The sequence below is a fragment of the Prunus mume genome, linkage group LG1, assembly GCF_029339155.1.
Source record: "Prunus mume cultivar Tortuosa linkage group LG1, ASM2933915v1, whole genome shotgun sequence".
Classification (NCBI taxonomy): Eukaryota; Viridiplantae; Streptophyta; class Magnoliopsida; order Rosales; family Rosaceae; genus Prunus; species Prunus mume.
The window spans coordinates 3,737,043-3,809,131 of record NC_142698.1 but is presented as its reverse complement, the minus strand read 5'-3'; the positions used below and the strand labels follow the sequence as shown (position 1 = coordinate 3,809,131).

At 36.7% G+C, this 72,089-nt stretch overlaps 5 protein-coding genes, 1 long non-coding RNA gene and 2 pseudogenes across 10 annotated transcripts in view; 3 read left to right on the top strand and 5 right to left on the bottom strand.

The window, feature by feature from the left end:
* The first annotated feature begins 20,103 nt into the window (after positions 1–20,103).
* Positions 20,104–20,583, top strand: LOC148920728 (uncharacterized). Its single transcript, XM_089046962.1, has one exon. It carries the CDS (start codon positions 20,104–20,106, stop codon positions 20,581–20,583), a length of 480 nt encoding a protein of 159 aa, XP_088903088.1.
* A 1,237-nt stretch (positions 20,584–21,820) lies between these two features.
* Positions 21,821–24,902, bottom strand: LOC148920727 (uncharacterized). 5 transcript variants are annotated; one of them, XR_016123213.1, is made up of 5 exons: positions 24,813–24,902; positions 23,212–24,565; positions 22,308–22,377; positions 22,129–22,184; positions 21,821–22,021 (listed from the first exon to the last, which is right to left on the bottom strand). It is a non-coding gene; the product is annotated as an uncharacterized LOC148920727 (long non-coding RNA). The 5 variants fall into 5 exon arrangements; XR_016123210.1 differs by having other exon boundaries at positions 22,129–22,377; XR_016123211.1 differs by having other exon boundaries at positions 21,821–22,184.
* Positions 24,903–25,935: 1,033 nt separating this feature from the next.
* Positions 25,936–26,364, bottom strand: LOC103331072 (egg cell-secreted protein 1.1 pseudogene; annotated as a pseudogene).
* Positions 26,365–29,987: 3,623 nt separating this feature from the next.
* Positions 29,988–31,053, top strand: LOC103330950 (uncharacterized). Its single transcript, XM_008233553.3, has 2 exons — positions 29,988–30,311; positions 30,664–31,053. The coding sequence occupies exons 1-2, from the start codon at positions 30,069–30,071 to the stop codon at positions 30,844–30,846; spliced, it is 426 nt and encodes a 141-aa protein (XP_008231775.2). The 5' UTR covers positions 29,988–30,068; the 3' UTR covers positions 30,847–31,053.
* An 8,895-nt stretch (positions 31,054–39,948) lies between these two features.
* Positions 39,949–48,192, bottom strand: LOC103330942 (protein LIKE COV 2-like). The gene is made up of 7 exons (XM_008233543.3): positions 47,814–48,192; positions 46,458–46,510; positions 46,254–46,363; positions 45,245–45,412; positions 43,770–43,867; positions 41,328–41,454; positions 39,949–40,332 (listed from the first exon to the last, which is right to left on the bottom strand). Exons 1-7 carry the CDS (start codon positions 47,928–47,930, stop codon positions 40,232–40,234), a joined length of 774 nt encoding a protein of 257 aa, XP_008231765.1. The 5' UTR covers positions 47,931–48,192; the 3' UTR covers positions 39,949–40,231.
* An 8,376-nt stretch (positions 48,193–56,568) lies between these two features.
* On the bottom strand, positions 56,569–57,636 carry LOC148920726 (uncharacterized; annotated as a pseudogene).
* Positions 57,637–59,488: 1,852 nt separating this feature from the next.
* Positions 59,489–60,074, top strand: LOC148920725 (uncharacterized). Its single transcript, XM_089046954.1, has 2 exons — positions 59,489–59,812; positions 59,916–60,074. Exons 1-2 carry the CDS (start codon positions 59,489–59,491, stop codon positions 60,072–60,074), a joined length of 483 nt encoding a protein of 160 aa, XP_088903080.1.
* An 11,099-nt stretch (positions 60,075–71,173) lies between these two features.
* Positions 71,174–72,089, bottom strand: part of LOC148920724 (uncharacterized) — a 1,711-nt gene continuing 795 nt past the window's right edge. The window contains exons 4-6 of the mRNA XM_089046947.1: positions 71,767–71,900; positions 71,448–71,622; positions 71,174–71,370 (exon numbers count right to left, since the gene is read on the bottom strand). Of these exons, the coding sequence (XP_088903073.1) occupies positions 71,174–71,370; positions 71,448–71,622; positions 71,767–71,900 (506 nt within the window). The remainder of the gene's footprint in view (positions 71,371–71,447; positions 71,623–71,766; positions 71,901–72,089) is intronic.

Sequence of the window (72,089 nt, the reverse complement as noted above, 5' to 3'; positions counted from 1 at the left end):
TGATGTAAGGACAAACGTGGCTGGAAAAGTGCAAATGCCAACTGGTGCACTTGTGAATGTGGCTGACATGGGTTTATTGGTCATTGACACAACAAAAGGAAGGAAGTACATTAGAGAAGTGATATATCTTCCAGGATTGAAAGAGAATTTGCTGAGTGTTGGGCAAATGGATAAGCATGGTTATTTTTTGGTGTTTGGAGAAGGAATGTGCAAAGTGTTTGACATTTCCTCAATGAACTATCTCATTATCAAGGTTCCAATGAAGAAGAACAGATGTTACCCTTTATGCCTATTAGCTGAAAACCAGTTAGCAATGAAGGCAACACTCACTCATTGCATATGGACTTAGCATAAAAGGCTAGGTCACCTATACTTCAAAGGGTTAGAACAACTAAGGGACAAAGATATGGTGCAAGGATTACCTCAACTAGAAAGCAAAATGGTGTGTGTTGCCAACTTGGAAAACAACACCAACTTAGTTTTTCAAAAGGTCAAGCTCAAAGAGCAAGCATTCCACTTGAGTTGATTCCTGTTGATCTATGTGGCCCTATGAGAAATGAGTCTATTGCAGGGAACAAGTATTTCAGGCTGCTTGTTGATGACTACACAAGAATGATATGGGTGTATTTCTTGAGAAACAAATTCGAGGCTTTCAATTGTTTTAGAAAATTCAAGTCCATGACTGAACTTCAATCTGGACACAAGGTGAAGAACTTGAGGAGTGACAGAGGAGGAGAATTTCTATCTTCAGAGTTTATACAATTTTGTGAAGATCATGGTGTTCAAAGGTAGCGCACACTGGCCTATACCCCTCAACAAAGTGGAGTGGCAGAGAGGAAGAATAGAACTATAGTTGAAATGTCCAAGTCCATGCTACATGAGAACGGAATACCTTATTTCTTGTGGGCAGAAGCTGTTCACACAACTATATACATTCTAAATAGATTTCCCACCAAGGCTTTGAACAATATCACACCGTTTGAGGCTTAGAGTAGAAGAAAGCCTGATATTGCTCACTTAAAGGTTTTTGGCTCCTTGTGTTATGTTCATGTACCCACTAAACTAAGGCACAAGCTCGAGCCTAAGAGTGTGAAATGAGTGTTTGTAGGATATGCAACTTGTGAGAAAGGCTATAGGATCTATGATCCAATCTCCAAGAAGCTCACTCTATCAAGGGATATTATCTTTGATGAATAGAAATCCTGGAACTACAGAGCACTCAAATAAAGCAGTGGCATCATTTAGAAATTAAACTCAAAGTGATCCTAGTTTCGATGTGGAAGATGACGGTGAAAATGCTACTCTGTCTCCTCATACTCAAACTCAACAAGAGAGGAGTCCCTTGTTGCCTCAAACTTCATCACAACACAGGTCTAGTGGTATAAGCAATGAAGAAAGAAACACTCAAGCTTATGATCACTCACCACTGAAATGGAGAAGGTTAGATGATGTGCCTGCACAGCGCAATCTGTGCATCATTGAACCAGAGAAATATGCAGAGGTAGCTCAAGACAAATCATGGCTAAAAGCTATGGAAGATGAACTACAAATGATTGAGAAAAATGGTACATGGGAACTAGTGGACAGACCAACTAAGAAACCAGTTATTGGAGTCAAGTAGGTTTACAAAACCAAGCTAAACTTAGATGGTTCAGTCCAAAAGAATAAAGCAAGGTTAGTTGCCAAAGGGTATGCTCATAAACTTGGATTGAACTACGATGAAACCTATGCTCCTGTGGCTAGATTGGACACCATTAGAACTCTCATTACTCTTGCTGCTCAGAAAGAATGGAAGCTATATCAGCTTGATGTAAAATTAGCTTTCCTAACTGGTGTACTACAAGAAGAAGTCTATGTAGACCAACCAAAGGGATTTGTGGTAAAAGGCAAGGAAGACAAAGTGTATAGGCTACACAAAGCTCTCTATGGGTTAAAATAGGCACCTAGAGCTTGGTATGGAGAGATAGACACCTATTTCATGCAATGTGGTTTTGAGAAAAGCCTAAGTAAAGCTACCTTGTATACCAGGACAAGGGGAGATAGAGATATTCTAATTGTCTCTCTTTATGTTGATGACATTGTGTGTACAGGGAGTAGCAAGGAATTGTTGGATGAATTCAAGGAAGAGATGATGATGAAATATGAGATGACATATTTAGGTCTTCTACATCATTTTCTTGGCATGGGAGTGGTTCAAACAAATTCAAGCATATTCATTCATCAAAAGAAATATGCAGGTTCTCTATTGAGCAAGTTTGGTCTCAATGAGTGCAAGACTGTAACTACACCACTTGTAGCAACTAAAAAACTGGTTAAGGATGATGGAAGTGGAGCAGCAAGTGAAGAACAATACAGAAGCATTGTAGTAGCCTCTTGTATCTAACTGCCACTAGACCAGATATTATGTATACCTCTAGTTTGCCTGCTAGATTCATGCACTGCCCTACAAGTAAGCACTATAGAGTTGCTAAACAAGTGCTCAGGTACATCAAGGGGACTTTAGACTATGGTTTAGAGTATGCAAAAGGCAAGGCTGCAATGTTGATTGGCTTTTGTGACAGTGACTAGGTCGATCAGTTGATGATAGCAAAAGCACATCTGGATATGCATTCTCTTTTGGCAGTGGTGTTTTCTCTTGGGCTTCATTCAAGCAGAACTATGTGGCACTGCCACTACAGAAGCAAAGTACATAAGTGCTTCTAAGCCTATTGCACAAGCTATTTGGCTTAGGTTTGCACTAGAAGACTTTGGAGAACTTCAAATTGAAGCAACTCCATTGCAGTGTGACAATACATATGCAATTGCCATCACTAAAAACCCTGTGTTTCATCAGAAGACAAAGCATATTGATCAAAGATATCACTTCATCAAAGATGCACTTCAAGAAGACATCATTGATTTGGTGTACTGTCCTACTAAGGAACAACTAGCTGATATTTTCACTAAACCATTGGCTAAGGATCGGTTCAATTATCTCAGGAGTATGCTTGGAGTTAAATCAGCTCAAGACTTAAAGGGGAGTGTTGAATTATAAGCCTTAAGCTGACTTAAGGGTTAGTTTAATTAGTTTTCGTTTCATTTCATTTTTGTAAGACAAGTGTAAGCATTCTATTGGTTGCCTAGGTGGATAGCTGAGATCACCTTGTGATGTAAAGGATCCAGCTACTGTGCCTAATGGTTATAGTCCTCACACTAAGAGCGTGAGTTTGTAAAAGAGAGTGCTGCTCAATGAACATTCTACTGCTACACGAATAGCAGAGAGATTTTGTGAATTCTTCTTTCCTCCTTCCCTTCTCTTCTTCCCACTTTGCTTTCCAAAATACTTGAAAACACTAACATATTTAATAAACGGGCCATTTAACAACTTGCTTGTAGAGATATATTAATCTACTAACATTTTGTTTCATTACTTCAAAATCTTTACATTTAATTAGATAAATTTAAAATAGGCTTATTTATGTACATATGCCCCCTGTGCTTTTAAACTTGTCTCATATTACCACATATATTTGTAAACGTCTCAAAGTACCCCCTAATCTTTTAAAAACGGTCTAACGTTACCCGTTCAGTCAGCTTTTTGGAGGTTATTAGCGTCAGGCCCACTTCGTTTTAACATTTAACCTCTTCGAATAAGGGTTTCTCTTTTAATTCTCTGCAAATCCCACCCCACCCCATCGCACGCATCACCATCGCAGTAACCCCATCAACCCACCTCTCTCCCTCTCCCAATCATCTTCTTAATCATAGCACAGTTAGCACCCAAACAAGATTTTAATGAGCTAACCTAACAGAAGAACCCCTAATTTCACCCAACAAGGAAGACACACTAATTTCACTAGAAAAAAGAAAAATTGAAAGACCCATATGTATCTAACTGATGAGAAGATCCAGTAATTTCACCGAAAAAAGAAAAAAAAATTATTAGAAGACCCAGTGTAGGAAATTGACGAGAGCTTGAGATAAATGGGATTCTGGAGGTAAATAGAAGAGCTGCCACCGAACTCCATTTTCATTTTGAGAAAACAATATACAGGAGTAAAACATTACCGAACGGGCCCTAATGTATTGAAGAAACGTTTGAACTGGTTAGAGCAAGCAATCTATGGAAATCCTTAATCATGCTTCTCCTGTACAAGTTTTGTGATCATATGATTATTATTCAATCTGAATATTGTTGAGATTAGTTTGTAGTGCGATGCCTGAATATTGTTCTATCCCTCAAGTGAGCGGAACTATATCTATATGCAACCAAACACAAGCATAAGTGGTTTGACGTAAAATAAGTCATGATATCAAACATGACGTGCAAGGAATAAACAAATAAACAAATATAAAGCTTCTGTTTCACATTGTCTCTGTAACTCCCGGTTGTTGAACCTCAAAATTTCTAAACGACCTTAAAAAAATGCGTACTCTTTTGGTTCGTAATTTCCAGGAAAGCTTTATGAACAAACCTAGATAAACTAGTAAATATATATGTACTCGAGTGTTCCATAGTTCTTTTAAAAAGAAGATCCCTCCCATGTATAGCGGAAGACCTGTTGCATTCTTCAGACTAGGTAAGGAAGACCAAAACAAAAAGGATGATGAACAGGACCAACAAAAATACTATCATCATACACTGGCCTTTTACACCAGCCTTCTTCATAACTGTAGCCACTTTTTTCTGCAAGAATTAATAAAGAACTTTTCATCTCTTATGGGATCACTAATCTATATATTTCAGTCAATTAGCAAGCTGAAGAAAATAAAAGATAAACTCGTTTCCGGTGGACAGAATTTCTTGGTAGGACAATCTATTAAGTAAGCAGAGACTGACCTGTACAAAATCAAGACGATTTGATGTACTGTCCATTTCCATACCCAATTCATCTACAATCTTCTCCTGGAATACCAAAAGATTTACAATTTAGTACAACCAAGTAGCAAGAGTGAGTGACCCAGAACCGCAGGGCAGAAAAAGCTAATTTGCAAGTAATAGATACGAGTTAAAGACTAATGCATCAAATGCTAATTTGTTTGGGTTTTGCTCTTGCTCCCAATTTCAAACTCCACCTCAGAGTTTTATAAACCCCTAATTTTTTATTTTTTATGGTGAAATTAGTTGTCTTCCTTGTTGGGTGAAATTAAGGGTTCTTTTGTTAGATTAGCTCATCAAAATCCTGTTTGGGTGCTAACTGTGCTGTGATGAAGAAGATGATTGGGAGAGGGAGAGAGGTGGGTTGATAGGGTTACTGCGATGGTGATGCGTGCGATGGGGTGGGGTGGGATTTGCAGAGAATTAAAAGAGAATTATTCGAAGAGGTTAAAGGTTAAAACGAAGTGGGCCTAACGCTGAACGGAACCTCTAAAAAACTGACGGAACGGGTAGCATGAGACCGTTTTTAAAAGGTTAGGGTGTACTTTGAGACGTTTGCAAACACATGTGGTAATATGAGACAAGTTTGAAAACACAAGGGGTATGTACATAAACAAGCCTTTAAAATATTATGTATTTTGTAAAACAAAATCTTAAGAAAAGCCTAATAATGATCTTTGATGTCATCATTGAATATGAATGAAAAAAATGAAACAAAAAAAATTGCAACTCAAAAGTGTCACACCTAGAGCATCAAACGGGCCGTGCCGGCCTAGCCCGCCTAGAGTCGGCCTATTTAATAACTTGCCCGTAGATATTGTAGAGTCGGTCTATTTTTAACATTTTTTTTCATTACTTCAAAATCTTTACACTCTAAGTAGATGAATTTAACATATTATGTATTTTGCAAAACAAAATCTTAAGAATAGCCTAATCATAATCTTTGATGTCAACATTGAATACAAATGAAAAAAATGAAGCTCAAAAGTTGCAAATCAGAAGTGTCACAACTAGAGTGTCAAACGAGTTGTGCCTGTCCGGCCCGTCCATTCATGAAAATCATCAATCTCGGCTAGAGTCCATAACCCTAGCCCATTTAGGGCTGGGCGGGGCTCGTGCCTGGCCACTAAACAGGCTGATATGGGCCATCGCCAAATTTGACTTGCGTATTGCAATTTTTTTGCAATTTGTTTTACAACTTCATTTCAATCTTTTTTACAATTATGTATACACTAACAATGTTTATTATTTTGTTAGAAAAAAAAAGCCAATAACTTTATTTTAAATACATTTAAATAAAAAATGGATAGATTATTGTTCGGGTTTTAAAAATTGATACTTGAAAGACAAAGTCATTATTTTATTTATAAAGAAAACATTAAATTTTAATACATATTATTAGAGAATAGAAATAGACATGAATTTAAGATATAAATAGTATAATATCGTGTATTATTTTTCTCTAAAACAAATATAATTCGATAAATGAGCTTTAAACGAGCTTGTCAGTTAGGCTTCTGGCCAAGCCAGCCCATTGGGATGAATTACCTTGTCATGGCATGTCCAAATATACAGAATGTGAGGCCGACCTAGTCCATTTGACACCTTTAGTCACACCTTGGCCAAAATCTTATCCATCATAACTTTGTTGCGAATTGAATCCAATTCCTTCTTTTTATGGGGAAATTTATCCTCAATCTCTTGAAGTCTTATGTCATAGTTTCGACAAATTTCAACAAAAGCCTACTCTATCTTCTTCCGACAATCAGTTTTCAGGTGCAACTTTTGTTTAGGACAAAGTCTTTTATTTGGTGCACAAGTTATTTAGCTATTTATTTATTTTCTAGAATATTAGGGTTTTTACATTGCTAATAGTAGCACGCTCGCAATTTACATAATCTCAAGCCTATCTCTAATGAGGATATTTTTAGGGTAAACACAACCTTAATTGTTTAATAGAGTCAAGACTAAGGCGCACAACATTACTCTCTTTGTTTTCACGGCCATCAACAAGATTGAGAACTAGCATGCCCCACGAATACACACCAAGAAGGACGACCATGTTGCCATTCTCGTTCGGCTGCGTTTAATTATTTTCTCGCTGACATAATTAAATAAGGGGTCAAAAGATATATGTAGCAACAATTTGCTGGTAGAGATATATTAATTTTTTTAACATTTTGTTTCATTACTTCAAACTCTTTACACTATAATTAGATGAAAATAATATATTATGTATTTTGCAAAATAAAATCTTAAGAAAATCTTAGTGATGATCCTTGATGTCATCATTGAATATGAATGAAAAAAATGAAACTCAAAAGTTGCAACTTAGAAGTGTTACACCTAGATGTGTTAAACAGGTCGTGTCGGGTCGACTCAACCCATTTAGAGTTAATGCATTTAATAAACGGGCTGTGTTGGGCCCATCCATTTATAAAAATTATAAATCTCGCGACAGCCCACCCCAACCCATTTAGGACATGGCCGGGCTCGTGCCATGCCACTAAACGAGATGAAATAGGCCCATCCCAAAATTGACATATGTACTGCATTTTTTTTACAGATTCATTTCAATTTTTTTTTTTTTTTTTTTACAATTATGTAGATACTAACCATCTTTATTATTTTTTGGAAAAAAGAGGCCAATAACTTTACATAAACCCAAACTGAACCATCATACCATCTAGACTCTAGTTTTTCCATAGTAAGCTCTCTCTGTCTCTCTCTCTCTCTCTCTCTATTCTAATTCGATCATTGTTTTCTCTCAATTCAGATCAACTCGAGCGCTTTGCTCGCTTGAGTCATTCTATAGTGAGGGCCTTATAAGGCCTTATATCTTAACTGTTTGATCAAACTAACCAATTTAATCCCACGGTTAAGAGATAGAGTCTCATATGAGAGCCTTAAATAAGGCCCTCACTATAGAATTCTACTTGCTTGCTTTTCTGCTATATTTGGGTTGATTCAGGAGGGAGACAAGTCATAAACTGGGTTTAGGGTGGGCATCTTATGTGAATAAGGCCCATTTCTTCGATAATTTGGGGGTAAGGGTGGGCATCTTATGTGAATAATCCGCATACTGATCGTACCGTACCAAAGGTTTGGTTAAATAATTATTTTTTTATGTTTAATTATTCCAATCTGATCCGTATTTAACGTTGGTTAAAAGAATGGGTAACAATATCCCTAACCTGACGGAAACCCGTATTGATATTTATAATTATTTAATTATTTAAATACTAATGTATGTATCTATTTATTGGTGGCTCCACATTCATTGCTTCCACCCATTTTGGGTCTCACAAAGCTTCTTCCAATCTATTAAGAATTTTAATTCTTTCCGTCTGACTGACAAATGCTTTAGCTTGTGGAGACAATCTGTGTGTGGAGACATGCTTTGGATTTATTCAATCACGACTTTAAAAGACTTCATAAAAGTTTGGGTGTATTAAAAAACTCATTGATTTTAAAGGAAATACAAAAAGTGGTGGATTTCGTTTGATAATGGACTAATTTTAGGCCATGACAAATCTTCGCTTCCCCCTAGAGATTTTGATAAATATATTTTTTATTCTCAAGATATGATTTCACCACTTCTACTATCGCCATAATCGCCACCGCCACCGCCACAACTACCACTGCCACATCTACCACCCCCACTATTAGCCCCACCGTCTCCACCACCACAGCCACAGCCAACATCATCCCCATAACTGCCACATCCATTGCCACCACCACCTCCTCCACCACTACATCCCCCGCAAACCACCATCACCACCATCATTGCGATCACCTCCACCGCCATCGCTATAAACTCCACTAAAATAAAAAAATAAAATTCTAACAAACTCCGTTAAAATCTATACACAAATTCAGTCAAAATCATTGTGAAGTTTGTAGAATTCAGTCAAAGTCAATTAAATTCAATTAAACTTCATCAACTTTATAACTCTTTTAAAATCATTTAAATTTAAATTGAATACACCCTCCATAATCAATAATGGCATATTTCACCTTGCCTTTTGGTGAGAATACATTTGGTAGTATTCCTTTGTTTGCTCGTGCAGGTAATTTTTTCACAATTTCAACAATATTTTTAGAAGCGATGGGATATGAAGGACTTACCTCAGGGATGTTCAATGGAGCATGAGTAGGTATGTCCGAGATAGGGGGGTCACTATTGTCCAGTTTGGGATTGTTGATGTCAAGTTAGGCTGGGTTGTTTGGCTCGACTCGACTGTTCATCTCGGTTGGACTAGTCAACAACCTGCTTCTAGCAATTGCTTGGCTCGGCTCTGAGCTGAGCTGCTTGGATTCTAGTACACTATTTTATGCTTCTTTCCTGACGCAGCACAAGCAAATAAGGTTTCAAACGAAAACCTTGAGTAACAAGGAAACTGGAATCCACCAGAAATTAAGAGAAACTCTCTTTGATTAATTTGATTAAAATCTGAACTTCCAAAAAATGTTAGACGAACCCGTCTAAATACACAACTCTCAACCCTTGTAACTGCTAGGGGAGTTATTACAATTAAAACTGAAAAAAGAATTAATTCGGAGACTTAACTACGTAACTCCGAAACTGAAAAAAACAGAATTTATTTTGGAAATTAACTATGTAACTCCGAAACGGAAAAACAGAATTTATTTGGAATTAACTTCGAACTTTGAGTGCAGTTTTGAAAGGCCAAACGACTCCAGAATGCTCAAGTTTCGCTTGACCTTATCTCGAACACCTACCACTTCTCACCAAATTTTTCGCGCCATACTGGTTTGCTGGCCTCTAGGCAGTTTCATCAAATCTACAACATGGTTAGGTATAGTAGTATAAACAATGGAAAATGGAGACTTCCCAGTAGCGCTATGGACTGCACTGTTGTATGCAAACTCCACCTGCGGTAATGCATAATCCCATTATTTCGCTTCTCTCCACAGACGCTCGCACTATATTGCCCAATGTCCGCTTGTAACCTCGATCGGCCATCACGGTTTGGGATGGGCAAGTGCTGCTACGATTCAAAGTAGTCCCAAACAGTCTCCACAAAGTGATCCAAAAATGACTCAAGAACTTGGTGTCACGATCAGATGTAATGGATGTAGGAACCCCATGCAAGCGAACAACCTCCCTGAAAAACAGTTTGGCTATATTTGATGCATCGACAGTCTTTTTACAGGTTATGAAATGCGCCATTTTTGAGAATCGATCAACCACCACAAATACAGAGTCTACTCCCCTTTGTGTTCGGGGTAATCCGAGGACAAAATCCATAGCAAGATCCTGCCAAATATCGTTAGGAACTGGTAATGGCATATATAATCCAGTGTTTTGTACCTGCCCCTTCGAAGTTTGACAAATGTAGCACTTGCGCACAATAGTTCCAACATCACGTTTGAGCTGTGGCCAGTAAAATCTCTCCTCCAACAATGCAATTGTTTTATCACGGCCTAGGTGGCCACTCAACCCTCCACCATGCAAGTCCCGAATGAGCTTCTCCCTTAAAGAAGAAACTGGAATACACAGCTAGTTGCCTTTGAACAAATAACCTTCATTGAGAAAGTAATCTGCCATTGGCTCTTGACTAGTGCACTTAATCCAAATTTCCCGGAAATCATCGTCACTTGCATATAATTCCTTCGGACATTCAAACCCCACAACTTCTTGAGTCAGCGTGACTAATAATGAAGCTCTCCTACTCAGCGCATCTGCCACACGATTGGTCTTGCCGGAAGTATGCTTGATAACGAACAAAAATTTCTGCAAAAAAGTCATCCATCTAGCATGCATTTTATCAATATTTTTCTGGCTGTTAATATACTTCAACGCTTGATGATCTGTAAACAAAACAAATTCCTTCTGGATAAGATAGTGCTCCCATTGCTTCAAAGCTCGAACAACCGCATAGAACTCTTGGTCATAAGTACTCCACTTTTGACGTGCATCGCTCAACTTTTCGAAAAGAACGCAATTGGCCGCTTGTCTTGTGAGAGCACAGCTCCGACTCCCACACTGGCATCACATTCAACTTCAAAACTTTCTCAAAGTTTGGAAGAGCTAGAACGGTGCGGTGCAAAGCTTTTCTTTATTTCGCAAAGCTTATCTCTTGCTCCTCTCCCAAACTGGCCCTTCTTCAAACATTCAGTGAAAGGTGCAAGAACGGTGCTAAAATGCTTCACAAATCTTCGTAAAGGTGGCCAAGCCATAGAAGCTTCAACTTCGTAAACTGTCTTTGGAGCTGGCGGTCAAGGATTGCCCTGATCTTCTCGTCATCTACCTAGATACCATTCTCACCAACAACAAAACCCAAGAACAGTAGCTTATTTGTGCAGAAAGTACATTTTTTAAGGTTCACATACAGCTTATTTTCTCTCAACACATCTAAAACTTGTCTCAAATGCAGAAGATGTTCTTCTTTTGTGGTACTGTAAATTAAAATGTCATCGAAATAAACAACGACAAAAGAACCAATAAATGGTCGAAGAACCTGATTCATGAGTCGCATGAAAGTGCTAGGTGCATTTGACAATCCGAATGGCATCACCAACCATTTAAATAATCCGTCCTTGCTCTTGAACGCTGTTTTCCATTCGCTCTGTGTCGTATGCGAATCTGGTGGTATCCGCTTCGCAAATCTATCTTGGAAAACACCCTTGAGCCGCCAAGAACGTCCAGCATATCTTCTAACCGTGGAATGGGAAACCTGTACTTGACTGTTATCTTGTTGATTGCCCGGCTATCAACACACATTCGCCAAGTTTTGTCTTTCTTTGGAACCAGCAAACAGAACAGTAGCGAGGACTCAAACTCTCCCGGATAAATCCTTTCCGCAGTAATTCTTCAATCTGTTCTCTCATGATGTCATTCTCCTTGGGGCTCATCCGATAATGGGGCAGATTCGAAAGGCTAGCTCCAGGCACCAAGTCAATTCGGTCAGTATGTCCCGCATAGGAGGCAGCTCGTTTGGCAGATTTTCAGAAAGTAGTTCCTGAAATTGATTCAAAATCTGCTGCACATCTTGTGGAATGTCACCTTCTCCTCCGCCAATTTTCAACAACCCCTTCAACACCAAGGGACAAAAACACTCCGCTTCTTTGACAGCCTCGTTCAACTCCTGCTTGCTTGAATTAGGGTTAGGAAACTAGAACTCCTCGTCTTGGGCTCAACAGATTGCTTTGCGGGCTGTGTGGTTGCCATTGCAATTTTCCGGTTGTTCCAAGAGAACATAATTACATTATCTCGTCCCTTGAAAGTTGCATCCACATCAAATTGCCAAGGTCGCCCTAACAAAATATGGCATGCATCCATGTCAATAACATCACATAATATTTCATCTCTGTAATGCTTACCAATTGACAGTGGCACTCGGCAAGTCTCAGCTACACGAATCGAAGGGCCTTTTTTAACCCAACCTAGTGAGTAAGGGCTGACATGAGGCTCCGTAGATAGCTGCAAATACTCCAACAATTTCTTTGACACGAAATTCTCGCAACTTCCATTGTCGACGATCACATCACACATCTTCTTTTTGATTGAGCAGAGGGAACGAAAAATACTGACGCTGCCCTTCCTCCTTTGGTGCCAAAAGAACTCTCTGCAAAACCAAGGTAATCTTCTCCATTCCTTCCTCAACTGCAAATTCAGCCCCTGCATAATCATCTTTCCCGACTTCATCGTTTTCCTCATCTTTATCGGCTTCTTCGATAAAGTTGGCCTCGCTTCCGCTCTGACAAACATTAGAACGATGCCCTGGTTTTGGCAATGGTAACATATGTCCGTCATGGGCTTAGCATACGGATTCGGGATGGTTTTGGGGCTGCCCTCGTCGTAATTCCAGCTGCTACCTTCGTTGAAATTTTTGTTTTGGCCAATCTGCTGGTTTTGTCGATCCTCCAAGATTCTCGCTGTGCTTTCCCTTATCTCTGAGCCACTAGAAGCACCAGCAGTATATTCAGAGGCTTCCGTCGTGTTCCTGCGAAGTTGGGTTGGCGTTTCTCCTTCTCCAACAATTCAGCCTTCAATGCCATGTTAATCGCCTCCTGCAAAGTCCATATATTCTGCATACCAATTTTTTCCTGGATGGAAATCTTCAGCCATTGTTGTACCTCGCGACCTTTTGGTTGTCAGCCTCGGTCAAATGGTTTCGTCACAAACGCATGAATTCTTCAGTATATTCAGAAACCGAACGGTGCCTTGCGCATGCCTAGGTACATACGTAGAGAATCTGCTCATAATCTGTGGGCAAGAATCGTTCCATCATAAGCGACTTCATCTTCCGCCATGTTCGAACCCTGCTTTCCTTGCCTCTGCCAGTAAATTTTGCCATTGATCCCACCAAACAGCCGCTGTAGCTTTAAGACGGAAAGCTACCATCTTCACCATCTTATGCTCAGGAACCTCTATAATATCGAAAAACCTCTCCACTTCTACAAGCCAATCCAAGAAGTCTTCAATCTTCAGATTTCCCCAAAAGTTAGGAATTTCTGCTTTAATCCGATAGTCGCCAAAATTCTCGTAATTACGATTACGATTACGAGGATTATTAGCTGGTGGTGGTGGTTCTTCAAGTTCTTCTTCTGACTCTGACTCACTATCCGGAATAAGTTGCCTCATATTATCTCTTCTCTCGCCATCTCTACCTTCTCTTCGATTATCATCCCTGCCTTCTCTTCTTTCGTCATCCCGCCTCCTCGCCTATGGTTGCCACCAAGAGCTTGCAACAACAATTCTCGCATCTCCCCAAATTGGGTGGTTAGGTTGTCGATCCGTTGGTTTTGAGCGTCCAGATCCGCTCGAGTAATTGGGGTCAGCATCGACTTCACGATCACCCATGATAAGACAAGAATACCAAGACGGAGAGACCCGCTCTAATACCACTTGACGCAGCACAAGCAAATAAGGTTTCAAACGAAAACCTTGAGTAACAAGGAAACTGGAATCCACCAGAAATTAAGAGAAACTCTCTTTGGTTAATTTGATTAAAATCTGAACTTCCAAAAACGTTAGACGAACCCGTCTAAATACACAACTCTCAACCCTTATAATGCTAGGGGAGTTATTACAATTAAAACTGAAAACAGAATTAATTCGGAGACTTAACTACGTAACTCGAAACTGAAAAAAAACAGAATTTATTTTGGGAATTAACTATGTAACTCCGAAACGGAAAAACAGAATTTATTTGGAATTAACTTCGAACTTTGAATGCAGTTTTGAAAGGCCAAAAGACTCTGAATGCCAAAATCCTATCGTACGTCACGGCAAAGCCGTGGGTTTGACTCGTGGCATCGTTCCTTTCCGAAATGGTATTTTGCTCCCTAATCGGAGCTCGGACGACAATTCTGCAAATTCCCACCACGTCCCTTTTCTTGCTCAACCGCGATAAAATCTGCCATCTGTTCTACATCATTTCCCCCGAATTTCTATCTTGTGATTTTGTGAATTATATTGTGTCGCTATATTTTGCTTATGAATCCCTTTTCTTTTTAAAAAGAAAATGTTGCATGGAGTATGGTATGTTTTTATGGTGCTATATGTTGTGTACTTTGTAGAATTTTTAGTTGAGAAACTCCTATGGGAATTTTATTTGGGACATTTAATAAAGTTTTATCAAAACTATATTAATTTATTATTTATATTGTTTCGAAGAGACTCTCGAAAGGAGAGTAGAGTTTTGGTAAAGGTGGCTAGGGTTTAATTTGACTATGCTCCCTTGGCTACTACGTCTGTGCCTTCCCATCCTATACAAGGACAGCACAATCAGACTTGAATTGACAGCAGTGGATAAACCTCATTTAGCAAGGTGAGATCTATACGAGGGTGGTGGTGTGTGTAGCACGAATAATTAAAATCTAAGCTACAGGATGGAGGAATTGGAGAAGCTGCTTCGTGAAAAACTACGGTTGTCGGAGAAAGAACGTGTTGGTATTCAGACTTGACGAGTCAGAATCTATTGACCAGCTAAAGGGATCGCAATTTACACTAGTGGCTAGGGTTATACACACAAAGCTGTAAGTCGAGAGAACTTTGTGGGAGTTTTTGCATGTCTGTGGAGAGGTTCGGAGGGGGTCTCAATGAAGGAAATTGGGGATGGTAGATTCCTGATTCGGTTTGGGAACTTGAAGGATAAACTTCTGGTTTTGGACATGGAGCCATGGACGTTCTGGGATTGCCTAGTGGTTGTAGGCGAGGTTCGACATGGAATGGATGCTTGAAGGGTGGAACTTTGTCGTGTAGTGTTCTGGGTACAACTCCATGGCATCCCTGTTATGAATATGACTACTATGGTGGCTCAGAAAATTGGGTCACTGATGGGGCAAGTGGTAGAGGTGGACCGGGCGGAAGGGGATGAGTGTATGAGGCGTTTTCTGCGTGTGCGTATTCAGATGCCTATTGACCAACCCTTGATGCATGGTACTTTTGTGGAGTTTCCGGATGAAGGCTCCATCTGGGTGCAATTTCGATATGAGTTCATCCCAGAATACTGTTTTGTTTGTGGGTACCTAGGTCACTCTAGCAGAGTTTGTGTGGAGAAGATTGAACAATAGTAAAGGAAAGGCTGGGTGTCCTCATAGTGCTTAATGGCTTTCTCAAGATTGGAAGCTGAGGAAGATATGAGAGGTAGAAGACTATGCACTAATGGCCGGCGGTCACATACTGACTCTTCGGCTGACACCATGACAAGAGGGGTGGGATATGAACGACGAAGGCACTGGGAAATGCCAAGGCATCGGGAGGAGCAGAATTCCTGGAATGGGGAGAAGGGATGAGCAATATTATCCTTGGATGATGAGAGTAGTGAGAATGTGATGCAACAGTTTGTGTATGCTGGACCGTAAGTACAAGGAGTGAATGAGAGTGACCTTGGAGAAACGGCAATAGTTTCTGAGGAATATGGTTTGGCTATAGATTTAAATGTTGGGTTCATGGAAGGAGTTGGGGTGGTGTTGAGGGTCTGGAAAAAGAGGTGTCCATTTACAGTGAAGAGGATAGACAAGATGAACACATGCACCTTGCTAGCTTAACACAAGGGTTTGATCCATTCAATTTGGGGCCACTCATTGACCAATTGGGACACCAAAACAAGACACAATACTATGGTGGCAGGGGGAAAAGCACTAGGATGAGTCAGCAGGACCTGAAGTGTAGAAGCGCACAAGAAAAGAAGGTGATGCGGCCAGTGTGGGAAATTTGGGTTTGAACAATCGGAGTTGCACTGTTTGAAACCATTGTTCTTCATTGCCATGGTGAACCGTCCAAACCATGCACGTGGTGACTGTTTCAACCCATACAATGCTTTTGAACTGCAAACTGCTCCACCTGAGTAGTATTATAACCAGGATGAATGTCCATGTACACCTCCTCTGTGAGTTCGCCATGTAGAAAAGCATTCTTTACATCAAACTGGTGTAGTGGCCAATCCAAATTAGCTGCAAGGGACAATAAGACTCTGACGGTGTTTAACTTAGCAACTGGAGCAAAGATTTCTTCATAGTCTATACCATAGGTCTATGTGTACCCTTTTGCCACAAGTCTTGCCTTGTATCGCTCGATAGATCCATCTGCATTGTGTTTTATAGTAAACACCCATCTACATCCGATAGTTTTTTTTCCTTGTGGTATAGTCTCCAATGTCCAAGTATGATTTTTCTCAAGAGCTTTCATCTCCTCTTTTATAGCTTGGACCCACTTAGGATCTTTCAATGCTTCAGAGACCTTGGTTGGAATATGGATAGCAGACAACTGATGCACAAAAGCCTTGAGTGGTTCAGACAGCTTCTCAGTGGATACATGATTTGCAATTGGATACTTAGATGTCTTGCCAATATTAGGTGAATAGCGGTTTGGTGGCTTCCCACGATTTTGCCTGAAAGGTAATTGATATCCAATAGTTTTATCCTCTAAATGCACAAGTCTAGTAGGAGTAGTTACCTCAAGGATATTCTTAGGAGATTGGTCTGTTGGTACTGTTGAGTTAGAGAGAGGGTCTTCATCTTGTTGTTCTGTATTGTCTGTAGGTGTGAGACTCGGATCAGAAATATCTTCGTATGGATCAGGTGGGTCAGGTAATTGATCGCTATGAATAGGAGATTGGTCGCTTTTTGGCATAGAGTAATCTTGTGCTCCAGACTCAGGATGATCAATCATTTATGTACATATGAGAATTTCTTCGTTTTCCAAGTTGCTCCAATTCTGCTCTTCACTTCAGTATCTCCCCCTGAAGCGTAGAATTGGATGATGGGTCATGGAAGAACAACTCAGATTCCAGAAAGGTCACATCCAAAGTGACATAGGTATGTCGGGTAGGAGGGTGATAACAACAGTGGCCTTTCGATGAGTGGCATAACCCACAAAAACACAACGAAGCGCACAGGGATCAAGTTTGCTATGTTGATTTTTGTGGAGATGAACGAAAGCGACACATCCAAAGATTCGAGGTGTGAGTACCAAAACAGAGGTCAGAAGTTTGTGTTGCGCAAGCACCTGTAAGGGAGTTTTAAAGATCAATACACCAGAAGGCATGCGGTTGATTAGGTGAACTGCAGTGACAATAGCATCGTCCCAGTGATGGCGAGGAACATGAGCGCCAATCAGAAGTGCTCGAGCGGTTTCAAGAAGATGTCGATTCTTTCGTTCAGCAACACCATTTTGTTGCGGTGTCTGAGGACAAGTCGTCTCATGGATAATTCCATGTTGTTGGAAGTAAGTCTGAAAGTCATGATTGACAAATTCTCCACCATTGTCGAGCGAAGAATTTGGATTTGAGCATTAAACTGAGTTTTCATCTGTTTGTGGAAGGACTGAAAACGGGAAAACACTTCGTTTTTATTCTTCAGCAAATAAAGCCATATCATCCGTGTACAATCATCTATGAACGTGACAAACCATCAAACACCAGAAGGAGCAGTGATAGGTGAAGGTCCCCAAACATTAGAGTGAATAAACGTAAATGGAGTAGTACACTTGTTTGTCCTCAACGGGTAGGGCACACGATGACTCTTGGCCAAAATACAAGTATCACATGTGAAGTCGGAGTCCTTGAAACCTGAGAATAAATCTGGTATAAGATGCTTCATATAACTAAAAGATGGATGTCCCAATCGACGGTGCCACAACCAGATTTGCTTTTGTTTGCTATAAAAGGGATGTGTCACACTGTTAGCCATGCCAAGACTGAATTCATCGACATAATATAGCCCCCCTATCTTAGTACCACGACCAAGAATCTCCTTAGTGTGAATATCCTGAAGCAAACAAAAACTAGGGTAAATGAGTACACAACAATTCAATTGTTCAGTAAGCCGACTAACGGACAACAATTTAGTGGATAAAGATGGAACAAGTAAAGTATTAGACAGTGTGAGAGAGGATGAGAGTGCAACAGTGCTAGTCCCTATCACAGGATAAGTAACACCATTGGCATTTGCAATAGAGGTTCGTCGAGGTTGTGTAGTATTCAGAAAATCATCAGGATCAAACGTCATATGATCAGTTGCACCGGGATCAATTATCCAACTCCTGGAATCAATCTTAGCGTAAGTATGGAATCCATAACCAGTACCATTACTGGTCATATTGCACTGTCCTCGATCTTTAAGAGTAGCCCACCAATCAGGATAGCCATGCAATTTAAAACAAGTCTCACGAGTGTGTCTCGGATCACCACAATATTCGCAATCTGGTCCATGTGTCAGGGTCGTTAGTTGAGAAGTCATAATCTGCAGCGGAAGATGTATAGGATACGTGTTTAGTAGGAATTCGGATCGGGATCCGAGCTCGAGTCTGGTCAAGTCGGAGTCGGGTCGGATCGGGATCGAATCAAAGACAAATTCGGGGTCGGGTCGGAGTCATCATCGGAGTGGGGTCGAGGTCGTTGTCGGAGTCGGAGTCAAGGTCGTCGCCGTGCCATAGTCGGGTCGTCAAAAAGGATCCCTGATTCAGATTAGATTCGGGGCCAAAGTCTGCATCTGTAGGAGCTGAGCCATCTGGGCACTCAACTCGGCTATGGTTGGTTGAGAATGAGAGAAGGAGTCGGTGGTGCTACCTCCATGATGGATGAAAAAAATCACCAACCCCCATAGCAGTGGTGGGGGTGTGAAACTAAAGTCAGCAATTCCAAGATCGCCGCTCTGATACCATGCTAAAATATGAAAACTATGAGAGAATATTTATTTGTGGGAATTTTCTGTGTATTCTTCTCCTTGTAGGAAGTCATATTTATAATACAACGAAACCTGAATTGGCAAGTAAATAATAAATTCCTAAATCTATTTACAATAGGAAATCAAGAATTAAAGTAAATCAATTATAATTATAATAGGAATTCTTGGTGTGTAAGGAAAGTAAGTCAATATCCACAAGTCACGCCAACAAATATTTGCTGAGATAAATGGCTGCCCAAACCTTATACTTACAAGGATTATTCTAAACACCCCAACTTGCCTCGACGGGTAGTGGAATTAGTAGATCATGCCTCAATGACGTGGAGAAGGGACCTTATTGAAACTTATTTTAACCAAGATGAACGTCAGCATATTTTAGCCTTGCCAATTAGTTGATGGGGTTGCCCGGACAGACGGGTATGGCATTTTACTAAACATGGGCCCTATATGGTGAAATCTGGGTATGATCTGGCAATCACGTTGCGGTGGAATGGTGAATTGGGGAGGAAGGGTGAAGGTTAAAGTAGCAACCCAATAGCCCAAAGTGGTTTATGGAAAAGCATATGGGCTCTTCAGGTACCTCCTAAAATTCGTTTGTTCCTGTGGCGATGTTGTCATAATATACTAGCAGTTAGGGGTAATCTACGAAGTCAACGTATTGATGTAGAGAATGGTTGCCCTTTCTATGGCCCAGAGGAAGAAACCCAGGTCCATATTTTTTTCCGATGTGAGATTGCCAGACTTTTTTGGTTTGCAAGTCCATTACAACTAGATATGCAACGAATAGAGGGTGTGGATTTCCTGGAGTATTGGGCGCTATTCCTCAAGAAGTTTGAGCAGTGTATGAGGAAGGAGGAGATTTTCAATTACTAGCGTTTGGTCTATGGAGACTTTGAAAAGGGTGAAATGTTGAGGTTTTCGACAACAAGCCTTTAGATCCCACAGAACTGGTTGGATGTTTGATACTGCAGGTAAATGAATACCGAGATGCTCAATTAAAGGTTAAACCGCTGGTCTCTCAGCTCCCAAGGCCGCCAGAAATACTTTTTGTGCCACGACTGTTATGACATTAGCCTTCCCATGGGATGATTAAAGTAGACTATAATGGGGCGTGGGTGGCGCATACTAAACGCGGCGGGACAGGCTGGGTTCTTCGCAATGACTGTGGTAAGCTTCCGCGAGCTGGTGGCACAAGATTACCCTGCTGTGGAAAGGCACTAGCGGCCAAAGCGGAGGCCATTCGGGAATCTTTGGGTGCGTGTCTTCAGCTGGGGTTCAGACAGATAGCGGTGGAATCTGATTCTAAAGAGATTATACGACTGATTCGAGGTAAGTGTAAGGGAGTCGCAGACATCGAAGGCATCCTCTTTGATATTCAGGTCTTGGCTCCTCAATTTCAGTGGGTAGACCTTAGATATACCCTGCGAACATGCAATAAAGCAGCACATAAGGTTGCTGCATATTTTTCTAGAGTTGGGGGTACATGTAGATGGGATTCATTCTGCTCAGTATGGCTCTCTAATGTTTTAGCAAGAGATGTAAACTTTGATTCTTCAATTCAATAAATTCCGCAGTTTTGACAAAAAATAAATTTCAAAACTATATTAATTTAGTTATAGAAAAAGGAAAAAAACCATATTATTAATATTTAATAAAATATATTTTTTAGTTTTAAAAATAAAACCTCAAAATCAACATCCTTGGCCACCAAATAATTCAGTATTTGTGACAAAAACTTGAAAGTAGACAGATTTTCTTCGACCAAAAATATTGACATTAAATATAAACCAAGACCAAATTTTGGTTTGGTTGCCAATAAATCAAGGTTCATATATACCTTTAGCGATCAAAGTTTACATTTTTTGAGACCAAAACTACAGGACACCAAAGGTAAATTGCGACCAAATGTTTGAGACCAAAACTACAGGACGCCAAAGGTAAACTGCAACCAAATGTTTATTTGGTCGCCAATCCCTTGGATTTTCGGGCCATTTTGCAAACTTTGCGCGCCAATGAGGCAAGGGATCAATGACGAAATTGTGAGGAATAATGGGCGACGAGAATTATTGGTTGCTTATGTGAATCAGAAACCAAAATAGTTTTTGGTCGTTGTTTCAAGTATCTACGACGAGCCTTCTACGACGAGTCGATTGTGACGAAAGTTTCATCGGCACTATTAATTAGCGACCAAAAAACATACTTAGGCGACCAAATATATTTAGTCGCCAAATGGGTTTTTCCTTGTAGTACCTGAAACTCAAAAACACATCGTCACTACTACAAAAAAACGAAATAGACGACGGAATTCACAGTCGTTGTGATGCTTTGAAAGCCATCGTTAAATCGACCGCCATCTTTTGGAGTATCAAATTACGACGGCTTTCCATCGTCGTTGTTTATCTGTAGAGATGACGGTTTTTAGTAAAACCGTCGTTATTCGATGTAAAGACGACAGTTTTGTTAAAAAATCGTCATTTATGGGTAAAGACGTCGGTTGTTTGAAAAGAACCGTCGTCTATTATGTCTAAAGACGTCTGTTGTTTTAAAAGAACCGTCGTCTATTATGTCTAAAGACGACGGTGTGATAAACAACTGTCGTCTATCAACTATAAAGATGACGGTTTTTTCACAAAAAACTATCATGTATTATCTGTAAAACTGACTTAGTGATTTTACATTTTAGTTTTTTTTTTATTTTCCCAATGGTTCTATAGAACGGTTTTAACTAGAAAAACAACCACAATGCTTTTTGAGCAATAAATTCAAGTCCAAATCCGCTATAACCCACACCATACATACATATACTCAAAAATTGTTTCTTTCATAAAACTTGAATATTCAATAGTAATTACATAGTTTACCAATCTTGATTCCTACTATATCCATACAAAATACCATATACATAGTATTAACCTATACTTATAAATGGAGGAACTACATGCTCACAAATGTTCCCCATTCAATGCGAACTTCTGCTGGACCTTCAATGTCTGCGCCAGGGCACTGCAGATGCCCATCCAAAACGAAAAAACAAATTAAACCATATAAGTTTAGAGAGAAACTGAAGAAAAAATTAAAAACGTATAACAAACAAAGCCTAGAATAATTACTTGGGTAGTGGAAGAACTGCACTAAACAAGATCAATGAATAAAGAAAGACCTTTCTCTGATAAATAAAAGGAAAATTAAAAGATGAACATCAAAAATCACTTTGACAAAGAGAAAGCTATAGCTAGCTCTTAAATCGATGGTTGCTGCCAAAAACTAGATTGGAAAGAAAGAAGTCAACCTGGCTGATTATCATTAACTTTCCAAACTGAAGATCGTGTCCTTGCCGCTCTTGTAATCCATATTCTTCCCTGTAATCCCAGAGGCCAAAAAACATTAGCAGATGTACAAATCACAATACAATCGCAACTAGCTCTAATTATTGAAATCACAATACAATCGCAACTAGCTCTAATTATTGAAATCTAAAATTTCAATATGGAATTTGTAATGTCCCAAGTCTGGCATTGCACAAAGATGTATACTTTATAAAGCAATTGCAGGCTAATTAAAATACAATTAAACCAAATTGTGAGAGAGAAACATATATACAAGAACGGGAAATGAGAATATACTTCTTTTCAAGGCAGACCATATTACTAATTAATTGCTAATTAATTGAACAGTAACTAAAATAGAGAGGTTCTAGTTCTAGGCCGCTAGCTTATCTCTCCAAATCCCCACTTCCATAGAACAAATCCAACACACAGTCTCCCTTCTTTGCCAAATCCCCACTTTCATTCAGATAGTTAAATCTCCCTACATTCTCCATGCCCCTTCCTCTTTGAAGCACAAAATATCTCCAGCAGGAAAAACAGTGGCCAAATTATCAAAAACTTAAGATTTCTGGTTATGAATACCCGAGTAGGCTACTGGATTACACTGCCTATCCAACCTTGAGGAAGTATGAAATTTCCAGAGTATCCTAGGACATACACATTGTTGATACATGTGGTGAGGCATATGAGCCAAAGAGTGAGCTCACAAACAATAAAGCAACATCAATGTAATTATCACTAACACAGATGTACCAGTTACAAATGGGTACCTTGAAAAAATTATGAAAAAAATAAAATAAAATCTCATACAGAAAGCTAAATCCCCAAATTAAAATAAGAAAATCGAGAAGTGTGAGAATAGAATACATGGTTCTCTACGAGGCTTCAAGAGTAGCCTGGGTTTAGCCTTCGATTCCATCAACTGCTCAAAAAATCACACATTCAAAATCAAAGTAACCAAACAATAATATAGATGGTGGAAATCAGAAAAAAAGTTGAAATTTACACTCATTTTGGTATTCTAAGACTTGATAATTTCCTTTGGCTCAAAATAAAAAATTAAATTAGAAGGAGGAGGAGGAGGAACTTATAGAAGCTGGAGAGTGGAGCAGCAGATCTGCGAGAGAGAAAAAGAGAGAGTCATGACAGAGAACACAGACCAAGCCAAGAGAAATCGATTAGAACAATCTCTTCAGATTCCTTAGCAGACCTCTCCAAATCCGTATCTTCAATTCGCAAAACAAATTTCCCTCCATTAGACCTGAGCCAACACAGATAGTCATACTCATATTTCTTTGAAAACACAGATACCTTGTGAGATTCGTCACTCGTTGCTCATCAAATCTCTGTACGAAGTAGTGGCCAAATTTACCTCTGACAGAACTGCTCAATGTCAAATCCCAAACCCTTGAGGTTTTGCAAGATGGGAGAGAAAGTTCAAGATCAGAGACGAGTGAGAGCCAGTCGTAGGAGACAATCATGACTCAGAGGTCGAGAGCAGAGAGAGCCGAACTTTGTGTGATTTTTGGGATTTTTTCTTTTTGAGAGTTCGAGAGCAGAGAGAAGAACTTTGGGGTTTTTTTAGAAAGAGAGAGACGAAGGAGATCAACTCATTTACGGGGCACATGGTGGAGGAAGAGGTCGTCAGATCTGAGCGGTGGAGTCGGCTGTTGTGGTGTTGGAGCCAAGAGGGGCAGATAGTGAATGGGAAGGTGGCGAAGCCGGTGTTGAAGGACAGGTTCAACGAGATCCACAAAGAGCACGAAGGGCCGCGAATTTCGAAAGGAAGGAGGCCAGGGTTTGGAGCTTCACAATTATCAGGAGCTTTAATACAGAGACTGAAAAGATTCAAACTAGAGAGGTTCGCGAATGGCCGCGAATTCACTAGCGAAATTTTTATTAGAGCGTCTTGGAAAGACGACGGTGACTTCTTTCAACCGCCGTGCTATTAAAATCAACTAATTTGAAAGACGACGGCACCCTTCTTTCAACCATCGTGTTATCAAAACAACCATTGGATTTTCCATTTTTTAGGTGTTTAAGTTAATATTATACGGCGGTTTTATAAAACCGTCGTCTTTTCAAACACAACGACGATTTTCCATTAAACCGTCGTTTTTTTCTAGTCACTTTTTGTAATAGTGCGTTGTTCCATTGAGCAGCTGAAGGAGGAAAGGCAGAGGCTGTTTGGGTGCTCAATTCCATTGGCAATCTGCTGCTCCTGCAAACACTACTCAATTAAAGATTCAAAAAATCCAAACACTCAATGGAATAAATACAAAGATGATGATAAATGGCTTGAAAAATGAAAAAGATTTCGTATGGTCCATGTTAACAAAAGATATTACCGCAGAGAGAAACAAAAATACAAATTTCAATGTGTAAAACAAACTGTGTTGGCATTGAAAAGCCTCGTCACTACAGCAGTGAACTAGAAACTGCATATGCTTTAGCTTAATTAATGTTACCTGAACAAAGCAGATATGGAAATGTAGATGAAGCAAGCCAGCCAAAACTCACAAAAAATACTTCTCAAGATCATCCAAGTAATCAACAAGAACAACCAAAGCTAACAGCCTCAGAAAAGAGGAGATATAAGTAGTGGCCAGCAGAGAGAGAGAGAGAGAGGGAGAGAGAGAGAGAGAGGGAGGGAGAAAAGGTTGAAACCGTGTAGTTACAGTAAGCACACGGTTTCTCTGGTCTTCAATGGGAGTCCAAGTCTTCTTGGGTCAATGAGTAATTTCTTTTGCTTTTCAATGAAGAGGAAGTTCTGCTCAGAGACAAATTATCGGGGCTCCCCACGTCAGGCTAATTATTTGAATGGTCGGTTTCTTGGTAAAATTGGGGTTAGATTTAATTGAAGGAAATATCAAGACAATTACTTGATCTTTTCATCACAATATATATGGAGTAAAAGAGAACAATGGATCAAATAATAATCCCGAAATTTGGTTAAGGCATCAAGGATTTTCCCTTTCTCCACAATGTTTACTTATGATCCGTCTACAACTCATCAATAAAGAGATAAATAAATAAAAACTTTCGTTTACAATGAGAAAATAAACGAAAAATGTAATTAGAAAAAATTAAAAGTTGTAAAGGCATTTGTGCAGATGACAGAGTCAAAGAGGCTTTGCTTATAATTAAGGGTCTCGTCCTATGCAAGCAAATATTTTAGACTAAGACTTTAGGCATCCATTGCATCCCTTAATACGCAAATGTATCACAGATTCCATTTTTATTTTTATTTTAAATTTTATGAATGTTGTTCTTAATTATATTGTTTTGGCCTCCATCCATCCTTTTCAGAACTACGTTCACATTGCATGTGTCGTTTTTTTAACACCAACAGCATCACAAATTATAAGTGATGACATAACGGCCAATTAAAAGCTAATGAAGACATACAACACACTCATTCTCGAATTATAGAGGCTAGAATTGAATATAGCAAGGCCAACAAAACCTTACTAATTATTATTTATTAAAATGGCAAGACATGCATACATGAATCTTACCCTGAAACAAAACAAAATGCAAAAAGCAAATTCTCGAGCAACCAACTTCTCCAAATGATGAACAACTGTTTTGTCAATTAATAGGTTTATCAGCTGCGGGTGGTGATGGTGGTCTCGTCGGAGGGGATTGAATATGATCGGCTTCATCACAATAACCCTTGAGTACATCCGTCTCCTCAGTTGTAAATCCTAGTGTGCCAAGCAAGGCAGGCCAACACTGATGTTCAATGGTTCGAATGGCTTCGCAACAGCCATGCCCTAAGTAAGTCTCACCATTCAGGAAAAACATGACAACCTCACCAGAACATGCGTGAAGCTGAAACAAAGAGTCCCAGCAGTTGGAAGATTCTTCATCCAAATTCAACCTAGCTTCGAAGTTCGGGTTCTGGTTCGATCCAATCGGATCATAGTTCAAAGAGCGAGCACTAGTGGTCATGGATATGAAGAGTGGCATGGTCCACAAAGCTAGAAAAGTGAGAAGGAAGAGGTTGGAAGCAGCCATTTTGACTTTGATCCCTTAATTTGTGGATGATTGAGAGATCGATGTGATGTGTGAGGAAGGGAGGATCCAAGGGTTTATATATAGAGGCCAGAGCAAGAGGAATTTAGTGTTACAAAAAGAGATGGGTGGTGAAGAGGCTTCTCAATCAAAATTATTAATATCACTTGTGCATGCGTTATTACAAAATTAGTGGGCAATTAAGACTTTAACAATTAATTAATCGATTGATCTTCCAACCATGATCAAAGAAATTATGACAAGTTTGTGATTGTTGGTCTGCCTTAGCTGGAGCCAGTAGTTGGTTTGCTTCGGCTTCTCTCTTTTTGGACATATTGTGATGTTAATGAACCTCTCAAAATTCCATTCAGTTGCATAATTTGAAACTGATTTATGCTAAAAAAGAGAAGGTAACATAATTGAAATAGATTGCACAAACTATCAAAGAGATGAAGTGAAGCAGACAAGGGAGGAGTTCCGACAAAGCAATTCATCTTGGCTTATTCCCTCTTGCACAGACCAGAGCAGAGCAGTTCAAATACTCAAATAAGTTGTGTATAAGAACCAAACCATTATAACAAAGGCAGGTCTAATGAGCTTGTAGATCTTGAGGAGCAAATTTCACACGAACCTGGCCAATAAGCACACAACTACTTTTGATCCGCTCGAGTTGATAAAAAATGCTGCATCAAGACCCCAAATTTGAGTTGGCTACAGTGAATAATTTGCTGGCTTCAACAGCAGTCTTGTTATGTACTTATGATTATGAATACTACATGAGTTGATCAGAAATGTTCTTTCTTAGAATCTATGCATATAAGAACAAGGAAAGCAGTTATGCCTATAATTCAGATTACTCAACAAAGACTATTTCCTTTTTTCTTCCTATTTTTAAAGTTTACTATGTTTATTCCTCTGTTTCTTTTTCTTATAAATTTAATATATAACAGTGGACTCAATAACAGTGGAGTTCTCAACAAAGTTAGCAAAAATTTAGAATAGGAGGGCGCTGCAAAGCCTAAGAAGGAAATCGAAGTGGCACCCCCATTTGTTGCTGTTGAAAGATTTCATAAAAACCGCAGTTATTCAAAAGAGGGAGAAAATCTTTACAAGTTTTGTTAGAAACCACTTCCACCTGACAAAAATTCAGATTTGCTCCTAAAACAAAACACAATAAGGCCAATAGAATGAAGAACAAGCAGTCGAACAAACAATAGTGCGTCAAATCCCAAAAAAATATAAAGTAGAATCAGCAAAAGAAGCAACTCATATTGAAATGCAGCGGATGTGGGCTTTGAAAGTGGGGAATCATAGGTCAGCCCCATCACATCGATCTTTTTAACTTTTTTTCTGTGGCGAACTTCACCACCAACATCATCTGCTCCTTTGGAAAGAGCATAGCTTTTGCAGCAGAGAGATTTTTGGTGAGAACTACCACTTCCACTTGGACCTCCATTGTCCTCGTCACGTTGTTGACCTTGTTCTGCTGAATATGATTGGTTCATCATGATTTGGTCGAGTTCTTTCACTCCTTGCCCATGCACCAAACGCAACCCACCCTTCTTTACACCCGAGCAATATCTTCTTCTGTCTGTGGTCCCTAGTTTCGAATAAAATCTTCATCTAACTGTATTCCCTCTTCCAAGTCTTACCAGATACATAAGATACCCAAAGGTGATCTGCCACAACATAGCCTCTTGGTAAATAAGTAACCGCAAGAAGTTCTTCTCCGGAGCGACACTCAATTACAAAATAATCAATTTCAGAAAGGTCATCAGCCAGACTTGGGTGATCTTCTTCAAAGACAGCACATACTACAATCCCCAAGAAGGTGCTACAAGAATCCGGAGGTAGCTCCACAATTAAGAAATCTCCCACACTTTGATTATTGAACCACTCTAGAATTCTCCTTCCAGGAGTTATAGTTCCAATTGGCCAGGCCTAGGGATTACCTGTACAGTATAGTTAGTAACTTGTTAATAATAATAGTAATAATAATAATTATTATTATTACAAACAACAAAAGATAGAGAACCCGAAGGAATCTCCATAACATTCCAAGTATTATACTATTGCAGGCTTCATTCTGAACTAAACCAAAGCAATTCATGTTAGAGTTAGCTCACAATTGGATGCAAAGAAGAACCAAGGAGTTGCAGCGAAAGGAAGAAGAAAGAGGAGTCTTGGCCGGAAACCGATCGATCGCCAGGATGGTGATGTTTTACTTCGCTTTTTTACTAGTCCAACGTGACTGTATCATATTCTCTTGTTAGTCCATGACATGTGTGGTACTCTTTTCTACTCTGAGATTTGTTCCCTATGAAGGTTTTAACGAAGCCACTGTATCGTATCGTTCTATATACCATATTTCGGTTCAATGAATGAATTCCATTTATATGAAAAATTAAAAAAAATTACCCCACTTTAGATGGGTATCTACCTATCATTTTACATTCGATTTAGAGAGAGAGGACAACAAATCCTAATCGTTCACCAAGGTATGGCACATGGCAAAAGCAAGAGTGTCCAACTTTACGATATTTACTATTAGGGGAAAATTTTAGAAATGTCATTTGTACTTATATATTAATTTCAATTTGTCACTAAAGAAAATTTTAAGAGAGATGTTATTTTGATTTTTCAAAATTCCTAAGTTAGAATATGTGGCATGTACAACACACGTGACAATTTTGAAAATTTTCAGATGTGATTTCTCTTAAATGTTTGTTTTATGATGAGAAATTGTAGACGTGACATTGATAAAGTTTTCCCCTTAAAAAAATAAAACCATTTTTAACCTAAGGTTATATTTGAGCATGTGACAGGAGAGAGTGAAGAGCCAAGGAAAAGAAGTTGGGCACCAACACACTTATAAATACTAGAATAAAGTTGATATAGATCCAAATTCCTATTAGGAGTTGAGTTTAATTCTTAGATTTGGTGACTTTGATCCAAGTTCTTTGACTTTTGTGCCACATAGAATTACATTCCTTTTTTCATATATATATTTTTTATGTAATCTTTTTATTATTTCATTTTTAAAATCATTGTTTGTTTCAATGTTGTATGTTGTTTCATATTTTCGACAATATATAATAGTATTTTATGTATCTTTTTTATTTTATTTATAGGGAACATACAATTTTATTTTGTATATTTTTGTATATGACTTATAGGTAGTCTTCTAATTTATATTCCTAACTTATAGGTAACATGATTTATCACGAAGTATTTTTCGTTGCTAATAATAACACTATTTACCTGTATGTTTGGTACATAATTTATTGTACATGTGGGTGCTTGTCTAATCGATTGGTATAATATGTGGGTCTTTACTTTTTATTGATTAAATTGTATTTTATCCATATATTAGGAATATTATAAAGGAAAAAATTCAAAATTTTAATTCTGGACTTCAATTAAAAGGAAATAATGCATTAAATTTATATTTTCAATGTGTTTTTCTTATTTACCTCAGAGGGTAAAATCGACAAAAAAAATATATATATATCAAAGAATCCGCATCTAAAATAAAAAATGCAAGGGCTAAACTCAATGACAGCTAATTGTTTTGGACCGCTAAAAAGCCCTATAAATACCCACCACCATGCACCGAACTGCCTCACACCATCACAAAACCTCTTCTTCTCATAATAATCTTGCTTTCCATCATCCCATTTTCCATATAATTCCCGAAATTACCCGCCATGTCAGAAGAAGGGCACCACCGTGGCCTCTTCCACCACAAGAAGGATGAAGACAGACCCATTGAAATCTCAGACTACCCTCAGTCTGGTTACCTTGATGAAGGACGTCCCAGCGGCGTTGGTGGCTATGGCGTCACTGCCACTCATGAATCTAAAATTGACTACAAGAAGGAGGAGAAGCACCACAAGCATCTTGAGCACCTAGGCGAGGCCGGGGTTGCTGCTGGTGGTGTTTTTGCCCTGGTATGAAACCACCTTTTATATATCAATCTTGTAATTTTATTCATGATCTTAGCTATAGTTATTTATTATTTGTAAATTTAGTACTTGTGCAGTGTGATCGTTCTTAAAAGTCAAGGATCACAACCAGAAATTCTTACATTTTCAAGGCATCTCTCAATAACTAATTATTATGCCTCGTAAGCAGATCATTGTATACAACGGTTGTATGTAAGGATTATGTTATGTGAGGCCACCAAATGTTTGTTAACTTCCAGGTCTTTTATGAGACTAATGTAATTAAGATCTGTCCCAGAAAAGACCCTAATTAATTAACTCTTATTGAATTTAATAATGATCATGATCTAATGTGCAGCATGAGAAGCACAAGGAAAAGAAAGACCCAGAGCATGCCCACAGGCACAAGATAGAGGAGGAGATTGCTGCAGCAGCTGCAGTTGGGTCTGGTGGGTTTGCCTTCCATGAGCATCATGAGAAGAAAGAGACAAAGAAAGAAGAGGAAGAGTCTCATGGAAAGAAGCACCACCATCTCATCTAAATCTACAAATAAATACTATATTTTATAGTTATCCAATGTGTCTTTACTTATCTGCGGTGAGTGATGTTTGATCTCAACAATGTTATAATTGTTGAGTGTTTATGTGTGTTTGTCATATGAGTGCGCCATCTGGTTTCCTTTTAGCACGCTATGTGTCTATCTATTTCTCATTGTTAATAACAAATAATATCGTTTACTTGGTGTTAATTCCTATATTATTGTTCTTTATTTTTCTATCACAGAAAATATATTTATTTTTTTTGTGCTACGTGTTAACTTCTTTACTTTCATCATGGGTTCATGGTTCATTTTGTCAATCCCATCTTTAGTACAAATTGACTTAGCAAGTATCTGGTCCCATCAGAGAACGGTCTACATTGGCTTTCAATGGTGAGACCATCATATTCATCATACTGCCATTTAATATAAATATAAATAAATTAATTAATTTTTATATAAGAGATATTGGGAGATGGGAAACGTAGGATCTTGGATGCATAAAAATTAATTAACTTTTTCCTAATATCTCTGGTATAAAAATAAATTAATATGGTTGTGTGTTAAATGCATCTTTTTGTTGGGATGAATTTCTGCTTCTATTTGTTGTTGTTAGAGCATTCACAATAGGCTATCTAAACCACCTCCTTAGAAAAAATTTAGGGAGGAATTGGAAAAATACAACTCCAACTATGCTTTCTATTTACCTCCTAAAATAAGAAGACTTCTACGAGCTCCTAAATCTGAGGAGAGAGAAGGGACTCCTAGTGGCTCCCTATAATTTAATGCTCTTTTATTTAATGAGTATTTCAAACCTTTAATTAATCCTTACTACTTTTTATATTATTTTTTTTAATAGAGATGAATCAATTAAAAAAGAGTTATAGTATTTATGACTCCTTAAATTAGAAAACATGATTGGAGTTTAAATTTTATAGAGAGCTCCTAAAATAACTTATATATATTTTTAGCTAAAATTTAATTAAAAAATAGAGAACATGATTGTGGATGCTCTTAATCGAGAAAGCAAAGAAAAAACTCCTTGAGTTCTGAATTTTGCTGTTCATCTCTCTCTCTCTGTAGCCAGTGTCTCTTTCAGACTTTAGCCTGCCTCTGCAACTAATTATATTAGGTGAATCATTTAAGAAAATGGCTGATATTTGTATAGATATGGGATTTTTATATTTAGCCTTGGAAATGTATAAACTAGCATGAATTGCTCTGTTGAGGCTAATTGACATAGGTAATAAGTTGGTTTGGAAGTCAGTCACAATTACATAGCATAGCATTGATATGATTGTGCTTATATCTTTATAGATGTTTTGGTTGTGGCAAGATGGAAGTGGAGATTGTCTAAGTGACATCCAAGATAAAGAGATTGGGACAAAGGTTATGCACAACAAGAACATGGTCAAGAAGAATAAAAAATGGAGGCATTGAGAAATAATATAACCGCAAGTTTAATAAGTGTATTCATGGAGAAATTGTATATGATTATGTGTTTATAATTAGTTTAATTTTTGTTATGGTCATATTATTGACATTATATTAATTATGAATGGAATATGTTGGGTTTAACTTCCAAATATTAACTTTCAATATGGTACTTTACTTATTTCATGATTGAAATAATTTTGAAGCTGTGATGGTTAGGAAACATAAACAAAAGAATTGTATAAAGATCAGAAGTGAAAGTGCTTTTTATTTTACCAAATAGTTAAATAAATAAATAAAAACCATTTTAACGTCATGTCCTTTTTAGTCATTATACACGTCACTCAACACTTTTACATAAAAATTTACTAAACACTCAGAAACTGATTTTTGTACTAACATCACTTTAACTATAAGTTTGCCAAACGCCAAATTGCTTTCATTCAAAGTTGATTTCTCATGCAGCAAATTTAAAAAAATTATTTTCACAGCACAATAATGCCAAACTGACCCTAATGCTCCTAACCACTTGATCTAAAAGCCCTTGCAAATACAAAATAATTAGTTTAAATTTGAGGCTTCATCTCAATTAATTGAATATGATATTTTTTCTTTTGCTCTGGTATTAGAGTCCATATTCATATTATAATAAATATTTTATTTATTAATTTTTATATCAAATAGTATAAATCCGTCTTCTAGTCTCTTTCATGTGTAACGGGTCCCGGGGCAATTTGTGTATAGAACCAAGCAGTTACGCTTCTTCGTGCCTTTTAAGCCAAAACGTAGGGTAGGCAGCAATTATCATACAAACCTCTCCATTTAACGATGATGAAAGGAGTAGTTTAACTAACAGAGTGAGCACACTTGGAGGAAATTACAAGTGAATAATGAGGGGTTGACTCTAATGACCCTACCTTTTTCCTCCAAATAATAATTTTGAGTGAATATGCAAGTGAAGTTTTAACTCTCTTTAACATTCTTATCACAAATCATTCATTACAAAATTAGATAAGGGAAGGCGGAGGACAGTGGAAAATTATTGTCTTGCAATTTTTCAAATGCCGACCATGGAATTTAAGAAACCCCCATATTCCAAAATTATTTGCAAGAAAAACTTATAATCTTTTTTCGGGTTTATGAATCCAAATATAAGGGATATATATATATATATATATATATATATATATATATATATATTATTGCGCACATCTTCAGTTTTGTGCAAATGTTAAATCGATCTAGTTTTCAATGACCAAATGGTCAAATGTGGTATTAATTTCCACACCGCTGATTTTTTGGTTAAAATCTTATCCGAAAGAGAAAGTTTACCTATTTGATAGGTGTTTTTATACAATCTTCATTCAGGTGAAGAACGGTAAATCAACTTTAATTTTTCTTTCTGACATCAACTGGGGGAAGGGGTGAGAGGAAACCTACTGTCATCCGTTGACAAGAAATAGAAATATTTGTAGATTTCAAGGTGTAATAAGTAAGTGAAAAGTCTTTGTTGAAGAAATGTCTTCCATAACGGCCGAGAGAGAGAGCACCAAAAAATCCAGACCGTCCACCAAGGTTTGGATAACTAGCCATGCATGTGATGTGGCAAGAGCAAGACAGCTCCACTTCAGGGGAGAGAGAGAGAGAGAGAGAGAGATCCAAACGAATCCAGACCGTCCACCAAGGCATGGATAGGTAGCCATGCATGTGGCAAAAGCAAGAGAGCCCCACTTTAGGTGGATATTTTACCGTAAGGTTTTTTCGTAAGTTTGGGTGGGATTATATGGCTGAAGGAGAGAGAGATTGAGAGAGAGAGAGAGCACCTGAAGGAATCTCCATAGCATTCGAAGTGAACTATTTCAGTGTTATGTGCTTGGGACATGGCTCGTGTGATTGGGCGATTAGATACAGGGAGTTGGTATGTGACTTCTTACGGCCTCCTATGGTTGCAGCAATATCTAGAAATTTCAGTTGGGATAAGAATTAGATGAAAAGGTTTGCTTCGAGGGAACCCAAAACCTCCAAGTTAGATAAGCTAATAGTAGGAATATTATCTGCTGTCCCATTAATGAAAAGTCATTAGAATTTATACACAGATCAAACTCTAAATGAAAGCATAAAAATAAGAAACACTTTCTCACGACATCTCTCAACTATGAGAGTGACTAACTATACTAATACAATTACTCAACTAAAGTTTAAAAGACATGCAACTTTATCAGTATTCAACAACTAAAGACACGCAGTCACTACTTTAAGCAATTCCACTAACACTAGTAAAAAAAAAAAGTGGTGATTTCCCCACTCATTTTTCTCTATTTTATCACTTACACTCCTTTTTATAACTAAAAAGGAGTGTAAGTGGATAAAATAGAGTGGAAATCACTGCTAAAAAAAACCCTTATGCGACCAAATTTTGTGTGATGAAATATATTCGTCACTCAAAGTCTTCTTGTGACGAAAAACAATTGTCGCTTAAAGTCACTTTGCGCGACAACAATACATCGTCGCTCAAAGTAACTTTATGCAACGAAGTGACGAAGTGTGTTTCGTCGCGCAAAGTCTTTACAAAATAAATAATAATAAAATTATTTTTTAAAATCTTTGCATGACGTAATCAAAATATTTCGTCGCCTAAACCGATTTTTTTTTATTTTTTTATTTTGTATGCATAACTCTTAAGAAATAAAACGCTCTATATATTTATTAAGTAGCTTTAAATTTATTATTTTAGTTCGGATCGGATTTTTGTTAGAAAAATATATTATTGTAGTTCGGATTGGGTTTTTGTTAGAAAATACATATTTAAAATTGATGATCGAATTAATTCATTGTATTCATATAGGGTCAAGGAGTGTAGCTGTGAAAAATCATCAAAATCGAAATTGAAATAACCTTTAAATTGTGATTTTTTGTTTATAACCGTCGAAATTTTTTGTCCCGTTACTTGATCTCTGAATGTTTATTTTTTCCAATTTTTGGCTTATATGATCTTGAAGTATAAACAAACAAGTTTGACGGTTGGATCCTTGAAACTAGTTTCGTAGAATGTGTATGCCATTAAAACAATATATTCACTAACAATTAAGAGTTTATTTATATTTTCGTTAAATATAACATAAGATTTTGTGGTATCCACTAGTGTAAATATTTTAAATTGAAGATCAAATTTAGTCATTGTATTCATATAGGGTCAAGGAGTGTAGCTGTAAAAAATCATCAAAATCAGAGTTAAAATAACCGTTAAATCGTGATTTTTCATTTATAACCGTCGAAAAGTTTTGTCTCGTTACTTGATCTCTGAATGTTTATTTTTTCCGATATTTGGCATATATGATCTCGAAATATAAACAAACAAGTTTGACGGTTGGATCGTTAAAACTAGTTTCGTAAAATGCGTATGCCATCAAAACAATATATAGACTAACAATTAAGAGTTTACTTATATTTTCATTAAATATAACATAAGATTTTGTGGTATCCACTAGTGTAAATATTTTAAATTGAAGATCAAATTCAGTCATTGTATTCATATAGGGTCAAGGAGTGTAGCTGTACAAAAATCATCAAAATCGAAGTTAAAATAACCGTTAAATAATAATTTTTCATTTATAACCGTCGAAAAGTTTTCTCCCGTTACTAGATTTCTGAATGTATATTTTTTGTGATTTTTTGGGGCATACGATCTGGAAGTATAAACAAACAAGTTTGACGGTTGGATCATTGAATGGTTTTTGTATATATATATATATATATATATATATATATACAGTCCCCTTCTATTGAGGGATCCCTTAAATAATTATTCAAGGGACGTCCATTTGAGATTACCCATTTTCCATTGTAGCAAACCAAAATTGCAATTGTGTCCATTTCTGACCATCATAAAACTTCCTTTTGTTAACACATGTTCAGCTACCAATAAAAAATCTATCAACTAGTGGATAAACCATATAGATAAAACATCAATTAAACATCAACAACCAACAATTTTAAAACATCTGTATTATGCAAAGTGAAACAGTTCAGCTAGCATAGCTGTGTTTCAAGCTCCAGTAAGGAAGGCATGTATCAAGAACTCTTAAAGTTAAATCCACCCAAAGCCATTAACGTAGGGTATCCTATTACTAACTAACTACTTACAAATTGTCAAACCTCGACTATCCAAGATTTTTTCATATCGAATATCATACCACCCAAAAGAGTGAATACATTACTTTCAAGGAGATCTGCAAGTCCTAGTCTCAATCACAAAATAGTGTATACATCATTTCAAAGACAAATCATAAGCACAAAACAAGGTATCCAAGTCCAAGAGCTTAACAACCACATGAAATAGTTGGTAAATTTCATTCAATCACAGAAACAGCAAGCCACAACAAAAACCCATTAATATCTCATTCAAAACAGTGAAAGCAATCACCCTATAATCTCAATCAATCAAAGAAACCCAAAACAAATACAAACAAAAACAAAAACAAAATCAAAACATAATCAATTTATGTAGTTCATTCAAAAAATCACATCCCAAAACAAAACAAACAAATTTAGATCATTAAAACAAATAACTGTGTTTCTTCAATTGTTTTTTTGTCAGAATAAAAACCTAACTTAGTAATTAAATTCAATAAGCAAAAGAAAATCTTCAAAATCATTGTAGATTGGACAAGCTTCAAGCATAATATTCCTTGAGACAAACTGAGAAATATTTGTTGCACAATCTCAAAATTTTGGTTTAAAAAGTTCTTGTATAATCTCATTGAAATAACATTCTCTACACAAGCTGAAAATATTAATTGTAAACAAAGAGAGTAAAATTTGAAATTAAACCCACAATTATGTTTCAACAAATTTATGTACAATCTCACCCAAATTTTACTTGGAGGGAACTCACATCAAGCACCAAAAATCCAAACCCATATACGAAATTGAAACAAGGAGAAGAAAACCCAAATGTGTAGGAGAAAAGCCAAGTTGTCTACCTGAGATGTCATCTCTAGGCATGGAGGTCGAAAGAGGTGACAGAGAGTGAGAGATGGAGGTGGAAAGGTCGTCGTCGCCGATGTGGGTTAGGGTTTCTAAGGAGGTGACAGTGACTGTCGTCGATGTGGGTGCAAGCAAGAAAGAGAGAAGAAAGAAGAGGAGGGCTGAGTGAGTGAGATCAAGAAATTGTGAAAGAGGATTTGAGAGAGCACAAAATGACTAAACAAAAGTGAAAGATGGGCAATAGGCTGTCAATAAGGAGTTTTTATAAGGGGTATTTGTGATTGGGTTTCAAAATAAGGATAGTAGTGAATAAATTAGGTGAGCCAAGGGTAAAGCCGCCAATTTCCCTTAAGAAAATAGAAGCTACACACACACACATCTCTCTCTCTCTCTCTCTCTCTCTCTCTCTCTCTCTCTCTCTCTCTCTCTCTCTCTCTCTCTCTCTCTCTCATTTCTTACTCTTATTTCAATTGTAGAATGCCCTATTATATTAAGGGAAAGTCGGTTGCTACTAACCTGTGGCGGCTAACAAAATAGCATGTTGTCGATTTGGCATGACATTAACAAGATAAGGCTGCCAGCAACCCGAAATTATAGCATGAGGTGTCTCATGCTTTACAAGGTAAATAGATGAACTCAAGGTGATAATGCATGTAATGAATGTAAGACTGCCAGGTATAAAATGTAATAGTAGGAGGTGTTGCAAATGCAATAAGATTACTTCACTTTTGAGCTTAGCCATTTAACATGCATGATAATTACACACATAAATATAACCAATATATATATATATATATTAAATACAAATAATTATTAAAATAGTACTGTAAACGTAATAATATATATATAAACGTTTAATATTCTTTTTTAAAAACTTTTAAGAATACGGATTCTCACATACATATATTCTTAACAGTAATACTATTTAGATACACAAGATTGAGAATATTAGCTGACTATCTTATATTGTAGTTGATGTGGTCATGTCATGTCAATTAATGAATTCTGCCATGTGAATTCTATTTTTATTTATTAATTTTTCTTTTCAATAATCATTAAAAACAAAAACTAAAAGTGAAATAGAAAATAAATAAATAAAAACCCTGACGTCCCTCGTCCGCAGCTTCACGCTTTATCTGCTCCACTGCAATGTCTCCATTTTTGTTGTTCTCGCCAAATAAATATGAACTAGTTGTATATTGTGGTAAACAAATCTTAAGATTTATATTAAACTGATGTATAATTGTTGTTGCATATGTGGAATTTAAATCAAATTGAAAATTTTATTCCATTGTTTTTGTGTTTTGAAATTTTCAGTGTAGTTTATTCTTTTCGCAGTGCAATAACAATGGAGGATGCGGATGAGGTGATGGAGGACGGGTGTGTTGGAGACGAAGAGCATAAAAAGCGTGAGGATACATGGATGCTAATGTTTTATTTATTTATTTATTTTCTATTTCAGTTTTTGTTTTTGTTTTTAATGATTATTTAAAAGAGAAATTAATAAATAAAAGTAGAATCCACATGGCAATATTCATTAATTGACGTGGCATGATCACATCAACTGACACATAAGGTGGTAAACTAATGTGATCAATTTTATGCGTCTAAATAGCATTACTCTACCCACAATACCAGTGTCAATACCACATACTTGACGATTTTTATCTGCCAAGAAAATGTTATCCCTGACAAGCAAAAACCATCACGAGATTGCAAAATTCGTTAGCTTATGGTCAACCTTGACACTTTTAAACTGTGAGTTTACCCATTCACTGTAATAATATAAAATGAATGTTACAACATTCAAGTTGCCTATAAATATTATTACAATTACAATATGAATTAAATTTAAAATTAAACATACTAAAAAGAAATAAGGTATCTAGAAATTAAGTCTCAATTATAAGGAATTTGTCCCTTAGAAGCTTTACTTTCCTAACACTTCCTTTACGGTTGGAGCCACCCAAATCATACCAAACTAAGAAAATATGAATTTATGGATCAAAGAGTTATCAAGACTTACAACAATTGATAATTCGCTAGTAATCGAATCATCTCGTACAATGAAATTGTTTGGATGACTTTCAAAGTGGCTAAAAGTGCATGATTGTTCTACATTGCAAACCAAAATGAACAACCTATTTTCAATTAGTTGTCCTTTGCAAGAGAGAGAGAGAGAGTTTAATTTTTAATTTTTTAATTTTAAGTTTTTTAATTTAATTAATTATTATTTATTTATTTATTTAATATATAAAACTAATAAGAAAATCAACTATATATGCATAGAGACAAAATTTGATGTATCAAACTCTAAAAGTCGTGAATTTTTACTATAGTAAATTTGACGGAAAATCTGATGAACTTGGAGGTCTTCAATTGGCTGAAAATATAACTGAGGGGGTAAAATTCGACTAGGACGATGACCCAGGAGGTAAAACGGCACTTTACCCTTTCAAAATATTATTGTTTTTTGTGACAGCCAGCCACCACCAAAAAGAACCAAAAAAAGCAATTGTGAGGATTTAATCGCAAACCGTACCAGAATAATTTTTTATTTAAAAAAAAGGGCCACCAATCACATCATTAACAAAATGTAGCAATGCCGACTGAGAATGGGAAAAATTCTTTAAAGATCCAGAATGCTTCATGGTTGTTCAGAGAGAGAGAGAGAGAGAGGAGAGATTGAAATTATAACTTACAAGATATATACGTAAAGAATCATGTCATTGAGACTCCAGCCCTTTTTGTGTAAATAAACATAGACGATACATCATTTAATCATATGGTATACAAATGCACTTCCCAATGTGAGTATAACTACAAAACTGAAAATAGCATAATATTTCCTCTAAAAGCCTACTGCTATGAACAACCCTAATCTCATCATTCCAGCGAACAGAGAACACTTTGATGCTTCATACATCATGGCACATAAAATTACCAGAAACGTCTCAGTTTGATGCAATCACTTTATTCTGTTCAACGGAATTTTCTCAATCTGCTGGGCAATCCTTTGTTGAGGAGAAATGATTTGGGGCATTGACATACCCCCAGAAACAATTATCTCTGCATTATTGGCAGGGGAAAAAAATGTAACAGCAATCTAATGAAGGTCAAAAAGTTCAATGCTTTGGTGGCAAAAGTTTTGACATTGATGCATTCCCTTCAGTCAACAGAAGACATGCAAATTCCCATGTACAGCTGTTAGGCTAACTACCAACTTAAGTACCTACTGAGCACAACTACTTATGAACTGGTAGACAGAAGTATATCTAAATTTTTGAATGGGGTCAATGCATGTTTGATATCCATTAGCATGTAATAACGTAGATTTTCCACACACACAGGGATATATCGGAAATGTAATCAAACTTTTTGTGCCCACCATAAAAATTTCAAAAAATTATAAAGAATTATGTGAAGGTTATTATTGCAGACAATGAAAACGTATGTTAATTTAATATTTTTTTTTAATAATGAAGAGCCTCTGTTACCCACCCTTTCAACAAGGTGAGCATACCTTCAGGGCAGACAGACACCTCCATCCATGTCTACCAGATCATCACGGTACATGATTAGGGTTGCCTAATAGTAATAGCTACTAAAACAATAATTACTGTGGAGCTGGCCCAGAGTGGTTGAAAAGAGACAAACTTGGACCTATGTGGGCAAAGGCATGTTTTTGTTGCAATTGTTGATATGACTCAAACCCGATATGAGGGTTGGGGTTTTACTATTACTTGACAGAAACATGAAAAGGACATGACCCTCTAACATGAATAATTAATGGACCAAGTTAATGTCAAACACGAGTGAGCTGATAATGAATAAAAACACATTTTAGTTTATAACTCATGTATAAGTCACATATTTTGTTTAGGAAAAAAAATTACTAAACTTAATTTCAAGTTTTTAGATTAGAACACACGTGGGTTAACTCGAACATGACAGGTTAGAGTTGACTAATATTTGGCAAGAACACTAAATGACATGACAAGAACACGATCAACAAACATGGATTGCCACCCCTACCTATGTCAGGCCAAAAGGAGAAATCTTACCTATGCCTTCTCGAATAGACAGATTTGGTCTTATGATCTCTTTGGAGTTTACAAGAAATATATCGCCTATGTATAGATGATTTGTTGGGACAAAAACACTACACAACTCCTCATCTTCATTATCTCTCTGCAGAAAAACCAATAAGAAAACCAAAGATCAGCAACTGATTGACGCATCAAACACAAACACAATGCAGTTAACATGATTCAGCGGGTCATCACGCAAAGCACACCAAAAAGTGATTTTTATGTTGGAAATACAAGGTAAAAGAATACTTGAGTGATGTTGGACTGCTTTTGTTTGATTTCAATTGATAAAAATGAGACAGAAAACAGAAGAAAACTAGAACCACCTAATTGGGTAAACTTAATATCTTTATTCTCAATCATTATGTCAATTGTCTGAAATCCTTTCACAACAGGGCCTATTATATGTAGGCAACTCATGCTCTCACTGTGCTCTCGCTGCTCCAATTATTGGTTTCAGATCAAAGAAAGATACCATTTTTCATTTAGTAAGAGGCAGGAGTACTTATCTCTTCGATTCTAACACTGGTTAGAATCTTCCCCACTGTTATGGTGTTCAGCTGTTCATTGATGAACTTCTTAATGGATCATCTCTCTTAAAATGGTAAAAGAGGAATGCTGCCCGGTTATGTTCCAAGTCAAACAAAACTTGAAAGATTCTGTATTGTAAATTCAGGTTTTAACCAGAGCCCACAACCAGTTGTTTTCCTTGTATCAATTGAAGTTTTTAACTACTGCCTAATCGAAGATGTTAACCTTGGGAGTTTATAAGAAAAGATCATTGGTCGCATCCCCGAGAATTTTGTACAGATGCTGAAATGAAAATACATTGCCAATGACCTTCTCTAATGAAGATGAGGAAACCAAATTATCATAGGCAAAACAGCTTCTATATGGATAGCATTTCAGAATCTTTTATAAGAGATTTTAACCAATTTCTTAAGCTTAGATATGTTTATTATGGCATCATCATAAACGCATTAAACAGTTCAATATGATTAATGATGAGAAAATCATTGTCAAACCACTTAGGACCTGTTTGGGAGTGCTTCTAGAAGGGCTAAAAGTGCTTTTTGACACCCAAAAGCGCTTATGATTGCGTTTGGCAGAAAAGTTTAGAAGTGCTTTCTGGAGAAGCCCCTGCTATGTACTTCTTCAGGAAGCACTCCCAAGTACTTTTCCAGGAAGCACTCCCAAGTACTTTTCCGGGAAGCAGTAGGATTTCTTACGAAGATTTCAACATCTTTATAATAAAAGTGCTTTTGCTAGAAGTGCTTATGAGCAGAAGTGTTTTCTAGAGAAGCAGTCCCACACAAGCCCTTAAGAGTCTATGAGAGAAAGAGATGGAAGAAGATTAATCATAATCCAGTTATGTCTTTATGGCTGGATTAAATCCTCCTCATATTATACAAGAGCTACATCAGAGACTTCAAATTTACCTTCAGTTTTAAAGAGTTCTCTTCAATTTATTTAGTCTTTTAAAGACTCTTTATTAAAGTTAAGTGTCATTCAATTCCAGTAATAAAGTCTTAGTACATGTATTTAGTAATAAAGTTTTGGTAAATGTATCCAGTAATAAAGTCTTGGTGCATGAATTTAGAGTCTTTGTATTTGGGTACAAATATATGTAAGTGCCTTGAGCAATGGCAATGAACTTCGATGAATAAAATTCAGTTATCAGAAATTTTCTGGTTTACTTTCCTGCAATGGGAATTTTGGTCTGATGCCATGTTTTTGGTGCAAAGCCAAGTTTGTCCCTATCTTTATTATTAAGAGGTTTGTTGTTTAATTTCCATTACTTTCGAGTAAATGTTTCCTTGTTGATATTCCAGCCCATTCTTCTTTCATTGCCTTATTTCTAAACTTGTTTTCATTGAAGCCTATGGAATTTAAGACTAAGCATTAGACTTAAAACTAGAGGAATCTACACAATTCTTGGAATCACTTTAAATTCTAGATTTTGAGGAAAATAATGCGGGCAATGAGGTTGACTAGTTTCATGTCTATTTCTTACTGTGAATTCCTTGTTTGTTGATGGGTGTCGATGCCTGGTAAAATTTAATAGCTTGAGTTAATTCTAAAATTGATCTTGGTAATAGTTAACTCATATCCTGGATCAATTAAGCTTAGTGTCTTGTATGCCAACAAAGTAATCCAACACTACAAGTAATTAATGAGGGCCTTCTCTACGAAAGTACAGGGGAAAAAGAAAAAACAGAACAATAACTCATTTAGAAGGACTCAAGAATGACAGCCCAACAAATAAATTTGGAAGCAAATTATTTTCCTGGAATAAGCCATGCATGTGAAATACACAAAACCAACCGCAAGGACAATAAGCATTTTGATTCAACATTTAGAAAAGAAAATAAAAACATAAAAATAAAAAAATAATAAAAAAAATAAAAAGAGTACCTGAAGGGTGACAGTTGATGTAATAAACCCAAATGCATATTCGCCAACACGTGGGTGACGGATAATTGCCACCTCTTTAAAAGCTGTGGTATTCTGGTCTGCAAGGAAAATGAAGCTCAAAGCCTAAAATGCCAATTTGAAGTATATTTATAAAATTGCAGAGTTTATATCACTACATTAGAAGGAAACAAACAACATCAGACTATAAGAGTATCTAATATCCACAAGATGGACTTGGCAAAATATGAAAAATACAAAAAATGTTGTTCTGTTTACATACACATTTAATGTCTCATTTTCTTTTCTTTTCCTTTTTTCTTACAACCGTTTTTCAAGCTCTTCGGGTAATTAGCTTGAATCTGTAATAAAAGAAAAATAGGTCAACCTAGCATAAGCCCCAATCCCCAAGCTCGGAACAAGTTGCAAGGGCAATTTAAAATGCTTACAAATTGAAATCCTAAAAACGTGGACAAAGGGCATATACTATGTTATCAACAAACAGTAGATTACATTCCCCCCCCCCCCCTCCTCTTTCCTTAAGGGTCATTTTGGTAATCAACTATTAAAGACTTTCCACTTGAACAGTGTAAATAATTCAACCCAATAAGCTGCAATAACTTATATAACACTAATATCAATTCATTTTCATTCACTTAAAATTCAGTATTACATTGAATAAAATTTTATTTATAACACCACCTCAGCATCAAGTGACTGGTCTTGACATGGAGAAGTCATTCCGGAGAGCATGGTCTCACAATGGTCCAACTCACCAAACCCCTCTCTTGACTCCTGGTCTGTCATGGGTGGAGATGGAGGGATGAGGGAGAAGGGAGGGAAGGAGCGATAGAACATACCATGAGTTTTTTTTTTTTAATGTCAAATTTATTTATTTTTTAATTTTTATTAAAAGCTATAAGAGGTCAGCTGGATTCATTTTCTTTTATTGGTTGTTTGTCCACATGGCATAACCATCATGAAAGGTGTGGGGTCCATCTATGCCATGTAAGGAAAATTCGTTAAGTTAATGTGTAACAGAAGGCTAAAATTCAAACCCAACAAAAACTTTATAGCCTAAATTGCAATGTGCTGTCAATCGTCAAAGGTGTGGGGTTCATCAATGATTTCTGTCTAAGCCTAGATGTATATATTTAAGACTTGCAATCCTCATTTCACTTCACAACTTTCTGCTGGAATACATTATCATCATCTAATATATAGGCTGGCATTGATTTTTTTGAGCCTAATTTGTTGATTTTCTGAGAAATCTTAATTCTTTATTAAGAACAATCCCTGTGCACTTGAGTTTCAACAAGTATAATGGCTTATTTGGACATCCCATGCTAACTAAAACATGTGTTTTCCTCCGGCTCCTCAACTACGATGTTTGCACAAGTTCTTGTTCATATCTGAATCCCTTGTTGCAACAATATGTATGCAGGGACCAAGTTTTACAGAAAATAAATAACTGTTACCTGGAGAAATTGCAGCACTAATTTGTTTGGAGGCAGAGTAGATATGCTTAACAAAAGGCATTTTCTTTATGATCCATTCTCCAAGCGAGAAAACAGTGGCACCCATCCACGATGAAACAAAAACACCAACAAAGAATACAAAAAGTAAGGATGTGACAAATCCAAGTCCTGCATCATACACTAAGCACCTTGAGAGAGAGACACTGAAGCAGAATATGGGCGGTACAAAATCAAAATTTAGAGAATATGCATTTAGTAAAGCTACTAAAACAAAAACTGTGCAAATTTCAATAAAAGATGCAGCATATGCTTGCATTGAAAAAATCAACGGTATAAAAAAAAAGAAAAAGAGAATCTTTTGTACCATTGGACACATTGGGAGGGCAGTCATTACAAGCTAATATTTCGCAGTGAAGCCGTGTTGAGTGATAAGCAAGAGAAACCCCCACCCTTCCCCCTAAGGTGAAAGTCAATGCAGTGCACTGAGCACATCACCACTACATTCTCTAAATCCCACAACTACCACGGTCTCTCACCAACTTAGCACTACAACTTAAACCCTTCAGATTTACGCAGCTGCAATTGTTCCTACCACACTGAAGCTCCATCAGTAACTGAACACTTGACCACTAAGCCTCATTAAGCACATGCGGACATCTGTATCAAAGATTAAAAGTTCCTATCACAATGGACAAGCAAATGTTCAATCTTCTTCACACTTTCTAAAACCTGTTGCATTATCTTCGGACAACATTCCTACCTTAAAAATGAAAATTCATGTTCTCAGTTAAAGAAAAAAGCCCCAATTTTGCACTGCCTACGAGCCTTTTCTTTTCTTTTTTTCTTTTCTTAGCTAATCATTTCTTAAGAGTTACAACCTCTAAAGTTATTAACAAATGCCAAAAAATAATTGTAGATATTTAAGAAAGCAGCCACTATTATCATGTTTACCTCACTTAATAAGAGCAGGTTCTCAAAAAAGGCCATTAGTAATGCATTTAGATCATACCGAAGATGTCGATGCCAAGCTGAGCATAGAGTGGACTGAAGAAACCATCAACAAACTGAATAAACCACCATGTAACAAAGAACGTAACAGCAACAGGAAAAAGAACCACACTGCAAGCAATTGAAGAAAACAATAGGCTTAGAAGATCATTAAAAAAAATGATTGAGAAATAGAGCACTTAAAAGCTATGGCTAAACTTTTTACCATCCAGTCATAAACTTCTTTGAGACCCAACTTTGGAGAACAAAGCAGCAAGCCTGAAAATGGTCAGAAATGAATATTAACGTAGAACAAGATGCTACTTAGATTGTTACATTTGACATAACAAAAATTGGGTATTCCCTGCAAATGATAGATGGAACTTCGAATTGCAAAAATTTCCACTATTATCTGAGTGGAGCTCACATGGAACCCATGTGAATCCCATTGTTGAGAATCCCACATTGAAACTACAGTAGGTTCCTTAAGCTGGGTTCATGCGACATGTTTTTGAACTAAACTTCCTAACTATAACAAAATTAATGGCCCTTTTGGATGGAATCATTCAAAATGACAGAACTAAATTTCAATTTTTAAAAGATCTTGCCTATTGGACTTCATAAGTACAAATTTCTTATGCTGAAAAAGTCCATTCCATACATATATTTCATTACTTAAGAAAATACAAGATTTCAAATACTCAAAACCAGAAGTGTTTAAATAAAGAATGGTAGCAAAGGACCCACTAGTGTAGTGGTTTGGAGCAAGTACTCCCCCCAGAAAAGGTCCTGGGTTCAAGTCCTAGCATATGTGTAGTGTGTGTGAGTTTAGTTTACTATCGCCCCTCTCAATAGGAAAGGTCCTAAAAATAATAAAAAATAATGAAAGACATATTTCATTAAAAGAAAGAAGAATAAAACCCAAATCAAATCCATCGGATAAATGAAGGATATGGATCTAAGGACTTAGTCTAAATTGTTTAACAATTTTTTTGTTCTAAAACTAATGTTTATATTTGATAATTCAAGAAATAGAAGGATTCCAAGTACTCATGAGAAAATATAATTTCAAATCACCCTTTCTCCTAAATAATCCATGTGTGTGTGGAATTAATTAATCCAATAAATAGATATTTTTAAAGTCCAATTAAGTAAATCATCTGATCCAAATAAACACTAATCTTCGTGATTCCTTGATTGACGCAATCAATTATGTGGTGCAAAACCAAATATCTCCCCAAAATCACATTGCCAAACCCTAGATAAAAGTTTTCATGGATTGACAGTAAAAGAAAGTCATGGATTGAAAAGAAGTTGCTTTTTGGCCATTTCTCAAAACACAAAAGTGAAAATAAGTACATAAACTCCTATTGAAAATGTTTTTTTTAAAATAAAAATAAATCATACTAATAAAGTGCATAACCACTGAACAGGAAATGCAAAGTCGTTATCTGCCCAATTTGGCCAACCATTAATTTACCTAAACTCGGACATATTTAAACCAGACCTCTCATGCAATATCTAATATTTAGATCCGTACATTTTAAAGGGAAAAGAATGGAGGGCGGAGATTGAGCCAGACCTTACGAGTAGAGGAATTGGGGGAGCTTGGAGGAGACTTGGCTGGATCTTCGGGATCTAGAATACCATTCTCAGCCTGACTTAGAGGAACCGACGATGACTCTTTTTCTTCGGCCATTTTGTCTCAGTTTGCTGAGGGCTCTTGAGAGAGAGAGAGAGAGAGAGAGAGAGAGAGAGAGAGAGAGATTTGGCTTAGAATTCGGGAGAAAGAATTGACTGTGATTTAGGTGGGAGTGATGATGATTTCGAGGGAAATTAGTTGGCTATTTGCCTTGTGTGCTTGTTTTTTCCTTTTTTTGTTTTTTTCCCCTGAATATTTGGATTTGTGAAATTTTTTATTTTTTTGTTGGTCAGGTTAGGATTTGTGTTTGTTTGGATGCAGTTGAGCATACTTGATGTTAAAGCAACTTCTATAGAACCAAATGAAGAAATGCCATGTGGCATGTGGGATTGACTCTTTTTCATTTTTCAATTTTTTTTCCTTTAGAAAGTATTGGCTCGCTCTCGATACATTTTTGAATTTCAATTTAAACTCCGCACTTTTTTTTGTTCACCATAATACTTAAATCATTAAGCTATTAAGTTTATTATTTGTAAAAAGACAAGAAAGGTCATCCAACTTAATAATTAACCCTAGTACATCTATACACGCATCCTACACACCCCATTACTCTTCATATTAAGTTTTAGAAAAATACAAACTCTTCTACATCCTATTGTCATATTACTCTTCTCTTTTAAAGATGTAAAACGTTGAGAAGTCTACCTCTTTAAAAGCTGTGTGGGAGCTTATGGAAAGGATTGTTGATTGCTTGGCTATAATGATCTTATTCTCTTTCCTTTGTTTCATATATCCAACTTTTCAGTTGTTGCTTTATGAAGGTCATGACTCATAAGTACTACGCTTTTGTTTCCTGGCAGGATTGTGATAGTCGACTTTCAAGTACACAACCAACTATCCATTTAAAGCTTGTGGATTTTAAAATGAACTTGTGGGGTTACAAGTTTGATGATATGACCCAAACCAAATTTTACTTTGGAATCTGTGTCAAACCCTATGTGTGTCCTACACCTCGCAGGTGTCGAGCATAAATATCCAGAATACCCCTCTTGCCCTGAACCACAAAACAAAAAACACACTTAAGGGTTTAACTTCTGCTGGAAAACCGGCAGACTTTCCCTTGAAAAAAGACATTTCCCTTAAAAATTTCCACCTGTAAAAATATATAAATTCAAATCCCAATCGTTCAGCATGCATTAGACAAATAACTTTAAATAGTTTCAGACCTCTTTATACCAAATAAATCATTATGTCATCTGAATCTGGTTACAACTCTTAGAACAACATGAATACGTTATCAAGTTCCAATATAACTCAATTGAACAAATTTTCAACACTTGATCTTGTGGTTGCACTAGTAATTATAGGTTGCCTATGTACCCTTACTAAAGAATCAAGCCATTGTAGTTCAACTCAATTTGCTGAAACCCAAGCAAGGGCTATTGATTTCAGAACAATCTTCCACTCCTCTCACATGTGCATAAATAAATATATATATATATATATAAAGAAAAAAGCAGAGAATGGTAAAACATTCAAAATACTAGAAAATGCCATTAGTTAATACAAATATTAAGAATTAAAATTATTAATTAAATGATGATAATATGGTAAATTTAAACTTTTTTATATTAAAAAAATTAAAATTAAAAAAAAAATCAGATAATGGATCTTATATGGAACACAACTACCCATTATCTTTTTTAATTCTAAAATAAATTTAAATTTTTTTTATAAAAAAACCTCTTGCAAATGCGAAAATGCATGCGGAAAGGCTAGTATATATATATATATAATTAACTTATTACTTATAAGTAGGAAATCGATAAAATTATTAAAATAACATTGACCACATGAAACCTTAATGTCAATTTTGACAATTTAACTAAAATATGTTTCCCCATTTCACATGTAAAAAAAAATTCATTACTTAAGAAAATAATTGTCAACTATATAAAATCCTTAAAACTTAGAAAACTCTCAATCCTTGTCTCATAAGTTGGAAAACATATATTAAAACCTTCACCAATAAATACCAAAATAAAATCATCAATTTTAGTTCAAAACATCTCAAAACTCAAATACTCTCCACCTAGGCATACCCCCATTCACGATTTGTCAATTCCACTAATATTTTGTCAAGACCAATAATATTCCGTCAATTTCAAGTGTCACATAAGCAACACATCCTCGCATACCTCGGAAACACAAAGTCAACTCGAGCCGCATTCCTAGCAGAACTCAAGAGACATGTAGTCAGCCAAAGAGTGCACATCATCGCAGAACTCGGGGGACATATAGTCAGCCCGAGAACGCATATCCTTGCACCACAAGGTTCAAGCGTTCTTGAAACTCGTAGGGCATTGTCATAAATGAGATTATTGTTTCAAAGCTAACTGGGGATTACTCCTGTGGTGGGTTTGAAAACCATATTCCGAAACTTATCATAAACTTTTCCTTATTTCACAAATCCATTTTCCAAATCTTTTATCAACTTTCCAAAAAAATTAGTTCTCAAGTACATTTAAATAATCCAATATCACTAAGTCATATACTTTAATAATAATGTAAAAATAATAATAATAAATAATGTAAAAATATTAACCCTTAGTGATCCCATATCCTTATTAACCCAAATTAAATAATTTTTTTTAATCAAAACTCACTTATGCAAGAAATTCCATATTAAAAGGGCGAAGTACACTTAAAAACAAACATGCACTCATTCCCTAATAAATATAGCCGAGACCCACGGCTCATCTTCACAACCCACCAATCAAGTATTCCATGCTCATCTATTCCATAACTTCAATTATCAAAATAATATCCAAGAATTCCATAAGATACTATAAAACAATCTCATAATTCCAACATAATCAAAATAACTCAAATAACAGTCGAGACTTGTTTATAAGGTCGTTCTAGTACTTCTGGAAGGGTGGAACTACCTCGGAAGATTCACTGTTAACCGAGGGGTCAAACTGCCCAAACTTGGTCAATTGGGCCCCGGGCCCACGACCACGATTTACGATTCGAGAGTTCCAACAGGTTCAACAAGGTCTGCAATACGTGTCCTTCAAGTTTTGTCTGAAACAAACGGTAGAATTGCTCACGATCAGACGGTTATCATTTAACACAACCTTTAAGTCATTGAATTGGAACATCCGAGACTCGGATTCACAATCCGCAAATTCCTACACAATCCTAGAGATGCCTAGATCAACATATATGAAAATGGAGTCGATCTAAAAGTCCGAACATATCAAACCCGGATAATGCCCAATATACGATATCCGATTGACAAGCAAACGATAACCAAATTCAAATCCGAGCATACTATTGTGCTCGAGAAGACATGGGGGTCATTTTAGGACTCAAAGACTAGCCATGAAGTGGCTTAGGAGCTGCCACACTCGCCGGTAGCTTGTGGGTGTCCATAGTAATTTCGACAAGCGGAAAATCTTCAAACCGCCGGTCAAGACCTATACCCACACAATCAGAACAATGAGTGGAGCAACTTTTGTTCTTGGACCATGGCCAAAAAGTGATCGAAACTTGCCAAAAATATGAGCCAAAACAGGTTGAAACTTTAAGCGATAGTTTGAGTTTCAAACAGAAATTGATCCTAATCAACCCAACCATCAGCTAGAACACATTTGAGATGATGGAAAAGCATACATAGATCGATGAAAATGGTGGCTGGAATTGCTCGAACGAACTCCGAGAAGTTTTGGGTAAAATTGGCAACTTTTCTCGATATTCCGGCGAGCACAGGCAGCTGGGAAGGATCGGGATGGGTAGGCAACGTTGCGTTGGTTCTTTTGGTATCGCCCTTGTGGCCGAGGGTGGTCGGACACGATAGGGGTGGCCCAAAAAGCCACATAATGAATAGTAATAGCAAGGGGGGCTGTTTTGAACGCATAGGGAGAGGGAGAAAGAGAAGAAAAATATGGGTTTTTAAAAACTGATCTTCGAAATATTTACTGTTATGCCACTGGGCTTCCATAGATTATAACTTCTTCGTTACAACTCTGATTTGAGCCCACTACGTGTCTACAGACTCATCTCGATGTGCTCTACGCAAAGTACTACTACCATCCCCAAATTCTTTCCTAAACAAAAAGTCAACTTTTAAACCCATTTAAATATTATCGGATAAAATTGTCTTTTAATAGAATAATTTATTAATTAAATAATAATTTAGGATTGGGTTATTATATTTGACTTCTCTTGTTCTAGTTTCAATCTTATTTTTCTATTTTCATTGGAATTTCGTTAAGGTTCATGTGTCATTAGTTGGGTTTGAGAAAATCTCTTGGAATTCTAATGTGGTTTATAGCCGAAATGGGACTTATGGGCTGTTTTGATTTTTATTTAAAAATTTATATTTACTTGACTTCTTATATGCTCAAAAATAAACAGTAGATTATTACTGTACCTTTGTGTAAGTGAAATTTGTTCTTGCTGTGATAATTAAGTTGCACCTTCTTGTCTAAAATACAAATAAATATATCCTTGTTGTGAAACTAGGGAATTTGTAAGGAGAGATAAGAGGAAGAAAGAGGCAGTATAATTTGCTCAAATCAACTTGTATTCCATTCATATTTGGATCCACTATTTATAGGGGTAGAGAGTCCTAAATCATTTACCAACCATAATTGGTAGGTTACAAGTATATAATGATGGGTATTATGATAGGTTAATAGTGACTATTATTGTGGGCATCCATAACCTATAAACCCATAACGTATGGATTTATAACACTCCCCCTTAGATGTCCACCATACGCTGACATCATGTTGGACGTGCTAAATGTTGCCTCGTTAAAAACCTTGTCAGGAAAAACCACATGGAATAAAAACCTGATCGAAGGAAAAAAGAGTACATTGCACATACATCTGATGTAGTAAAACTGAGGAGTTTCCTTGATTGATATCTCCTCTGATCTTCAACAATCTGACTGCTTGTAAAGTCATCGCATCCCTATACCATATACCAACTTCTGAAATATAGACTTCAGAAGAGCTTTGGTGAAGAGGTCTACTAGGGTATCTTGGGAACGAATTTGCTTGACTTCAATCTCTTAATTCTTCTAAAGCTCATATGGATAAAAGAACTTTGGTGGTATATTTTTGGTTCTGTCACCCTTGATAAACCCTTCTTTAATTTGAGCTATACAAGCAGCATTGTCTTCATACATGATTGTCGGAGGTTTTGTTGTTGAAGAAAGATCACATGTTTTTTGAATATGATGAACTAGGGATCTTAACCAAACACATTCTCTATTGGCCTCATGGCGCGCAAGAATTTCTGCATGATTAGAAGAGGTAGCAACCATAGTTTTTTTTGTAGATCGCCATGAGATCGCTGTGTTCCCACAAGTAAACAGATAACCAGTTTGGGAGCGACCCTTATGTGGATCAGAGAGATACCCAGAATCCGTGTATCCAACAAGATTTGGACCGCTGGAAGGTTCAATTGAATAAAACAGGCCCATATCAATTGTTCCGCGAAGGTAGCGCAAGATATGCTTTATACGATTCCAGTGTCTACGTGTTAGAGCTGAGCTATACCTGGCCAATAAATTTATTGAAAATGCAATATCTAGCCTAGTACATTGGGCTAAATATAATAAAGCACCTATCGAACTAAGATATGGTACTTCTGGACCAAGTATCATTTCATCATCCTCTTTAGGACGGAATGGATCTTTATTTGTGTCTAATGGACGAACTACCATTGGAGTGCTCAATGAGTGAGCATTATCCATATAAAATCGCTTCAAAAAAATTTCAATGTAAGCTGATTGATGGACAAGAATACCATTGGGATGATGCTCGATTTGCAAGCTCAAACAATATTTAGTTTTTCCAAGGTCTTTCATCTCAAATTCACACTTTAAATATTCAGCAGTTTTAATGATCTCTTCAAGATTTCCAATTAAGTCCATGTCGTTGACATACACTACTACGATTGCAAATCCAGAATTTGATTTCTTTATAAAAACACAAGGGCATATGGGATCATTGATGTAGCCTTCCTGAATCAAATATTCACTAAGACGGTTATACCACATTCGTCCAGATTGTTTCAACCCATTTAGTGAACGTCTTAACTTAATGGAGTACATGTTCCGTGATTTAGTGTTTGATTCTGCCAACTTGAGTCCTTCTGGGACTTTCATTTAAATATTGGCATCTAACTCCCCATATAAGTATGCAGTAACAACGTCCATAAGACGCATGTCAAGTTTTTCTGAAACTGCTAGACTTAATAAATAACAGAACGTAATTGCATCCATAACAGGAGAATATGTTTCTTCATAATCAATCCCAGGCCTTTGAGAAAAGCCTTGCACAACAGGTCGTGCCTTATACCTTGCAATCTCATTTTTCTCATTACGCTTTCTTGTGAATACCCATTTATATCCCACAGGTTTTACACCTTGTGGTGTTTGAACCACAGGTCCGAATACACCACATTTTTCCAAGGAATTTAACTCAACTTGGATTGCGTCTTTCCACTTTGGCCAATCAGGCCTCTCTTTGCATTCATCAACAGATCGTGGTTCAATATCTTCATGACCTTTTATAATTTCAGCAGCTACTGCGAAAGAAAAAATATCATCGATAACCATTTCACTATGGTCCCACAATTCATCATTGCATGTGAAATTTACAGAAATTTCTGTATTAGGTATCTTTTTCTCTTCAGTGGCTTGTGTATTTTCAATGACACTTTCACTTTCTGGATGAATTGTAGGTTCAAGGTCAATCTCTTTCCCAATAATATCTTCATAAGCATTTTCATTGTAGTTGGAATATGCGTTCGATTTTCGCTTTCTTAGAGCTGAGTCCTTCGAACCAATGGGTCTACCTCGCTTCAAGCATGCAGTAAATGATTCGTTTGCTGCGACATTGGTTAATACGATTGGGATATCAATCCTTGCTAGTGTATTTGCTACATGTATATGTGATTTTGTCACTTTTCTTGTGTCAGTGAATGCATCTGACATTTGATTAGCAATTTGCTAAAGGTGGAGAATCTTTCGTACTTCATTTTCACTTTGAGTTGTACGAGGGTCAAGATGAGACATAATGGATATGTTCCAACCTAATTCACGCCGTTCTTCAGGAACGGGCTTTTCTCCCCTAACGGCGGGAAGAATGTCTCATCATAGTGACAGTTCGCAAAGCATGCTGTAAAAGTATCTCATGTCATAGGTTCGAGATAGCGAATAAGAGTTGATGAATCAAAACCAATGTATATTCCCAATCGATGTTGAGGACCCATTTTAGTGCATTGTAGGGGTCAATTGGCACATAAACTGCACAACCAAAAACCCTTAAATATGATATATTTCCCAAAGGCAAGTTGTAAAAAAGGGAGAATTGGTGTTTGGCAACGGGCCTCAAACGGACTAAAGTTGCTGCATGTAAAATTGCATGTCCCCAAGCAGAAGTTGGCAACTTTGTCTTCAATAGCAAAGTGCGAGCGATGAACTAGAGATGCTCAATAAAAGCTTCTGCTAATCCATTTTGAGTATGGACATGGGGAACTAGGTGCTCAACATCAATCCCAAGTGACATGCAATAAGCATCAAAAGTTTGGGAGGTAAACTCACCAGCATTATCAAGTCGAATTGACTTTATTGGATAATCAGGGAATTGTGCTCGTAATTTAAATATCTGAGCAAGGAGCCTAGCAAAAGCAACATTGTGAGTTGACAATAGGCAAATGTGTGACCATCTTGTAGATGCATTGATTAAAACCATAAAATAACAAAATGGTCCACAAGATGGGTGAATTGGCCCACAAATATCCGCTTGAATTCTCTGTAAGAAAGATGGACATTCAAAGCCAAGTTTTGACAAAGATGGTCTAATGATCAATTTCCCTTGGGAGCAAGCTTTGCAAGACTGTCAATGGACAAAGTACTATGGTAAGGCTTTAAAGGATGTCCATTTGAATTTGAAATAATCCTATGCATCATTGTGGATCCAGGATGCCCAAGACGATCATGCTAAAGCATGAAAGTCGTTGGGTCAATGAACTTCTGGTTCATGATAGCATGGACTTCAACTGCTTTGATGGTTGTATAATACAACCCAGAAGAGAAAGCAGGAAGTGTTTCCAATATTTGCCTCTGGCTGTTGATATTGGAGGTAATGCAAAGATACTCCATATTGTGATCCTTTCTAGTTTCAGTATGGTATCCGTTCATTCGAATGTCTTTAAAGCTAAGTAAATTTCTTCTCGATCTCAAAGAGTACAAAGCATTATCAATGGAGAATTGAGTCCCATTAGGTAACAAAATTTGAGCTCTTCCAGAGCCGTCAATTAGGTTTGCAGAACCTAGTATGGTAGTTACCTTTGCTTTTGATAAATGTAAATTATCAAAATATTTTTTATCTCGAAGAATTGTGTGTGTAGTTGCACTATCCGCAAGACAAATATCTTCATCATTTCTCCCAAAACGAGAGCATCCATGATTGTTTTCCATGCCTTCAAATTTATAAGAAAATATATATATACATTAAAATGTTATTCGGAAAAAAAATACAAATAAAGTCTTTTATTCAATTTTATTCAATGAAAAAGATCCAAACTAACATGTGAAAAGGAAAAAGACAAATAAACAGGAAATAAACTTAGCTCAAACAACATAAAAGCGAAGAAAAAATAAACAACAAAATTAATTGGGGAGCATCCCACCACCAATCATAGGATCAAAAGATTTGCCATCAGTATCAACAAAGAAGTCTAAAACATCAAGGTGAGTTGCATCCACTGGTTCTAACTCTATTGGATCAGCATCCACCCAATATGTCTCAACCTTGTTTTCTTTGCCCTTGATTGAGGCTTGGTAAATATCAACCAAATGTTTTGGCGTGCAACATACACGTGCCCAATGCCCATTTGTACCACACCTATGACATGCTTCCTCAATCACCCTGTCAGCTGAAGGTTGGGAGCCATTTGCCTTGTCTTGTTTGTTCCACTTCTGGTGGTTATGGGATGCTTGGGTATTTCTTGGACCCAAGCGGTTGCTATTACTATTTTGGTCTTGACCATTATGGATACCCTTACCACGACTACATCCTCGACGACTGTCGCCATGTGATGAGGTAGCATATGCCTCATGAAATGGTGTCAAGGTAGCATTCACTTCATGGAGTGGTGCAGATCCAGTTGGATGGGACTGATGGTTTTGCATCAGAAGCTCATTATTCTGTTCAGCTAGAAGTAGACAATATATGAGTTCTGAATACTTGTGGAAACCTCGCTCTCGATATTGTTGTTGCAAAACCACATTTGAGGAATAAAATGTGGTGAAAGTTTTCTCCAATAGGTCTGCATCAGTTATATTCTCTCCACAAAGTCATAACTTGGAGCTACTTCTAAATAGAGCATAATTATAGTCAGCCACTGATTTGAAATCTTGTAGACACAAGTACATTCAGTCCTGGCGAGCCTTAGGAAGAATAACCGTCCTCTGATGGTCATATATTTCCTTGAGATTTCCCCAAAGGGCCAACGGATCCTTGACTGTAAGGTATTCACACTTTAATCCTTCATGGATGTGGCGTCTGAGAAAAATTATGGCTTTCGCTGGATCCACAAAGGATGCCTCATTGCCTTCCTTAATGGTTTCCCCTAGGTTCATAGCCTCAAGATGAACCTCAGCATCATTGATCCATGAAAGGTAGTCCTTTCCAGAGATTTCAAGTGCAACAAATTCGAGCTTTGTCAAGTTCGACATTTTCTATATAAAAGAAAATGGAATATGTTAGAGCTCAAGAACAATTGTTGATATAGTAAAACATAAATATAATCACCAAAACTTTTGGTTTGGGATGTTTAGACAATTAGAATTGAGGAACTTCATGCCTTCAATTATTTTGAATCATAGAAACTTAGGTTCTGATTCAATAAAGAACTTCAGGTCCTTATCTATTATGAGTATCGAGGAACTTCAGGCCCTGATCTCTTGTTAAAAAGAAAAAAAAAGTCATCATAACATATTGTGTTTAAATAAAATAAAAACTTCAAAGTAGAAAATAAATAAATAAATAAATTGCATACTACTCATGTTTTACATAGCTAACACATGCATGCATACAAGTTTTCAATTAATAGTGGTCATATAACAACAACAACAAAAACTACATGTTCATGCATTCATTGGAGGACCCATAAGCATACAGACTTTAAATTAGGTGGTACTCTCGGCAATTTAAATCATGTCAAAAACATGATTTAAAAAAAAAAAAAAATTAGCCGTCATCGAGTTTTGTAGATAAAAGAAAAAATATATATGGATGAATGTAAGCTATAGAGAAGAACATTACCAAGAGCTTTCGTGTTGATAACGTGTTGTGAAACTAGGGAATTTGTAAGGAGAGATAAGAGGAAGAAAGAGGCAATATAATTTGCTCAAATCAACTTGTATTCCATTCATATTTGGATCCACTATTTATAGGGGTAGAGAGTCCTAAATCATTTACCAACAATAATTGGTAGGTTACAAGTATATAATAATGGTCATTATGATAGGTTAATAGTGGCTATTATTATGGGCATCCATAACCTATAAACTCATAACGTATGGATTAATAACACTCCTCATTTAATTTATAATCTAGAAATATTTATTTGGTCTAGGGTCTCTTTCCATTGACAACAAACGATATATTGTATTAGTTAGCGAGTCTATTTCTCTTGCAACAAGCACAGGGACTTTCATCTTCTTCTCAAAAAAGAAGGGTCTTCTTCATCTTTTCCCCCACTATTCAATTTAGATATATGCTTCTTCCTATTGTTTGTAGTGTTTGCTTAACATTTCATGAATGTTGTGTCGTGACATATAGAATGTCTGTTGGAGAATGCAAAGCTACCTATGTTAGAGTATATTCTCTCGTGCAATATTATTCCTGTGCCAGAGTGTCCTTCATTGGAGCTGTGTTTTGTTTTTTGGTGGCAGCCACAACAAAATACTTTTACTCCAAGCCATGGTATCAGGACAAAAAGTGTTTTGGACACAACTAAACAATTCACAACTGATGAGGTAAATAAACTATTGTTATGATGTTGTAACTTATGAGTGGTTGATAATCTTTTACAACCACCATATATGCTTTTATATAGATATTTAATAGTCGAGAAGCATTGCTTAATTGGAGTTATGCGCAAGGACGAAAGTGTGGCATAGTAGTTGTCATTAAAAGTCTAATAGAGCTGGGAAAAATATAATGAGGAGAGCTAGAGTTACTTTAGGTTGTGAGAAAGGTGGGCATTATATTAAGAAGCCTAAAGTAGACTCAGATGACAAACAACCAATAAATTCTAATGCAAAGATGTAAGTATTGATCATCGGTAAAAAAAAACAAAAAACAAAAAGGGTCCTAAAAACACTGGTACAAAGAAGTGTGGTTGCCCGTTTCAGCTGAAGGGGTTAAATATTGGTTCCAGAGATGAGTGGAAAGTTGAGGTTGTATGTGGAGTTTATAACCATCATTCTGCTGAATATCTTGAAGGGCTATTATTATAGGGGCCAAAGATGTGAAATTTGATGCAATTGTGGCTTCAGAGCCATTGCTAAGTTTCTAGTTTACATGGAGAATTCTTGGCGTAAGGTAAGGAGGGAGTTACTGAATGAGTTGAAAAACGATGAATTTCTTTATGAATTCATCTTCCAAAGTGTTGAAAGTAAGCGTGAGGTAGAGTACCATTTGGATTATTTTGATGATTACTCTTTAGAAGATAGGTGGATGCTCATACCAGAAATGGGTTACCTTATTGCAGATTGTTACAATGTGGTCTTGATGCATTTTTCAAACATCATATCTCTCATGTTTCTACCAATGCAAAGTCATCCTTTGCCTGAATATCAACGTCGGGAAATTTCCATCGAATTGTTTGAGAAACACTTTATGCAGGTATTAATGTAAATTTTTTCTATTTATAGCTGACAATTTTGCCTCATGAAATTTGTTTGTTGTTTTTAACTATACATTTGACAACTTTATTTTATTTTGACAGCTACACTTGCAACCACACCATCCTATGCCACATGTTATCAATCATTGGCTTGATATTTCCAACGTCAAAGCATTTGATTGGTATAGTCCATATCGAGATCGCATTGACAATTGGAAAGAGCGTATCGATTCATTTGATGTACATCTTGATGTATATTGATCCCTTACTATTAGATGTTTTGTCATAGTAGTTTTATTTTCATCCAACCTATTGGGTTCGTAAACTTTTATGAAGTTTTAAGCATGAAGTATCCTTTGCTAATGGAGGCTAGTCCCGTAAACTTGCATGTCAATGCTCTGAGGTTCGCCACACACCTCTTTGTCTTATTAGTTAACCTTTTTAATAAGCAATTAAAATAAGTCACGTAATGCAAAGAAGATAATTTGAGATTGTAAGTTGAGTATTTGATGTAGGGTTGGTTTAACAATGTCTGATAATTTACCATTTTTTGTTGGGTAAAAAATAAAATAAGATGTTGTGGTCATTGGTTCACTGTCATCAGAAAATGAAACCAAACAAACTATAATTTCTCATATGATCTAATCATATGATAAAAACAGCCTTGTGAAAACGACAAAATCTCATGTATACTATAAATATTGTTTAATTATTTAAGTATTGGACTTAACAAAGAAAAGTGTGGGGTTTAAACAGAATAACTCCTTCATTTTTTATTTTTTAACAGAGGTGTATTTAAGGGTAGTTTAGGAAGATATTGGGGTTTTCTTAGAAATTATGAAAATTTAAATTAGAAGTTGGGGTGAACTTAGAACATGGGGTGAACTTAGAAACTCTTAATAAATAAGTAAATATTAAATGCACAATAAATTTGAAAGAATCCTTACTCTCAAATGGTTAATGTGAGTTATGGCAGAAAAACTTTCACCCTCCCTCCTAAAAACCATTCTAGAGCCATTTTCACTTTGAGGGGGAAGAAACCATTGTTCTTCCTCCCCTTTCGCCTCTTCTATTCCACCCTCTCTTCTCCCCTCATTTTCAGAGACAAAATATTTTCCCTATTTGTCTTCGTTTTGTTATGATTTTCCTTCAACCATCACAGGGTCTCGGTGTCGAATCTCCACCACCATCCTTTTAGCAGTTTCTTTATATTCGGAATAAGTTACAGAGATTCTTTGGGTTCTCTATGTAGTTTTTACCTTTCCTTTTGTGAGAGCTTTTCACCTCTTCTTTGTGTGAGTTTTTCATCTATCCTTTGTGAAAGCTTTTCATCTCTCCTTTTATGAGAGTTTTATTTGTATTGTTATGGTTTGATTTTTTTCAAGTTTTATCTCTTTTTGATTATTCTGAGTTTGCAATCTTAGTTGGGATGCCTATGACAGAGTTTTTTTGATCTTGCGTGATCGTTAGTGGAGGGACGTCAAATTGTCTTAATTTTGATGTTAGACCTATCACTATTACAAAAATAGAAATAGACGACAGAATCCACTGTCATTAGTGGTGGATCTAGAAATTTTTCTAGGAATGGACAAATATTCAAAAGGGTTAGAGCCACTTACTTGTAGGTAATAACTTGTACCTAAATGTTTTGTTCCCTGAAAAAACAAAAAAAAAACAAAAAAATTGTTACAAGCAAGCATGGTTTATTTCAGAAATGTGTATTGTCTTATTTTAAAACAAAAAGGTGGTTATTCCTTTTTAAACACAACCGCACCGTTTCATTAAAAAACAATTCAAAATGCACTGTTTGATTTTACAACATAAAGCCAAAACAGATTGTTTCATTAATGAAAAAGAATCACTACAATAATGCAAACGACACCGTTTGTGTCAAATTATTTGAGAAAAAGAAGGTCTTCTTCATCGCCTCACGCCCCCCACCTCTGTTAGACACTTCCTCAACACTTGAAATTTGCAAAACAATAATAGGTTCAGGCAAAACACCTCAGCCTCTCTCCAAAGTGAGCTTGCACGTGAGCTAACAAGCAGAAACAAAACAGAACACAATCTCTCGAGCAAAACAAGAACATCTTTCAGGCATTTTCTCGAGCAGTCGGTGGGCACTAGAGTAGAGGGGCAAATATGGTACCTCTAAGGCTTTTTCGGGGGAAGGGAGGTACAGCTGCACCTCCTTACGCCTCTGTGGGTTCGCCACTGATTGTCCTCTATAAGGTTTTTAAATTGTCTTGAAATCAACCGCCATCTTTTGATACATAAAACAATGATGGCAAATAACCAATGTCATTAAGACATACAACATCATATCAAAAGACACACCAACGTCTAATGACTATAAAAATAGCAAAAAAGGAAAACTTCGACAACCTTAGGCTACAGTTTTTAGCAAAATAGAGATGTCTAAAGTGGATTACATGTCTAGAACTCCATATATGCCGACGTAAAAACAGTTAACCTCGTCTTTATTTGAAAACATACCGTTGTTTATAACGTTGAAACTATCGTGGTTAAGCTATACTATGTCAATTAAAAACAAAAACCGACATCTAAATTCCTTAAAAATGCAAAAAAAGAAAACTTTGACAATCTTAGACAACGCTTACAAAAAAGAACAGACGTGTAAAGGATATTACATGTCAAGAATTACCAATATACAACGATGATGTCCTACAAGAACCGACGTCTAATTGAATTTTTTTTTTTTAAAGGAAGCAAAAATGACGACTTGGACAACCTTAGACGACACTTTTTGAAAAACACTGACGTTTGAAGGGGTCAACGTGGCACAATTTTATTATCCACCAATGTAACATTCCCTAAACACGACATATTTCGACACGGCCATTAAAGATACTTTTCACGGCGTGCAATGGAAGTAAACCGTTGTGGATAAAAGTTTGAACGGTGATTATTGTAAACTAACCGCTGTGGTTAATCTATTCACCATGTCCGTAGTGTCCAATTGTCCGTCGTTGTTATTTAACTTACCACGTCGGTAAGCGTATAGAAATGGACGTGGTTGGCCTTTTAAAAGGCGCTTTTAAAACCCTCATTGATGTGTGTATTCTCTGAGACGTCAATTTTTGTCGTTTAAGTAACGTTTAGAAGAGCTATCACGATAGGTAATGGAACTGAGTTTCCTTTATTGTGCTCTTTAAACGACGGTATGTATTTATCGATAGAAGTAGTGTTGTCCTAAAATTCGTCAGTTGGAGCACTGCTTCATAGTGTTATTTGTAAATCTATGACGTGAATTATTTTCATGACCGTCATTGTTGGTAATATCTATTAGCCATCATGTAATATGAATTTTAATTAACCGACGTGTTTTCTTTTTCAAATGGTGCTTTTTATTTATGTATGGTCTTTTACATAGTCATTCCACGTCGTTTGTTAAAATACAACGTTGGTTATGATTTAGACATTTGTTTTTGCAATTTGTTAACTGGATCATATATTCCCTACATAACACGAAAAAATCAAGCATTACGGTCCCTTGTATATAAGATAAACAAAAGGAATAATTTAAAATGGCTACTTAAAGAATAAAACTCATACTCGATATAAGGTAGGAATTCCTCCGTATTCTTCAAGACATATAGATATGCTTGGTTCAATAGGTCTCGATCAACTAAGGTCACTATGCAATCTGATAATGGCTTTGAAACTCCAATCTTCTGGCTTAATGACACTCCAACTATACTAACATCATATAAATGCTAGGTGCAAAACTCTACAGTTTCTTCAGCTATATATTGCTCAACAAAGCAACCTTCGACATGAGTACGATTCTAAATATACCCCTTTAGCACTTTCATATATCTTTCGAACGGATACATCCATCTAAAATAAATTGGCCCACATAGATGAACTTCTTTGACAAGATGTACAACTAGATGAACCATGATATCAAAGAATGAAGGGGGAAAGTATTTCTCAAGCAAACACAAAGTAAGTACTACATCTTCTTCCAACTTATCTAGCTTGAAAACATATACCGTCTTTGCACATATAGCATTGAAGAAGAAGCATAAACGAGTTATTGCATACCTTGCAGGCTTCTCCAAAACAGCACGAATTGCCATAGGGAGCAATTGTTGCATCAAGGTATGACAATCATGAGATTTAAGGCCAAGAAGTCTTGAATCTTGTAAAGATACAAGATTTTTTATATTTGAAGAATAACCTTCAGGGACCTTCATACCATAAAAAGAGTTGCAAACTGCTCAGGAGGCAAGCGAGTACGTCTTTCTCCATACTCGGGTTGCAAATTAATTTTGACCGCCATGTTCAATAAATCTAACCGAGCAGCAATCCCATCTTTATTTTTTCCAAGGATCTCCAACAATGAACCAATGATACTATCGCAAACATTCTTCTCAATGTGTATTACATCTAAGACATGCCTCACAGGAAGGTATTTCCAATACTCGAGATCAAAGAATTTTGATTTCTTCTTCCAACAAACTTTGTCACCGTCATTTTCACCAACACTTCCCCCTTTTTTCGAGCCCCATTTGTAATTAATACCTTCAACCATCTGCAGCATTTCTTCTCCAGTTAATGGCTTGGGTGGCATGCCATATTCAGGTTTCCTATTGAAAGTTGGATGCTGCCTCCGATATGGATGATATGTTGGTAACCATTTTCTATGCCCAGTGTAACATATTTTGTGGCCATTTTTCAACCTGTGACTAGGTGCATTATCGCCGAATATTGGACAAGCTTTATATCCTTTAACGACACAACCAGATAAATTCTCATAGACAATAAAATCATTAATTGTCCACAGTAATACACCTCTGAGTGTAAAGTATTCTCCTATGTGTGCTTCATACACTCCTCTAATCTCATCCCACAGAGATTTTAAATCATCAATCAAAGGCGCTAAATATCATTTTCGGGTTGTTTAGGACCAGAAATCAATAAGGTCAACCTTATGAACAAGTTTCCAAGATGGGGAATCCGCTGGATGAGACATATGACCGCCAATTGGTTTTCTATCAGCATGCTAAGTCAAACTCTTAGTTGTTTTACGTGATTTAAACATCCTTTTAAACCTTGGAATTGGTGGAAAATACCACACCACATTCGTTGGCACACCTCTTTCAAGATTGTATATTTGCCTTCCTTCCACCTTGCGATACCACAAGTAAGACAATTAGTTGAATCTTCATAATCCTTTCTATACAAGATGCAGTCATTGGGGCATGCGTGGATTTTCTCATAACTCATCCCCAAAGAAGACAAAAAAAAATTTGCCTCGTACATAGAGGAATATATTGTATTTCCTTCTAGAAGCAAATCTCCTTGAAGTATCAATAATTCTTAAAACATACATCACTCATCCCATGTTTTGCTTTCAAATTATACAACTTCATCAAAGCCGACAACTTCGTGTACTTATTGCAACCAGGGTACATGGGCTGATCTCCATCCCCAATCACATTGACAAACTGATAAGGATCATATCCAATATTGCCTAAATCATTATCATTCATCCCTAATTCTTCATAAACAAAAATGAACCTACTTTGCTCATCTGCTTCCACATTTCTACTAGCATTAGTAGTCTATTCCCAAAGTTCTCTGTGTCATGTCCAAATCTTATAACTTTGGTCAATTCTATTAAAGTATAAATGGTCCCTTATAATTCCAACCCTAAACAATCAAATATTCCCACATTTAACACATGGACAATGAATATGAGTTGTATTTCCAAGATTTTCTACAGTAAAATTCAAAAATCCTTCCACCCTTAACTCATATGTCTTTGATCTTCTATCTGCATGCATCCATGACTTATCCATCTCCCACACTATACAATCATATATATAATAAAGTGAAAAAACCAACAATGATAGACGAATATGTTCACATAACAGAGACTAATTTGAAAAAAAACAAAACAAAACAAAACAAGTATCAGACGATGGTATTTACAAAATAATCGTCGTGTTATTATAATAATTCAGACGACGGTATCTCAAATTATTGTTGTCTTTAGGCTACCCAAACCCAGAAATTTGTATTGCTTTTTGAAGACCAATGTTCTGGGTTTAGGTAGCCTAAAGAAGACGGTTATTGGAGATACCATTGTCTTTAGGCTACCTAGACCCAGGAATTTGTATTGCTTTTGAAGAACAATGTTCTAGTTTAGGTAGCCTAAAGACAACGGTTATTGTAGATACCATTGTCTTTAGGCTACCAAATCCAAAAAAAAATTCATACGAGCGAAGTAACTGAACTACCGACGTATAAATGACGGTTTGGTCCATCTACCGTCGTCGTAGGTTACAAAAACCCAAAACATGTATCTCCAATTCCCAATCATTTTCCAAGAACCCGTGGCCAACCAAACACTATATTCCCATAACAGAGAGTTATTATGACAATCATGCAAGACTAAATGGGTTTTTTAGATTCCATTCCCGATTCATAGCTCCCAAAACATATATTAAGAATCCATAGCTTCCAAAACATATGTTAAGAACCCATAGCTACTGTTTGCCCGTTTTGCGTTTACTCCTATGATGGAAGGGCAAAGTTCCCCACTGCCTTGAGAACCATAGACTGGTCAACAAGTCAGCTTTCTTTGGTGTGCGAGCGTGCCACTGCTAGTAATAAAAATTCTAGCAGACTTAGTTTGGAATGGATAACTTGCGCCCCAAGTTACTGATTTCTGCAAACAAACGATTGTGAATTTGGGTGAGGAATATCTCCCAAGTAAGTTCTTTTCTTGCCTCAGACTGGTGAGGACTTTAACAATTTATCTCAGTATAAAGAGGTTGTTCTGGCCAGAATGGTTGATGGAATTTAAACTGTTTTTAGGCAGAACTGCCTTTTACAAAACTATAACAATAAATATTCATGCTAGAGAGATGAAGATACAGTTGGAACTCCATTTCTGTCGAGATGGAAGGTTTTGTTCTGGGCTGGACTGGAAATGTCCGGGCTGGATCGAGACGCTTGGGCTGGACTGGACCGTTGACAACCTTGATTGCTAAGCTTCAACTATAAATCGATACCAAAGGTTGATTCTGGCAGAGCTTCAATGTACCTTAAGCTTTTGTGAAGCTTCTGAGTGGGCAAACTGCGGCTTCTTGATCTGTAAGGCGAAGTGGCTGTTCTCGAGACTTGAGTGGGCTAGAAACGCACTGTAAAATTTGTTGAGGTTTTCATGTTTGGGAAAAGCTCAAGCTCTACCTGTCTTGGTTTTTTGCTAAACCAAATTTGTAACGAGAGAAATCTCGTTTTGAATGACTTATTTTCTAAGTCTGAACCTTGGGAATTCTAATCTAAAGCTGGTTTTCACTTGGAATTCAAGTGAGCTTCTGGTTGATTTTGAGTTGTTTGTTTGATTGATGACTTGAGTGTTGGATTGATTGTTGTTGTGTTTGTGTGTGTGTTGGTGGCTCAATGAGCTTTGGTTGCTTCAGTGTTTTGAAGGTTTTTTGAGATCAAGTGATCATTTTGAGTTTTTGTTTTTGATTGATTTTTTGGTTGTCCCTTACCCTGTTCACTCCTTCTTGTATTTATAGTAAACTGTTTCTTCTCTGGAGTAGGGTGATTGTGTTTATTTATTGGGCGACAAATCACTTCCCTGATTTTCTTGAAAAGGAACCTAATCTCTTTCCCAATTTCAACTGCCCCTTGTGATATTTTACCCGTGATGGTTAGTTTGATTCCTTTTCTGGACAGCTCCCTGCTTTCCTGCTTATCCCTCTCGAGATTGTAACTTGCTTATCTTCTTGGGAGAATTACCTTCTCTGAAAAGACAGAAGAAAAATCTCTGAATATATATATATGAGGGATTTGATCTTCAGTTTTTTCAGAATCAACTTGATGTCATGAACCCTTCAATCACTTCTTCTATGACAGTCGCCATTGCTGACTTTCTTTATCCCAGAGATGTCACGTGGGATTGTTCATATTCCTGGGCTCCCTCTTCCTATTATATTGGGCCTGTGAGGCCCAAATCATCCTTGTTTGCTCTGATGAGCCTTGGGCTGGACTCTTCTGGTTTTTTGGGCTTCCATCTTTTATTTGGGTGTGTCAATTTTTGGCCCAAACAGCTACCAAAACCAACGAAATCATTTATTGATTTAAGAAGCCATAATGCAATATCATTAAATAAAGAGATTAGGGTTTGTACTTACATGTAGAAGAGCTCAAAGAATATAACCAATGCTTTGAGAGGGAAAGCACAATTTGATACGATGGAGGATAAAGAGCGAAAGCTTAAAGATTAGAATTTGAGAGAGAGAGAGAGAGAGAGAGAGAGAGCGAAATGTTTTAGGGTTAAGAGGAATTTTGAAAATTTTAGATCATTGTCAAAAATTTCAAAGGACTGCACTTTTTAAAAATGACGGAAAGTACAAACCAATCGTCATTTAATATGGATATACTACGGCGGTTTATTAATTATCACGAAGTTGTAAATCTTTACTACGTCGTTATGTCAAAGAAAACGCCGTCGTAAATACTTTTCACGTCGCTCCGTAATAAACCAACACCTTAAATATTAAATAATTAGGTGCGCTTTGGTTTTTCTGAGATTTGAACGCATGTTACCAAGGGCATAATTGACCAAAAATAGTCTAGAGAAAACCAGCGTCATTTCAATATACCCCAAACCCTAAATTTTACAACAATTATAAAAAAAATACACAAGTATGAGAAAAATAAACCAAAAATTGCTATGGACTCCTTATGACAATGCCTTCTATATTCACAGGCTAAAATCAAGATTTCATATATTTGTATTTATGGCCACCAATGGATCACATAAACCTTAGGGTTATGTTATGAAAGTATAAGTATTATTGTGCTTTGTCTATAAACAATTTTGACTTTTGTTATCATTTGTAATTTTTAAAACTAAAATTACATTTTTCAAAGCTTTAGGGGGAAAGACAATCTCTCAATGAGTGCATAGTAGTTCTCGGTTTTTTGTTTTTTTGTTTTTTTTTTTTGAATTTATTATGAATATTAGGAATTAAATACAATAAATTTTTTATTAAAATTAAATTTTAAAAGCTTTAGGGGGAAGACAATCTTTCAATGAGTGTATAGTAGTTGTTGGTTTATTTTTTGGAATTTTTATAAAATTTATTATGAATATTATGAATTAAATACAATATAAAAGTCATATTAATATGAAATGGCAGGTGCCAGGTGCTCATAGGCTTACTCTCACACTTCTGATACATGACTCGACAATAGATTTAGAGACAGTGATGGCTGCTTGTGATATTGAAAGATAACCGACATTGTATGCATTTACAACGGCGTAAAAAAAACACCGACGTCGTTTATGACTTACAACCTTGCTTTTTATGAATCCACCGCTGTCTTTAAGCGTTAAAACGTCCACATGTTTTGAAGAACCGACGTGGATTAGATTTACAACATCCCTTTATAAGTAAATACCGACATTGTTTATATTTACATCGTCAGTTTTTGTAAATTTACCGATGTTGTAGTGATTTAAGACATCCTTTTGTGGGTATTTACGGTCGTGGTTTATAGGTACAACATGTTTTAGTATTTTTAAGCTGGATTAATTTTTTCCTTAAAAATATATGGTAGACACCAGTTTTATATATAAACCGTCGTGTTTTTTGTAAGTACATGTCATTTTAAAAATTTGTAGTTGATGTTTTGTTTTCAACTATCATAAGAAGACAGTGAGATATACTATTGTGACGTGTTCACAAGCATGAGATGTTGGTTTACGGGAATTACTAACATGCTCAAATATTAGTCTTTCATATATACTCATAAATATCCTTAGTTGTTGATTGTTCACTAATTACAAATATATATATATATATATATATATATGTACATTGTAAAAAAAATATGTTCACTGATTACTCTCTATTTGCTTGGTGACAAATTCTACCCATTCTTGCCTGACTACATCAATATTTGTTTGGACATACTTAATAGGCGCAAGGAGGTGCAAAAATAAACAATGACAAAAACTAATAGGACCCGACCCAAATTCCACTTTGGAATCCAAGCCGAACCCTGTACATGTCCAACACACTGGCGAATGCCGTGCATAAATGCCCAAATTGCCCTTCTAACTAGAAGCCAAATTTTATTATCAGTTAAGGCTGCCGCCGAAAATTCGGCAGAGAAATTCGGCAGAGTCTCCCCTGTAACTTGCTCGTTTCCCAAAAGTTTCCATCTGCCAAGAAACATTTATATATCCCAATTGTTGAGGATGCATTAAATTATATCCAAGCAATCAAGCATCATATCATTCTGGCTTCAAGCCTCAGCAAATCAAATAAATCATTCTGCTAATAAAATGCATCTCAACTTTCAGAACATCAATAGTACATTAGCAATCTCAAACACTCCAACTCATGGCTGCACCGTGTAACATCAGGCTGCCTACGTACCCTAACTGAGGGATCAAGCCACACGTAGTTCTTTCCCTTTAATAATGTAATTGAATATCTTATTCATTCATCATATTGTCATGTGTTTTGCAAATCAAACTGAATTCTCATGTGTCCGTTATACTCAATCATATTTACAGCTCTAAAGCAATACTTCGTAACTTCCCAATACTCGTATCAGTCACATACTAAATATAAATTGCCATACATTGAACTCCCTCTATTTTAATTTAAGAACATCTCAAAACTGAAATTTTTTCCACCTAGGTGTAACCCTATTACTGATACATCAATTCCATCTTCGCAGGCCTCGGAGACACCAAGTCTACTTGAGCCACAATCCTTGCAGGCCTCAGAGATACCACTGCTATTCGAACCGCAATCCTCGCAAGCCTCAGGGGACCATTGGTCAACCTGAGCCGCATTCCTCGCTCCGCACGTTTGGGGGTTCCCAAAACATGTGGGGCATTATTTATAAATGACACTGTTTCAAAGTAATTAGGTGGTACACCTGAGCCGCATTCCTCGCTCTGCACGGTCCCAGATACTCTGCTTCAAAAATTCAAAGTTTAGATAAATGATTACCTTCCGATCATGAGCAATCTGACCGTTCGATTTAGACCAAAGTTGCAGGATAGGTTTAGTAAACCTTGTTGAACCCTTAGGAACTCTTGGTTCTGAAATGGGAGGTCGTGGGCCCCACAGGCCTGGTTGATCCCTTTTTTATTCATAGTTTCGGGGCTTTGGATGAGTGCCCTCTCCAATGCTGTCTCTCCTTGTGATGCATTAAATATTTCTCGTACCATGTGCTCAAGTACATCTATGGAAAAACAAGCATGATCATCATTAGGATATTTTAAAGCATCAAATACCTTAAACTCCACGGTTTCCTCATCGAATGCCATTGTGAGAGTGCCTTTAAACACATCAATTTTTGTCCTTGCTGTTCTCATGAATGGACGTCCTAAAATCAATGGAAGGAACTTCCTCCATCTCAAGCACTAGAAAGTCAGCTGGAAAAATTAGCTCATTCACCTTGACCAAAACGTCTTCCAACACTCCCTTAGGATACTTGATTGATCGATCAGCCAATTGTATGCTCACGGAAGTCTTCTTAAGCTCACCTAAATTTAGAGATTCAAAATTAGAAAAATGCATCAAATTAATTGAAGCACCTAAGTCTAATAAAGCATGTTCAAACCTTTGATTTCCAATGAGACAAGTATAGTAAAACTCCCTGGATCCTTTAGTTTAGGAGGCAATTTACGCGATAGCATGGCCGAGACCTCTTCACTTAAGGCCACGGTTTCATGCTCCTTGAACTTCCTCTTATTTGTGCAAAGTTCTTTGAGGAATTTTGCATAGCTTGGAATTTGCTAGATCGCATTGAGTAAGGGAATGTTCACTACTTTTAGGAAAGTCTCTAGGATATCCTTTGAAACTTGATCCTTCTTTGAATTCAAAAACCTACGAAGAAAAGGAACCTTTGAAGTAATCGAATGATTCACAAGAGAACTTACCTTACAGTTGTCACTTGGAATCGTAAGCTTAGGAGAGGGGGCAGCCACAGTTTTGGTTGAATTTCTCTCCTCATTCTCAACCCTTTCCACCTCTTTTCCACTTCGAAGAGTAATTGCCTTTGCGGTTTCATGGCCTCCATTAAGATTTGGAATTACTTGGCTTGGAAACTTTCCTGGCTCTCTTTAACTCAAGGAGGCTGCAATTTGTCCAACTTGGTTTTCAAGGCTCTTGATTGCTGTAGACATTAGTGTATGTGTTTGCCTTGTTTCTTGCATAAAACCTTGAGTGCTTAATGCCAAAGAATTAATTAACTCTTCTAAAG

Excerpts from the sequence above, each read along its gene's own strand:
- LOC148920728 (XM_089046962.1), top strand. The coding sequence starts at position 20,104 with ATGATTAAAGTAGACTATAATGGGGCGTGGGTGGCGCATACTAAACGC.
- LOC103330950 (XM_008233553.3), top strand. The coding sequence starts at position 30,069 with ATGTCAGAAGAAGGGCACCACCGTGGCCTCTTCCACCACAAGAAGGAT. Across the intron at positions 30,312-30,663 it reads CTGGTGGTGTTTTTGCCCTG|CATGAGAAGCACAAGGAAAA; the intron begins GTATGAAACCAC and ends TCTAATGTGCAG.
- LOC103330942 (XM_008233543.3), bottom strand. The coding sequence starts at position 47,930 with ATGGCCGAAGAAAAAGAGTCATCGTCGGTTCCTCTAAGTCAGGCTGAG. Across the intron at positions 45,413-46,253 it reads GCTTGGCATCGACATCTTCG|GACTTGGATTTGTCACATCC; the intron begins GTATGATCTAAA and ends TGTATGATGCAG. Across the intron at positions 41,455-43,769 it reads CATCAACTGTCACCCTTCAG|AGAGATAATGAAGATGAGGA; the intron begins GTACTCTTTTTA and ends GTTTTTCTGCAG.
- LOC148920725 (XM_089046954.1), top strand. The coding sequence starts at position 59,489 with ATGGAGAATTCTTGGCGTAAGGTAAGGAGGGAGTTACTGAATGAGTTG. Across the intron at positions 59,813-59,915 it reads TTGAGAAACACTTTATGCAG|CTACACTTGCAACCACACCA; the intron begins GTATTAATGTAA and ends TTATTTTGACAG.